Consider the following 71,026-nt stretch of genomic DNA (forward strand, 5'->3'; position numbering starts at 1 on the left):
TGCCATCACTAGTTAAAAGATTAAATAAAAATGCCATAAATCGTTCCCCTAGTTTGTAGATGCGATAACTTTTGTGCAAACCAATCAATATACACCTACTGGGATTTTTTTATTTACCAAAAATATGTAGCAGAATACAAATTGGCCTAAAATGATGAAAATATTTGATTTTTATTTATTTTTTTATTGGGAATGTTATATAGCAGAATGTAAAAAATATTGTTTGATTTTTTTTCAGAATTGTCGCTCTTTTTTTGTTTATAGCCCAAAAAATTAAAATCGCGCAGGTGATCAAATACCACCAAAAGAAAGCTCTGTTTGTGGGAAACATTTTATTAAGGTACAGCAACGCACGACCGCGCAATTGCCAGTTAAAGTAACGCAGTTGCGTATGGCAAAATATGGCCTGTTCATTAAGAGGGTAAATCCATCTGGTCCAGAAGTAAAAGGTAAAGTTGCCCTTTGACCACCGCTGCATTGGACGTTTTGTTCATGGGAACTGAAAGTGTTGCTGTATGCTATGGTGCTTTGCCTCCCTCTGCTGGTGTCCACTGGTACTGACACTAATTTAACTGCTGAACAAAATTTTAGAGGAAGTAAACCCTCCTCTGACACTTTTACCTATAGGCAGAGATGTACAGTAACTAAGTAGAACTACTTCACTACTGTACTTAAGTACCGAAAGGCGGTATCTGTACTTTCCTAGATTAGAATTTTTTTCTCCTACTTCCACTTTTACTTCACTACATTTTTTCAATGATATCAATACTTCTACTCCGATATTTTTTTTTTGTGCTGCATAGTTACTCGTTACCATTATAAAAATTACCACTGCCAGAACAGTAGATGGCAGGTTTCATGAAGCTCAAAACATGTGTATTATCAGCGCATATGAAAATAAATGCAACTGTATGTATAAATAAAAGCTGCATTTGAAATAATAAAAAACAATATGATGTTCAAACTTTTGACTTCTTTCTTTAATAACTACATAACACAGTACTTGTACTTTTACTTTCAGTACTTGAGTAGCAATTTTTTTTTCAAAACTACTGGTACTTTTACTTTCAGTACTTGAGTAGCAACATTTTAAAAAAAAACTACTTGCAATACTTAAGTACAAAAAATGTTGAATACTTTAATACTTCTACTCAAGTCGCTTTTTGATCGAGCACTTGTACTTTTACTCAAGTATGGGTTTCAAGTACTTTAAACAACTCAGCCTATAGGTAAGCCTATGATAAGGCTTACCTATAGGTACTGTAAATATCTCCTAAACATGTAACGTTTAGGAGATATTTACCTTACATGCAGCCAGTGACGTCACTGGTGCATTCGCTCTGAAGGAACGGCCGCTGGTGCCGTTTCTTCAGAGCCCGTGCGCGAGAGTGACGTCACCGCGGCTCCGGCCAATCAGATGGCCGGATGCCGCGATCCCGGAAGACGGGCGACTGGACATGTCGCCCGTCATACAGGTAAGCGGGTGGCACGGCGGGGGCTTGTTCTAAGGTAGTTATTTCATAATGAGCTAGTATGCGATGCATACTAGCTCATTATGTGTTTCTCTTACAGGTTGAAAAAAAAAAAAAAGTTGTATGGGTTTACAACCTCTTTAAAAAAAGTATTATATTGCAGGTTACCAGTCCTTAGATGAAAGGCTGTGTTCATTCCTTTTTTTTTTTTTTTTACAAGCTAAGTACATTTTTTTGAAGGTACAGAAAAATCCCTGGTAATGTGGTAATGCTCCATCCCAAATGAATATGAGAGGGTGGTATATGTATGTACATCAGGAGAGAAACCTAGGCTGACAGCGCAGCTCTTCCATAGATACAGTAAATGAGTGAGTGACTGGGCGAGCATTGTCCCCCTAGGATAGGGAATGTATTAATTGCAGAATCACCAGGTAACAATTTAGGGAAGAATTATGAAAAGAAAAAAATGCAGCCACCACATCCAACGACTGTCAAACTGCAATATACAGTATTACATTTTTTGTTCTTGGGTTTAGAGACTCTTTGAAATCAATGTAATTTTGATAGGAATGGATGGAAGAATGACACAGTATGCATAAATACTGTTTGGGTATCACACAAAAAGGTTGCCGTGTAATTTTGGCCCTTACCCCTATTGGATGCCAGAAAAAATTAAATAGAGAAAGATGGGGCTTTACGGGCCAGTGGGAGTAGAGGGATCAGACACAAAACCAAGTTATAAAACCATATAACATTTTATTAGTTTAGAGGATAAAAAAGCATGGACTACCATGCACATATTGCAAGGACAGACTAACATAAGACAAATTGTTAAAATCAATCAAGGTGAGTCATTGACAATATAGAAATACATCCCGTGAGGGAAACAAAACCAAAAGCCTGTGTAGGATGGAAGGTAGGTCTCAGGGTGGAATGCGGTCAATGTAGACTCTTTGAAATCAATGTGATTTTGATAGGAATGGATGGAAGAATGACACAGTATGCATAAATACTGTTTGGGTATGCGCTACCAGATAGCAGTTTACTGAGCGCAAACAATAATAAAGTGCCACATCCTAAATAATTGAGAATAGTGTTGTTGGAAAAAGCATGGACTATAACGGCACTAGGTAAGTAAAATATAACAATTTTATTGATTTACAATTAAAAAGACATAACAAAATAGATACTTTGCCTCAACAAAGGCGTTAGTGCATTAAACCACCATCAAGAGGTATTGGTATATGGATATATAAAGTAATCAATGCAATAATGTAAGCATACGTCACATCACACAGATCTTACAGACCATGATAGAGATGTGTATAGTCGCCCATAAGGTCAATTGATGTGATGTCAGATGTGCAGGTATCTCATAAAGCAAGAATGCTCTACATGTTTCGCTTGAAACAGCTTCCTCTGGAGCTACTGGTTCACTTGCTCTGAGTATATCCAAATTATATCAGCACGGTAAAGGGCAAAGCCATAATATGATAATGGGGAAGGTGGAGTCTGCAGCAAGAAGCGCCATAAAAATAGCAGTAGTTGTTAGAGAACGTAGTTCATATTAGTACACAATGGCCATCAGACCATATATGTATTAAGTATGAGAATATAAGAGTAAATCAGCCCAGCAGAGGAGGAAGATCAGTGATATATATACTTAAAATTGCTGCCGATAAGGCGTCTGGTCATTGTATCTCCACCTTCCCCGGATGGGGAAACGCCACCATGATGGAAGCTGTTTCAAGCACTGGTGTCAATGGACACAATAATAACTCCCAACACTGGTGTCAATGGACACAATAATAACTCCCAACACTGGTGTTAATGGACACAATAATAACTCCCAACACTGGTGTCAGTAGACATAATAATAACCCCAGAATTGGCACCAGTGAGTGCAATAATAACCCCAGCACTAATGTCAATGGACACAAATATAACCACAACACTGAAGTCAGTGGACACAATAATAACCCCAGCACTGGTGTCAATGAACACAATAATAACCCCAGAATTGACACCAATGAGTACAAAAAAAACCCCCAAAATTGGTGTCAGTGGCTGCAAAAAAACTCCAATTAATTGTAAACTCCAACTAACAATAATAACAATATTGATACAATCAGCGCAAACAGATTCCTAACATACAAATGCCAGCTGAATACTAAGGCTCGGTTTCCACTAGTGCGACTTGCGGTGCGACTTGACACATGTCAAGTCGCACAGCAAGTCAAAACCCATTGTTTTCAATGGGGCACGTTTCCACTGCCGCGGCTTCAGTTACCGCGACCTCAAAAGTAAATCGTGTACTACTTTTGAGCGCGACTTCCCTCTTTATATGAGGGACAAGTCTAACTGAAGCCGCAGTTTACTTTTGCTACGAAGTCGTGCTAGAAGTAGCATGACTTCGTAGCCACACTAGTGGAAACCGAGGCTTAAAGGTAAATCACTTATACCTCAAACATAAAAACAATATAAAACAGTGCAGTGTAATAAAATTTCTAAAAATATTTCTAAAAATAAGTTGGTAAAGAAAAGTCCAATCCAATTCAGTGTGAAAAAGGAGGAAGTTGAGTGTTCCAGGTGACAGACCCTTCACCAGTGAAAACACACCATTCTAACCTGAGATTTATGATCTCTGTGTTACCAGCAGGTCAAACAAACTTTCCCATAAAGGGTAAATCCAGAGGTAACGGACTCCAATTTCATCCAAATAATCAGGCTAAAATAGGGATTTTTCTCCTCCTGGGATAACTTGAATCAGGTTTCCAAAGTTGACAGGTCCTGCAATGTAGTAGCAGAATCCCTTGGCCAAGCAGTTCTAACCAGCAATGATGTCAGTGGATGCAATATTAACCCCAGTATTGGTGTCAGTGGATGCAATTATAACTCCCAACACCAGCGTCAATAGACATAATAATAACCCCAGAATTGGCAGCAGTGAGTGCAATAAAAAAAACAAAATTGGTGTCAGCGGATGTAGCAATGGTGTCTTTGGATGCAATAATAACCCCCAGTATTCGTGTCAGTGGATGCACTAATAACCCCCAACATTGGTGTCAATGGACACAATAATAACCATAGCACTGTGGTAATTTGACGCCATAATAACCCCAGAATTGGCACCAGTGAGTGCAAAAATGAACATCAACATTGATGTCATTGGATGCAATAAAACTCCAGCACTGATGTCAGTGGATGAAATAATAACCCCCTGCATTGATGTCAGTGGATTCAATAATAACCCCCTGCACTGTCAGTGGATGCAATAATAACCCCCTGCACTGTCAGTGGATGCAATAATAACCCCTTGCATTGATGTCAGTAGATGAAATAATAACCCCCTGCATTGATGTCAGTGGATTCAATAATAACCCCCTGCATTGATGTCAGTGGATTCACAAATAACCCCCTGCATTGATGCCAGTAGATGCAATAATAACCCCCTGCATTGATGCCAGTAGATGCAATAATAACCCCCTGCATTGATGCCAGTAGATGCAATAATAACCCCCATTACTGATGTCAGTGGACGCAATAATAACTATAGCGCTGGGGTAGATGGAAGTCACAATAACCCCAGAATTGGCACCGGTGAGTGCAATAATAACCACCAACATTGGTGTCAGTGGATGCAACAAAACCCCAGCATTGGTGTCATTTGATGCAAATGTAGCACTGCCCCCTTGAGGACTGCTGGATATTACACTTTCGGGTCCCCCTGGGTTACCGTTAGCAATATTGGCATTCACAATTTAACACTTTCCTTCTTGGCTCTGTCAATGATCAGTCCAGGGGTATGTAGTTGTTTTTGGTGTTTTATTTTAAATAGGGATGGGGAAGGGAATAGTGGGGTACTCCAAATTACCTAATAACAAAATGGAGGACTTCTAATTCTCGATACAGCCAGGCTGTATCGAGAATTAGAAGTCCTCTGCTTGCCACTGCCGCCTGACAGGCGGTCCGTTCTCATCCGATTCCCCCGTAGGGGACAGCAGGGATCTGACAGTGTGTGGGAGTGTGTGCGGAGATGGAGCTGTCATCTGCCTGCTCACCGGGGATCGGCGGATCGATCTCCCGCTGAGCAGCACGGCTCTGCCGATGGAACGGAGCCGTGTGAAAGGGGCCTTAGTTAGTCAGAGCTGCACAGTTAGTTTTTATGTTTAGATCTCCATTATCTGAATTGGCAGTTTTTTGGTAAAGGTGAACTAACCCTTTAAAATGTTCATTTTACTTTATTTTTCGCCTTTATAAATGGTAACAATGAAACTGATGTGGGGCCATTTTTGGGCAGAGGTACAAAAGATACCCCTTAGGAGCCATTCCAGCCCAGTGCACCACCAATGTGCCACATTATATCTTTAGATTTACAAGGAAGTTTGTGGAAAATAAAAACTCTAAAATCCACTCATTCCTACTAAAGTCATGGACAAGAACTGGAGACACCAGGCCCAGTGTAGGGCAGAGGAGTACGGCCAGGGGGTGTCCACAACAACCAGGCACAAAACGGTTCGGCCTGTGTGTGTCCCCAGCAACCACGGCCAGTTGTCACTCCTTCATTGGCTGTGCCTGTGGTAGGAGGCGGGGGCGCGCCCGTCACTGGCGACAGCTCAGAGGGGCGAGGAAGCGCCGCGCGCTCCACGCCTAGCTCTCCGCGCATGCGCTTCGGCGTGAGGTGACTGGCTGGCTGGCGGAGGTGACGTGCGCGCCCCCGTGTCTGGGAGCCGGAAGTCGGGACGTGGCCGGGGCAGGATGGCGGTGGTGAGCGGTGTAGAGAGGCTGGAGGTCTCCATAGACGGGCTAACATTGAGCCCCGACCAGGAGGAAGAGCCGCCACAGGGGGCGGAGGGAGGAGGAGAGGCGGCGGAGGAGGATGAGGAGGCCGGACAGCTCAGCATGGAGCAGCGCTGGGGGTTCAGCCTGGAGGAACTCTACTCCCTGGCACTGAAATTCTTCAAAGGTGAGAGGCACCTGAGGAGGGGAGGGGCCCCTGAGGGCCAACTACTGCTGTGTGTGAGCGGGGCCCCTCTATTACCAAAAGGCCCCCCATCTAATTATACAAATAATTGGACATGCCTATGGGGGCCCCATATCATGTGACTGCTATAGGGCCCCCATGTCACCTGGGTGTGTTATTGGACCCCTGTACTATTTTGCACTATGGGTGTCCCCTGTACTACTTTGCATGATGGGTCCCCATATTATCTGACTGTACTGTGGGACCCCATATATATTTCTGTATGTAGATGGGACCCCTGTACTACTACACATGATGGGTTCACATTTCATGTGACTGTGGGGCCCCTGTACCACTATGGGTCCCTATATACCATTGCACTATGGGGCCCCATATCATCTGAATGTATTGTGGGTCCCCTGTACTACTACCCATGGTGGGTCCCCATATTATCTGACTACTGTGGGGCACCCTGTATTGCTTTACAGTGTGGGTCCCCTTATTATGTGACTGGGGGTCCCTGCACCACTATGCACTATGGGTCAGGATCTATCATTGCAGTATGGGTCACCGTATCATTTGAATGCATTGTGGGGCCCTTGTACTATTCCTGGGCCATTGTGTAGCATTGCAGTATGGGTTCCCATATCATCTCAATGTACTGTGGGGCCCCTGTATTGCTTAGCACTGTGGGACCCCGTATCATCTGAATGTTCTGTGGGGCCCCTGTACTACTTTGCGTGATTGGTCCCCATGTCATGTCACTATGGGTCCCTATAGCATCTGACTTTTCTGTGGGGTCCTGTATTGCTTAGCAATGCATTGTGAGTCCCCTATATATCATTGCACTGGGAGTCCACATATCATCTGACTGTACTGTGGGGCCCCTGTTTTTTTTTTTTTTTTTTTTTTTTTTTTTTGCACTTTGGGCCCTCATATCATCTGAATGTACTGTGGGGCCCCTGTATGGCTTAGCACCTTGGGTCGCCATATCATGTGACTGTGGGGTCCCTGTACTACTTTGCATGATCTCTGCTATAAGAGAACAGAGAGATGCTGTGTAATGCTGCTGTATTTGTCTGACTTGATAGCATACCATGTATGTCCATTTCTAAAAAGTGTAATTAAAGCTGAAGTCTAATCTGCTTATCCCTCACCTTCCCTGGTTCCTCCCTCTCCCGTCATTAACATGCTAATGATATTTTTAGGTACATTTTTATTTCATTGCATAACTTTTTTTTTACACCCAGTGACATCATTACTGGGTGTTTGTGCTTCTCTATGCAGTGCATGCAAATCATGGCAGATGGGAGGGACCAGCAGGGTGCTCTACATAACTTCCTAAAAATATCCCAGTGCCCTGCCTCAGTACTCTTATAAAGAGCCCACGGTCCCTGATACACGCAGTAGTCTGTCTCTTCTGGGGCGAAGTTATACAAATAAAATGCCTGAGGAGTGGGTGGTGTTAGGTGAACTGCATGCAGACCTCCCTAGGTAAAACCCCCCATGTGATTCTGAGCCTCTATGATTCAATGAAATAACTGAAATCTGATGAATGAAAGGGGCAGGCCAGGGATAGTAAGGCTGGAGAGGAAAGAAATAGATGATGCTGGACATCTTCCAGCCAGGAAATGAGGTAAGATCAGACTTGCTGCAAATTTTAATGCACACAGTGAGAAGCTCACAGCCTGCAATGAAATTAGAGTAAGCAGCTTAGGACACGAGCCTGTACAACTCTGCAAAACTGACAGGCTGGGGTTCAATGTTATTGAAGCCACGCAGAAATCAGCAGCAGAGCTATACCTATTACTGCCACTGTACAGTGTCTTCCTAATAATAGCTGTGTATGTGTGTATATATATTCTCACAAAAGTGAGTACACCCCTCCACATTTTTGTAAATATTTTATTATATATTTTCTTGTGACAATACTGAAGAATTTAAACTTTGCTACAATGTAAAGTAGTGAGTGTACAGCTTGTATAACAGTGTAAATTTACTGTCCCCTCAAAATAACTCAACATTATTGTCTAAACCGCTGCTTCTGTTTGAGGATGCCCCAAAGATGCTCAATAAGGTTTAGGTCTGGAGATATGCTTGGCCAATCCATCGCCTTTACCCTCAGCTTCTTTAGTAAGGCAGTGGTCGTCTTGGATGTGTGTTTGGGGTCGTTATCATGTTGGAATACTGCCCTGCGACCCAGTTCCTGAAGGGAGGGGATCATGCCCTGCTTCAGTATGTCACAGTACATGTTGGCATTTATGGTTCCCTCAATGAACTGTAGCTCCCCAGTGCTGGCAGCATTCATGCAGCCCCAGACCATGACACTTCCACCACCATGCTTGACTGTAGGCAAGACACACTTGTCTTTGTACTCCTCACCTGGTTGCAGCCACACACGCTTGACACCATCTGAACCAAATAAGTTTCTCTTGGTCTCATCAGACCATGTCCTTAGACTGCTTGTCTTCAGCAAACTTGTTTGCAAGCTTTCTTGTGCATCATCTTTAGAAGCGAAAATATTTACAAAAATGTGAGGGGTGTACTCACTTTTGTGAGATATATATATATATATATATATATATATATATATATATATATATATATATATATATACACATACATACATATCTGTACAGCGTGGTGATGTCACACTTATACATTGGACTTCCTTCCTCATTCCAGCACACCTTGTCCAGCTCATCGGTGACATTTTCAATGATACTTAGTGTCATTACTATTACAATGTATGTAGCTTTTATATTCTATACACACAGTATCTCACAAAAGTGAGTACACCCCCTGACATTTTTGTAAATATTTTATTATATCTTTTCATGTGACAACACTGAAGAAATTACCCTTTGCTACAATGTAAAGTAATGAGTGTACAGTGTAAATGTGCTGTCCCCTCAAAAGAACTCACCACACAGCCATTCATGTCTAAATTACTGTCAACAAAAGTAAGTACACCCCTAAGTCAAAATGTCCAATTTGGGCCCAAAGTGTCAATATTTTGTGTGGCAGCCATTATTTTCCAGCACTGCCTTAACCCTCCTTGGTTGCCACTGTAGTCCTCTTCCACGACAACATCATGGAGCTGGTGGATGTTGGAGACCTTGTGCTCCTCCACCTTCCATTTGAGGATGCCCCACAGATGCTCAATAAGGTTTAGGTCTGGAGACATGCTTGGCCAGTCCATCACCTTTACCCTCAGCTTCTTTAGCAAGGCAGTGTGCATCTTGGAGTTATGTTTGGGGTTGTTACCATGTTGGAACACTGCCCTGGGGCCCAGTCTCCAAATGGAGGGGATCATGCTCTGCTTCAGTATGTCACAGTACATGTTTTCATTCATGGTTCACTTAATGAACTGTGGCTCTCCAGTGCCAGCAGCACTCATGCAGCCCCAGACCATGACACTTCCATCACCATGCTTGATGTAAGCAAGACACACTTGTCTTTGTACTCCTCACCTGGTTGCTGCCACACACGCTTGACACCATCTAAACCAAATAAGTTCATCGTGGTCTCACCAGACCACAGGACAATTTCCTTAGTCTCCTTGTCTTCAGAAAACTGTTTGTGGGCTTTCTTGTGCATCGTCTTTATAAGAGGCCTCCTTCTGGGACGACAGCCATGAAGACCAATTTGATACAGTGTATGGTCTGAGCTCTGACAGGCTGACCCCCCCCCCCCCCTCGCACAACCTCTGCAGTACGTCTATTTCCCAAAGACAACCTCTGGATATGACGCTGAGCACTCATACGTCTATTTCCCAAAGACAACCTCTGGATATGACGCTGAGCACGTGCACTCAACTTCTTTGGTTGACCATGGCGAAGCCTGTTCTGAGTGGAACCTCTCCTGTTAAACCGCTGTATGGTCTTGGTCACTGTGCTGCAGCTCAGTTTCAGGGTCTTGGCAATCGTCTTATAGCCTAGGCCATGTTTATGTAGAGGAACAATGTTTTTTTTTTTCTGATTCTCAGTTCTTTGCCATGAGGTGCCATGTTGACGTTTCAGTGGCCAATATGAGAGAGTGAGAGCGATAACACCAAAATTTCCCCTGTCTGTCCCATTGGTTGGGAAACTCAACTTTCACGTCCTGTCCTATAGGCATAACAGATTGTCAGAAGTGAGGGGAGTCCCTTCTTGTCAACTGCCTCTGTTCAAAGATTTCCCCACTTCTTCCTGTTCCGATGAAAAGCTAAGGTTGCACCAAGTAAATGGATACCCAACATGTCAAACCCTAATTTTTTGTGCACCCGTGAAATGGTAACAAATTTCAGTACCCTATATTTTCCATAGGCAACGCTTTAACAGCCCCCTAATTATTGCTCTCATTTCGGCAAGTGCAGTGATTTGTAACATGTATCTCAATCAACGTTTTTCAGGTGTAGGCGTCCCGACCAACACATTTATGTTTATGCGTGTGTATATCCAGAGGTGGGGCGGCCCCCATATTTGTTTTGGGGGGGGGGGGTGGATTTCATGTGCTTGGGTGTAACTTAAATTTTTTACAACTAAAAAAAATCTTTTTTTTACTTGGCTTTTTTTTTTTCATCACATAGGGGACAACAAGTCCCCACAATCTATTTGCCTTCAGTAAATGGACCCCTAGGTCTCCATAAAGAAAGGTGAATACTATTATTTGAAAGGTTTACGTGACTTCAGCAACCCACAGGGATCAGCTCTGCTTTCAGGCAGGAGAGATGACCGCCTCTATGTGGTCTTACATCCACCAACTGATCCAACACCAAACTCCTCAGAGAAGGCAAGAATACAACTTAAAATGTTACTAAACCCACAACAGTAAAATCAGCCTGTAGTTGCAGTAAATCCTGCTTGTTATAGTTGCTGTGGAAGGGCTTAATCCTCTGCATTGTGTGAAAAGGCTGCTTGATCTTTTATGCACAGATCCTCTTCTTCCACTGACTCCAGTACAGGTCCGGATAAGACAGAGTTACTGGAGTCAGGCTGCACATGCTCAGTATGGTGTGTATTGCTAGAGAGGTTTTTTTTCTTGCAAGAATGCATGTAATCAGAACAGGGCCAATCAGCGCTGTTCAGACAGAGGGTCAGGGGTCCTGGTTCCTGATAGGACGGCTCAGAGCAGTAGGAAAACTCCTCCTACAAGCTTTAACCAGGAAGTGATAGAAGTCACAAGACTGCTATTAACAGCTGATGAGAAAAGGTATTTAGCAGTTTATATTTACTAAAATTCCATGTTCTGTGTAATGTGGGTCACCAGATATAGTGAATGCAGGGTAATGGGTTTAGTAACACCTTAAAGCGGAGTTCCACCCTATTTTTTCACTTTGCACCTTCCATTAGATTAAACGATCCTGAAAAGGAATTGGATAGTTATAATTTGTTTTTTTTTTTTTGTTTTTTTTTCACTTCCCTGATTTTTTCCTGAAAATGAACTTACCTTCCTTCCACTTCCTCCCTCTGCGGCCGCGGCCCCCAGCGTCACTTCTCCCTTTGCATTGACTCCTGGGAGATGAGCGTCATCAATCCCAGGAGTCAATGCGCCTGCACTGGTGTCCCTCGTCACTTCCGGTGCAGGCGCATCATTCTCTGCTGATGGATTAGAACAGCTTCTGGGCATGCGCAGAACCCGCTGCGGGATGATGTGCCTGCCCTGGAAGTGACGAGCAGGGCATTCTGGAACACAGAGATCACGGAAGAGGACACTAAGAGGGACGCTCCGGCTTCAGCTGCCCACACCTGAGATGGCAGCGCTGGAGAAGACATTTTCAAAGTAAGTATTTCTTCTTACAGGTAAGTTAAACGGGACAGTTCAGAGGCTATCGTTGCTTAAATGTACTAGCCCTATATATCTAAATGCTCCCTCCATTATAGATGGTTTATTATGTTTCTATTTTTTCTTTATGCCTCGCTGTATTCCTATGGCGATTTTCCGAAGTGCACTTGTATTCTTTGTAACTGAGTTTTTTGTTTCAATAAAGACCTTGTTTAATTAAAAAAAATGTACTAGCCCTGATTTGTCCTAGGGGTATTTTGATCTAAAAAACATTTTTTGCCCGGAACTCCGCTTTAAGGTCAGGTTCACACTGGTGTAAATGCAGTTTTTCTGCAGTGTGGGTGTATTTGCGGTTTTCATACCTTTTTTTTTATCTACGTTTTTGCAGCAGTACCCTAGACTTCTATTAGGTTGTGTGTTTTGCTGCTTTTTCTGAAAGTGCACCAAAAAATAAATCATGCAGGACTTATGATACGCTTTCAGAAAACACAGCAAAAACACACAACCCAATACAAGTCTGTGGGCCTGTGGGTAAAACTCATGAAAACTGTGAATATACCCGTGCTGCTCCCAAACCACAGCACACAAGTGTCAATCCAGCCTAATAGCAGGACACTTGGCTTTACTTGAAAGGTAAGACTGCAATGTTATGACAGTTTTTAAAAGAGGAGATTAAGATGATTGGCTCTGTGATATTCAGCACCCATTGGACATTAGTTATGTCATTGATTATACCTGCTGTGTTTTGTGATACTGTTACGTAGGTCCAATTTGCTTCCATCTGTATTCTTGCTCTATTTGTATTCGGCCTCATGCATACGGGACGCTTGCTCAACCCTCCCGCACTCCTTTCCTGCTGGCAGCAGAAAAAACACTTGTAAGCTTGTATGTCGCGTTTAGGCACGTGAAGCGCCGCGTGGGCATTAATTTCCTTGGCCAGGGAAATGTATTCTGCCCATTGAAATGAATTACCTTTCAAACGATAAACCTGCCTAGCACTTACACGCATTTAGGTGCATGAAGTGTTTTTTTTCTGCCAAATCTCTGCTGCTCCAGGACGCAGTGGCTGTGGAGGATTTTCCTGCCTCTAAACTCCTCTAAATGACTGTGTGCATGGACACAGGTTATCATGCAGGGAATAAAAACAGCACCAAATTCCCCAAAATAACATCCAGTGTGTCTGAGGCCTTAAATTTAACCTATCTGCTGTGAGTTATCAGTAGTTAGTGACAGTTGAATTTATCTCCCATGTTGTCAGTACATGCCCTTGTGATAGTGTCCACAGTTATCACATGACCCATTTATATTTATAGGATATCACTTGTGACCTTTCACTGTCTTTTGTGTCTTTTTTTTTTTTTTTTTTTTTTTTTTAAATACCTAGATCATGAAATTGGCTCAGAGGATCCAAAACTAGCAATCCAGTCAGCTCATTTAAACTTTAAAGTGGTAGTAATCTTATAATGAAACTAAACTGTAGGTAAAATGAATATCTCCTAAATGTGAACCGTTCTAACGAGCAGAAGGCGGTGACGTCACCGGCCATGCGCTCTGAAGGAATGGCATACCGTTTAGGTATGAAATAACTAATCGATTAATCGACAACTAATCGGTTATAAAAATAGTTGTCAACTTTAATGCATTACAATTACATTTAAAGTAAGCTTTTACCAGAATGATGCATTACATTTAAAATGATCATATCCATGAAAACGTCTCCGCTTTTAGTACTACTTTTAATAAAAAACATTTAGATCTTAATTCCACCCTTCATATAGCTTCATGTCTGACTCCTAGTTAAAATGCCCATATATCCTTCTTCTGGGCGTATTTATTATTTATTTATATATATATATATATATATATATATATATATATATATATATATATATATATATATATATATATATTATAAGTAATGTATATTATTACTTTCACTGTTTCACAGTATAAATGAACCCCTGAGCGATTATCTGCTCTTTTTGCACTATAAATGAGCTAATTTTATTTTAATTTTTTTTTAACCCCATTATTACAGGTGATACAAAAAAAAGCATGCTGCTGCTGCTAAACGTCTTAGGCCTGCTTCACCCCTTTGCCATTTTTGGTGCTTTTTGCAGAAAAGCACTACAGTTCATTTAACATGGTTTCCTATGGGACACATCTATGCTTTTTTTTAAGCCGCTGCGTATTTGGAAATGGCTAAGGACTTTTTAGAGCACAAAGCTGTGTTTTTTTTGCTTTTTCGGTTTAATAAGATTTCAATGAAGAAGCTGCAGAAAAACACGGTGTGTTTTTGCAACGATTTGCGTTTTTTTTTAATCTGCCCAACAACAAATCCGCTTAAAAGAATGCAAAACGCAAATCCCAGCAAAATTGCGTGTGCAAAAACCCAAAACTCACAGCAAAAGACACTGCAGAAACAGATCAAAAGAAAACTGCATAGGTGTGAACCGAGCCTTAGGCTCCATTCACACTACCGCGACTTGTCAGCCTGAAAAGTCGCGGTCCATGCAGTGCTACAGGACCCGTTCTAATAGGAGCGACACAAGTCGCTCCGACTTAGAAAAAGGGTCCTGTACTACTTCGGGGCGACCTCGGAGCGACTTGCATAGACATTAATTATATGAAGTCCGTGCAAGTCGCGCCGAGGTCGCGTTGCACAAGACTTTTACAGGTCGCCCCCGAAGTCGTGCCGCGTTGGTGTGAACCGGCACTTATGCTGGCCATACATGTATCGATTTTCAGATGAGAATATGCATGCAAAAAATCTTTGTACATTCACTGAATGAAAGAATGTGGTTTGAAAATTTCACTTGCTTTTAACATTCGTTTTTAAAATGAATGTAATTTCTGAATGAAATCCACATACACGTTCTGAAAATTCCTTTGACCAAGAAGTTTTCTATTCTGCTACTTCAAATTTTCCCATCACTGTGGTTGAAAACAAACGTCGATTTGACCCCACTAACAATTCTTACAATTAAAATTTTTTTGAAGACATTGTTTTTGTATGGCCAGCAGGCGCAGGGAGCTTTTATCAAGCCACCTGCCTATGAGCAGGGAGTCTGTGATACATAATATGATACATAATATATTACACTTCTGTCTGAAAATCGGCAAAAAAGTCTTAGGGCTCTTTCACACGGGCGTTCCGATCAGATCTGCCTGTCAGTTTTTTAGGCGGATCTGATCGGATGCCCCATTCAGCCCTATGGAGCAGCGGATGTCAGTGGTGACATGTCCGCTGACACCCGCTGCCATCCGCATCCGATCCTGTCCGTGAAATCCAGACGGATGGAAACCCTATTTTCCATCCGTCCTGGGGATCGGATGAGAGCAGACAGGCGGTCCGCTCTCATCCAATTCCCCATAGAGAGCAGCGGGGGCTGTGACACTTTCCTCTCCGCACTGCAAGCAGAGACGGAGCTGTCATCCGCCGGCTCAGCGGGGATCGTGGATCGATCTTCGCTGAGCAGCACGGATCCGCCTACGGAGGCGGACCATGTGAAAGAGCCCTAAATTATTATTTTTTTAAATAAAAAAATGTGATCTCTGAGTCTGATATTTACCAGATTCAACTTCTAATAGTATATACAGAATATCTCTTCTGTCCATTAATCTCAGAGTGGATTAGAGATTTTGCTCCCTAACCATATAGTGGGTTATTTATATTTACCACTGTATATAGATATTGAAGAATAAATTGCCTTTTTTTTTTAAACTTACAAATTAACTAAATTATACACCACACTTTTTTTTAAGGTTATTATTCCATTATTGAAACAATAATCGGCCACCTAATTATGAAAATAATCGTTAGTTGCAGTCCTATAACCGTTCCTTCAGAGCGGTTTGCGGCGACTGTGACTCCGGCACGCATGTGCGGGAGTGACATAGTCGCAGCTCCGCCAATCAGAAGGCCGAAGTCCCCAAACCCGGAAGGTAGAACGCATGAAGATGGAAGCCTCTCCAGCTGTGACCGCGTGCTGCTGGAGGGCTTCGTTTTAAGGCAGGTCTTTCAAAATGTGCTCATATGTGGGGCATTCTAGTACATTATGATATTGTCTTGCAGGTGGAAACTTTTTTTTGTCTCCCTGAAGACTGTACTACTGCTTAAGATTTCTTTATGTTAAAGCAGATATAGACTAATCGATTTACCTGTTTTTGAAACTATTATATTCAAGGCATGCCAAGAATGATCACTGCCAGTTGCTTGGGATTTCAAACTGTCAAGCCATCAAATGGCGGGTGTCATCCGGTCACTTGTTCAGCACCATAACAACTGCAAATTAAACAGAGGCCAAGATGGCCGCTTCTGTACTGCAGACACTATCGCTTTAAATTCTATGTATGGCTTCACACGGGTCTGTTGCGCTTATGTTGTGGTGTTGAAAATCCTGCTTGCTGCATTTTTGATCAATTAATATAAATGCGCCAAAAACGCACCTACCTGTTGAAATGCATTGAAAATGCAGCAAGAACGCATCCAAACACCTCCCCCTCCCCTTTTTTAAGTTTTTGATGCGATTTTGGAGTCCCATAACACAATTAAAAACGCACAATAAGCACAGGAAAATCGCAAAAAAATCGTGTGCGTTTTCGTGTAATTATGGGCACAATGATGATCACACCATTTTTAGCCAATATGTTTCGGCCGCTGAAATTTCGGTGCATCTCTAGGTTAGAGTACACAAGTGTAAGCTGAGGAGCTTTGTGTATTGTTGGGGAGTAAAAAAAATCAAAATCATTTCATATCTAAATTTCTGTTTGCAGTTCCACTTTAAAGGGAGCAAGTAGTGAAGGCAAATATGTAGGCACCCTCTCTAGACTCCTAAAATGCTAGTTGCCTGGCAGTCTCTGAAATCAGTAGTTTGCCTTTTGAGTTTTCTGACATGACCTTCAGGCAAACAGTTTTATCCAGGAGATGTTTTTCTCTAAGGTCTGGATGTATTTTTAATTTTATGTGGATGATAATTATAACCATTTTCCAATTTATAGTGGAAGAGTCGTGTGTTTTTCTGGGTCTTTCAATAGTCTTCTATGTGTCCACCCTGAAGCAGCCTGCATGATAAATGGGCAGGCCTTAGCTCTTTCTGTATCGGCGCTTAGCGCACATCTTATTAACCTAGATGTGCTACAGCCAAGGCCAGCGTGTGTAAATGGAGTCTGATTTTAAAAGGGTGACGGCTACTGGCTGCCTGCCCTGCTTCACTATCCTGAGGGAATTCATCTTGAAGATTCTGCTTTTGTCAGTTACAACCCCAAGACACCTTCTGGCAAAATGGAAGTTTTTTTTTTTTTAATCCTTTGCCAGTTTTGTCGGCATAATTTATATTTAGAGCGATGGAATGCTTAGGGGTTTTGGCCTCCTTTACCCCTTTTTGTAAGAAATACTGCAGACCTCTTTAGCTATTCATTGAACTAAATGAATCAGTCCAGGTTCACACACACAAGGCACCATTGCATCTTAGTGGAGAAGCTGCACAATCCAGTTTTTAACACTGCAGACATAATTAATAGAGAATCTTTCACTTTGTCCATTCAAGGCTCTCGGATTAGGGCACCTCTTCACCCACTGGAGCATTGTTTTTCTGCCGGAGCCCTGAGTCTAATTCCTATATAAGCCCCATGCCAGTGTGTCATAGCTTACACAGGGTTAATGAGCGTCGCTGCTCCCTTATGTGTCAGCGTTTGAGCCTGGGGATTGGAGGGCTGGAACATTGCATCCTGGGAGGAAGAGAAGGTCACATGCTCCTTAACATACAGGGAAGTACTAATTATTTCCAAGGACTCAAACAGACAAAAAGGAGTAGAACTGCAAGGCAAAGAAGGTGATCACTGATGATCAAAGTGGAAGTCCTTCCTGAACTGATTTTGATGGAAAAGTAATAGTCCATCTGGAACTGATTTGGATGGATTCTGGAGAATTAAAACATTTTCTTATATTTCTCAGGGACTTTTGACAATGATTTTGGTTGCACACAAACTGGATACAGAGAATCATCCGCTTGTATGCAGATATTCCACAGATGCATTTAAATGGTGTAGCGCAGCCACCTATTTTGAATAAGCAATATCTTTTCTCACTGTCTCATATTTTGGAAAGGTTTAGTAATACTTCTGCTTGTAAAAGTAACTTGGTGACTTTTTTGGAGCATAACATTTACATGAAGGGGAGCCTGTTTAGTTTATAATACTCCTGGTCCAGAAGACGGCTGTCTGCTTTGGGTGTTTTGTACACATTGTGCTGTCTCTAGCACTCCTGTAATCTGTGGTATGTTACAGGGGCATACTTATCCCTGAGCCTTTCCTCCAGTCCAGGCCGCCTGTAAGTGTTTACATTGCCTTTGCTATGCCAAGGTTCTCTGCTTCTGCACTGTGTAGAAACATCACAACATCACAAAGCATGCCTGGCACCAGGGGTTTACCCTAGTTGACTTTATTGACATTTTTCTTTCTACCTTTCAGCCACCTGTTCTTACATAGAAGTTGTCATTTTTTGTGTGCCACAAAATCCTGCTGGAGGGAGTTGTCTGATTATTATGACATGTCATCCTTGGCTCGCACTGACAACTGCGCATGTGCAATGCAGTGTATAACCTTAGCATCCATGATAGAAACTCCAGACTTAGAGGAAGACTGGAAACGATAAATAAACACAAGGGCGCACCGGCCTACTAGTGCATTATCCTTTTAAGCAGGTTTATTAAAAGTAATGGAATAAAAATACTCACAAACGAGTTCTTGATAAAATCACATCAAACAAAGTTTAAAATCCTCAGCATTGAGAGGCTCTGAAGAAGAGACGCTGCCTCGAAACACGTAAGCCTATACAGCTTCGGGGGACGATCCAATCCCGATCTCGATGCTGAGGATTTTAAACTTCGTTTGATGTGCTTTTATCAAGAACTTGTTTGTGAGTATTTTTATTCCATTACTTTTAATAAACCTGCCTATTTAAACTATGCATACTCCTGATGAATTGAATCCTCACGAAACGCGTTAAGTCAAACATAGGCAAATCCATTAATTACAAGTTTTTATTATGTACCTTTGTTTCATGACCCCATTATATGTTTACTATGTATCAGAATGCGCCAGGTTTACACTGCACTCTTTTGTATTATTGTCTTGGACCATTTACATCCACATGTATCATTTATGTTTACCCAATTACCATGGGTCTTCATATTTCTTGTGAACACTTTGGTTCTACTGTTAATTGGTCTATAGACTTTTAATAAACAGATGTATTATTACCCCTCTGGTCGTTCTTATGACATTATTATAATTTAATCTGTAGCTGGTCACACCTCATATAAAGTCTCATTTTTTGTTTTTGCTTCTATGCATCAGGGATGGAGGCTCAGTTGGTCTCATATAAAGTCCCAAAATTTCTCCCCCTTTTCCTACTTAGATTTAGGGATGGAGGTGTGATATACCAGCAATATTCCAATTACTTCAATATTTTTTTATTCAGTATCTTTCTTCTTTGTTGTTTGTTGCCTCCGCTGCTACATATATATATTCCTTTAATATCACGGTTTTGGTATATCCTTGCTGGTCACATTCACAGCATGTGTCTCCACTATGTTTTTGCATTGCTTTGCAGTGCTGGGGTCGCTTTCTTCTCCGTGGTTTTGTTCATCTCTGGGCACTGCGAGTCATCCCGTCCTATGCCTCTCCCTCCCCCTCTTCCCTGACCCTTTTGGGAGGGGTTGAGGTTGTGTTAAAAGTTAAAATCAGTTTTTTTTTGCTTGAAAAGTACTTGGAACCCCTAAACATTTTATATATTTTTTTTTAGCAGAGACCCTACAGAATAAAATGGCGATTGTTGTAATATTTTATGTCACACTGTATTTGCGCAGCAGTCTTTCAAACGCAATTAATAGACTTTAATGAATAAAAAAAAAAAACGTAACAGTAAAGTTATCCCAATTTTTTTTTTTTGTTACACAGAGAATCGTGATCTTTATTCCAAGCTAAAAAATCGTGATTCTCATTTTGGCCAGAATCGTGCAGCTCTAATACACACATGTTATTCTTATAGATTTATATTTGTATGGTCAGTGGAGACTTTTTGAGATCCTCTTATGGGGAGATCCTTACCATATCCTCCATTTCGTATACCTTGCCTGCCGCATGTAGGCCTCGCTCCCTCAGTGCCTGTAATGGACTTACCCCCGGACGATACATGACCCCTGATACAGCTGATACCTAATTGTAAGCTACACCTATGTTAGGTTTTTGAGGTATATCTATTTATTGGATATACTGTTATTTATGGATATATATTTTTCCTAGATATTTGAACTATGCATACTCCTGATGAAGTGAATCCTCACGAAACACGTTAAGTCAAACATAGGCAAATCCATTCATTACAAGTTTTTATTATGTACCTTTGTTTCATGACCCCATTATATGTTTACTATGTATCAGAATGTACCAGGTTTACACTGCACTCTTTTGTATTATTGTCTTGGACCATTTACAGCCACATGTGTATCCTTTATTTTTACCCAATTACCATGGGTCTACATATTTCTTGTGAACACTTTGGTTCTACTGTTAATTGGTCTATAGACTTTTAATAAACAGATATATTATTACCCCTTTGGTCGTTCTTATGACATTATTATAATTTAATCTGTAGCTGGTCACACCTCATATAAAGTCCCATTTTTTGTTTTTGATTCTATGCATCAGGGATGGAGGCTCAGTTGTTCATGAGTCTCATATAAAGTCCCCAAACTTCTCCTCCTTTTCCTACTTGCATAGAAGTTGTCATTTTTTGTGTGCCACAAAATCCTGCTGGAGGGAGTTGTCTGATAATTATGACATGTCATCCTTGGCTCACACCATGAGGTGACATAAGCAACTGTCATTCTGGCTGTGAATGTGGATCGCTGTAACTCCAGGAGTTTAAAGATCATTGGTAAACGCATTCCGAGAAGGACTACTTGAAGCTTCATCCACTTGCAACTCTAGAAGCTGCAGTATAGTATTTTAAAACAAAACTAAATTTGAAAAATGAATGGTAGGTAGAGACTCTGCACATTAAACCTTGTGCCCTTGCTTTTTTTTCTTCCTTTTTTTTTATTATGCACGGACAACTGCGCATGTGCAGTGCAGTGTATAACCTTAGCATCTATGATAAAAACTCCAGATGTAGAGGAAGACTGGAAACGATAAACACAAGGGCGCACCGGCCTAGTGCATTATCCTTTAAGTAGGTTTATTAAAAGTAATGGAATAAAAATACTCACAAACAAGTTCTTGATAAAAGCTCATCAAACAAAGTTTAAAAACCTCAGCATCGAGAGGCTCTGAAGAAGAGACGCTGCCTCGAAACACGTAAGCCTATACAGCTTCGGGGGACGATCCAATCCCGATCTCAATGCTGAGGATTTTAAACTTTGTTTGATGTGCTTTTATCAAGAACTCGTTTGTGAGTATTTTTATTCCATTACTTTTAATAAACCTACTTAAAGGATAATGCTCTAGGCCGGTGCGCCCTTGTGTGTATCGTTTTCAGTGTTCCCAGACCACCCTGGTCTTGTGAGGGGCTGCAAGGCTGAAGCATTCCATGGTTGCCGTGTCAATAGTTCCCAACATCTGCAAGTCTGTAGCCGAGCTGGATAGAGGATTGCACCACTCAGAGCGCAGGGGGACAGGTGCATTGCACCAACGGTTTATCTGTTTGCTTTTGGGTAAAAGTTATGCCTCGTACACACGCACCGATTGTCGGCCGAACGATCGGCCGTCTTTTGTCCAGTGTTGTTGTGTTGGTTGAAATGTGCTCTAGACTGCACACGAATTTTGTCGGCCAACAACAACCAACTGCAGAAGTGATGTCATGTTCTGGTTTACTTTTCCGTGTGTTTTTTCTTCTCTGAGCATGCCCAGTCTTGCTCATCTGACTTTTGTCGGCCGAAATCTGTACTGACTGACGAACAATCGGCCGTTCTGGTGACGGCCATCAAAAATTTTATAGTCTGCACACCAGATTTTTTTCGGCCAAAAAGTCGCAGTCGGTTGTCGGAAGCATCATACTAACAAGCCAAAAATCGGCCAATCGGAGGTTGGCCGAAAATTTACGGCCAACAAAATCGGTGCGTGTGTACGGGGCTTAAGTTTTGCGATAAAGTGCCATAAGTTGCAAGTTTTACTATCATGTTAAGTACTTAGTGTTTTAATATTTTTTTTCCTGTGTAAAGTGCTATAGACCTAATAAAGATAATTTACTGAAAGTGTTAGGGCTCTTAAAAACTTGTATTCAATTTTAAAGCAGCCTAAAAGCACATTATTGCACCTATAGTATATATACTTTAGTTGCAAGGCTAAAATGGGAAATTATCACTTTTGACGCTTTGCAACTGCACTGTAAACGCCATAGGCGCATTTACAGTGAGTTTAAGGTGCAGTTGTGGTGCAATAATAAATAGAAGTGAATGGAGGCAGATATAAATCAACACCTGCCAAACTCGGCAAGCAGCAATATTTTTGGCTCCTAGCAGCTCTATAGCTGCAGTGTGGACACCTCAATCCTCTCCCTATCTTAACCATTCTGTGGGGCAATGAAAGGCATCCAGGAAGCACTAAAAATGCCACCCAACTACCTATTTTCAATCCACGTGTGAAAGAGCCCTTAAGAATCTTCTTTTTAATTGTGAAAAAGCTATTTCTGTTTATTTCAAGTGCAGATTTGATAATTGCCGTCGATCTTCCCTTAGTTTTAGTGAATATTCTCAAATCCTTTAGTAAATGGGCCTCAATTTAAACACCGTTCAACAGCTCACTGTTTCCGTTTGAGTTTGACATGCCTGCTTTATACGCTATAGTTTCCCTTTTATGCACATTCTTCTTCTCATATTCTTAAATTGGTTTGTGATAGTCTGACCAGTAACTGTTGAATGTCTGCAGTGCAGTCAGCACATTGTGTACATTCGGTGTCCCCCAACCACGACTCCTGCAGCAGTGGGGTTTCCTCTTTTATAGATCTTTATACTTTTCAGTAGCTCATGGCTTGAACTGCAGAAATGATAAAATGACAAGGGGATCTCACTAATTTCTACAGCCAAAGAAGTCATTTTATTGCTGGCTGCATTAATTAAATTCATAGGAAAGGCAATGCTACTCAATGTCCCCAGCGGAAGGGCGAAGGTCATTCTAAAGATAGGAATTGTTGCCTTGATTCTGCCTTCCGTCCTGCTATGAAAGTTCAATACCAGGCAAAAAGTGAATAAAGGAAATCTAAATACAGTAGCAAGAAAAAGTATGTCACCCCCCATGGAATTTGTTTTCTGCAGTAATTTGCCATAAAAAGTGATCTGATCCTCATCTAAGTCACAATAATAGACAAACCCAATGTGCTTAAGTTGATAACACACACACACACACAATTCTAATTTCTTATGTCTTTATTGAACACTCCCATTAAACATTTACAGTGCTGGAGTGAACCTTCAGAGTTAATAGCTGATCAAACCTCCTTAGGCAGCAATAACTTTAAGCAAGTGCTTTCCGTAGCTCTGGATCAGACCTGCACAATGTTCAGGTGGAATTTTTGACCATTCTCCTTTACATAACTGCTTCATCAGAGGTCATTCAACAGCATCTCCATGGGGTTAAGGTCTGTGTTCTGGTTGGGCCACTCCAAAAGGTGCATTTTATTTTTATGAAGCCAGTCTGTGATGGATTTACTTCGATACTTAGGGCCGTTATCCTGCTGCGTCATCAAACTTCTACTATGCTTCAACTGGTGGACAGCCATCCTGCCACCCCGTAGCATATTTTTTTAGAATTGGGAACGAATTTTCCCCTTGATTGCAAGCAGTCCGGGCCCCCGAGACAACAAAGCATTCCCAAAGTGTGACGTTCTCTCCACCATACTTCCCTGTTGGGATGGTGTTTTGATGTTGGTAAGCTGTGCTACACATAGTTTGAACAATTACATTTTTGTTTCATTGGTCCACTTCCTTTTAGCAAACGTCAGGCACACAGCAATGTTTTTTTATTTTTAGTTATTTTTGAGAGACGCGGCTTTCTCTGTGGTGTTCTGCCATGGACAACCCTGCCTGTTCAAAGACCTATTTATGGTAGACTCATGAACAGGGATATTTGCTAGTTCCAGTGATGTAAGCCTTTAGCTGTTACTCGTGGGTTCTGCTTTACCTCATTGAGGATTCTGTGTTGTGCCTTGGGAGTCATCTTGGCTGGGTGTCAACTTCTAGGAAGAGTATCCAAAATATTAAACTCTCTCCATTTGAGATTGGTTTGTATTCCTTTCCAGCCTTATGCAGATCAACTACTCGTGATCATATGTCTTCAGAGAGCTTCTTTTTGCAAGGCATGGTTCACATCTGCTGATGCTTATAAACAGCAATCTTAAAATGTTTGAGTGTCTTATCAGTCAAAGTCGCTCTAAACCGCACCTCCAAACTAATTTCAATAAAGCAGTATTAAACCCACAACGAAAAATGTAATCTATTGCAACTTACCATTCATTAAATTTGGTGACTGCATTAGTCTTTTTTTAGGCTTTGCCCTCAGTTTTCACCTGTTGATCTAGCCGTAACCCACCTCCTGTATTAGAGCACCCTCACTCTGGATGAAGGAGCATTGTCAGTCTGGAGGGGGGAAGGGAGTGTTAAATGTAGAAGCATATTGAAATACATTAACAAATTGAAGCCAAACTGCAGCTCACAGTTTATAATCAGTTACAGCAAATGTGTTCTTTTTTTTTTTTTTACTTTTGGGATAAAGGTTTTACATGAATTAAGGAAGCTTGATCATTGTAACCACTCCTGCCAGTGTTGAATAGTTTGTCTTATCTATGTAAACTTATACATCTGGAAGAGAGCCTGTTCTTTTGAAAAACTGACTTGTTGGCTGGATCACCAGTTGAAAATGAAGAAAGCTTAAAAAAAAAAACAAAAAAAACAAATGCGGCCATCATATCTAAGAATTAGCTGCAATACAGTATAATACATGTTTTGGTTTAATACTGCTTTAATTGGACTCCCTGTGTGCAAACTACTGACTCTAATTAGCTTTCATTTAAGTAATTAGACTATGGGTTCACTTATTTTTTCCATCTGCCCTGAATGTTTAATGGGTGTAATTAATAAAAATACAAGAAATTTAGAATTATTTGTATGCTATCCGCTTAACCACTTAAGCCCCGGAGGATTTTCCTGCTAAACGACCAGGGGGTATTTTGCGATTCGGCACTGGGTAACTTTAACGGACAATTGCGCGGTCGTGCGACGCTGTACCTAAACGAATTTCTTTACAAAAAGTGCAGCGCTAAAGTAATTTGAATAATAATGTGGCAAGTGGAGAACCACAAAAAAAATATACAATATAAGCAAAATAGTGTCCAAAATACTGAATAAAGTCCCAAAACAGAAATGCAAATGAAAATGAATCCGCATGCAAGGTGTTGAGGAGAACAATCCTTTTCAGTGACACCCAGGGAAAAGTGAAGGATGGGGACACCTCTGTGCACAAGTATCACAAGCAGCTTACCAGAACTCCTTGGCTACTCAATTTAATGAGACAGCCTCTCCCAGCAAGATGTTATACCAATGTCACCAGCGGTTGTCAAGCTCCAATGCTTCATAATCACTCCATCATATAAGCATGAGTATATAAAAAGAATAAAAGCCCATAGCGTAATTCCGTAACATATAAAATCCAATTTATTAAAAGAATACTACTCACAGTGAGAAGGTAAAAAACAGGTACATAGAACAGTGCGGCGTCCCGCAATTGTCCAAAACAGCATCAAGCAATGTAAAGCAGCCGGCTCCGTAAGGGGGCGTGTGGACTTTGCATCTGGAGTCGCCAACGTTTCGTCATCAAAAGACTTCGTCTGGGCGTCCCAGACGAAGTCTTTTGATGACGAAACGTTGGCGACTCCAGATGCAAAGTCCACACGCCCCCTTACGGAGCCGGCTGCTTTACATTGCTTGATGCTGTTTTGGACAATTGCGGGACGCCGCACTGTTCTATGTACCTGTTTTTTACCTTCTCACTGTGAGTAGTATTCTTTTAATAAATTGGATTTTATATGTTACGGAATTACGCTATGGGCTTTTATTCTTTTTATATACTCATGCTTATATGATGGAGTGATTATGAAGCATTGGAGCTTGACAACCGCTGGTGACATTGGTATAACATCTTGCTGGGAGAGGCTGTCTCATTAAATTGAGTAGCCAAGGAGTTCTGGTAAGCTGCTTGTGATACTTGTGCACAGAGGTGTCCCCATCCTTCACTTTTCCCTGGGTGTCACTGAAAAGGATTGTTCTCCTCAACACCTTGCATGCGGATTCATTTTCATTTGCATTTCTGTTTTGGGACTTTATTCAGTATTTTGGACACTATTTTGCTTATATTGTATATTTTTTTTTGTGGTTCTCCACTTGCCACATTATTATTCAAATTACTTTAGCGCTGCACTTTTTGTAAAGATTTTGGTTATTGATCACTGTTAGTTGATTTTGGTGCTAGCTGCTCACATAATTCATATCGAATACACTGTAATTTATTTAACTTAGCGCAGGAATTTATTTCTCTACCTAAACGAATTTGACGTCCTTTTTTTTTCCCCACAAACAGAGCTTTCTTTTGGTGGTATTTGATCACCTGTGCGATTTTTACTTTTTGCGCTATAAACAAAAAAAGAGCGTACATTTTGCAAAAATAACAATATTTTTCACATTTTTTTATATGAAATTCCCCAAAAAAAAAAAAATGTAAAAATCAAAATTTTTTACATTTTCGGCCAATTTGTTTTATGCTACATATGTTTGGTAAAAAAAATCGCAAAAAGCGTATTTTGATTGGTTTGCGCAAAAGTTATCGCGTTTACTAACAAAGGGAAAGATTATTGTCATTTTTGTTGTTTTTTTTTTTTTTAACGTGTAATGGCGGCGATCTGCGTTTTTTTTTTTTTTTTTTTTGCGGTACTGCGACATTGGGGCGGACAGATCGGACCCTTGACTGACATTTTTGACACTTGGGGTTACCAGTGACATTTCTACAGTAATCAGTGCTATACATATGCACTTACTGTAAAAATACACTGGTAGTGAAGGGGTTAACTTTATTTGGGAGGGAGGGGCTGTGTGTGTCCCTAGGGGCGTGCTTTCTACTGTGATTGGCTGTGGCTTGAGCTGTAAGGACACTGATCAACGGATCTACATAGTAGATCCGTGTGATCAGTGTCTTTACACCGAGAAGAATGACAGGTGGCTTGTTTACACAAGCTGCCTGACATTCTCCCTCTCCCCCGCCGATCGCCGAGTGACCGGCGGACATCGAGTCCGCTGGTCACACGCGCGGGGGGGGGGGTCCGTGACCGCGCGGGCGCGCGCTCGCTCCCCAGAGCCTTACAGGCGAGCGACGTAGACCTACGTCACTCTGCCTGTGAGGGGCTGACTGCCGCAGTAAATATACTGTGAGCAGTCGGCAAGCGGTTAAAGTGTTTGGAAAATTTGGAAGGTTTTTTTTTTTTAATCCTAATGCATTCTATGCATTAAGAAAAGAGCCTTCTGTGTGCAGCAGCCCCTCTCATACTTACCTGAGCCCATCTCCATCCAGCGATGTTGCAGGAGTGTCTCCACTGCCCAGGAATCTCCCTCCTCATTGGCTGAGACGGCAGCACGGTGCCATAGGCTCCCGCTGCTGTCAAAATCAGTAAGCCAATGAGAGAGAGGGCAGGGCCACGGCTCCATATCTGAATGGACACGGAGCTGCGGCTCGGCTTGGGTGCCCCCATAGCAAGCTGCTTGCAGTGGGGTAACTCAACAGGAGGGAGGAGCCAGGAGAGCCAAAGAGGGACCGAGAAGAGGAGAATCTGGGCTGTTCTGTGCAAAACCAACTGCACAGAGGAGGTTAGTATGACATGTTTGTTATTTTTAACAATAAAAAAAAAAAAAAACACGACTTTAATATCACTTTAGGCACATTGTGTTATTCTATTGTTGTGACTAAAAGGAGTATCAGATCACATTTTATAGCAAATTACTGCATAAAACTCAGGCAATTCCAAGGGATTCCCATACGTTTTCTAGCCACTGTATGGCAATTATCCATCACTGATCCTTGAACATCTTCGCATGTTATGTGTTTGGTTCACAGCCTCTTGTGCAAAGTGTTTGCCAAATTTGTAATTTCTCTTGAGTATTTTTTTTTAATATGTCCCATAGGGCAATAGGGTGTTTACACCCTATATACTGCTGCCTAGATGTGGCGATGGGACCTGTGCTAGTTTTCCTATTGCTGTGTGACAGATCTGTCCACTGACTATTTTATTCATCTTTTGTTACTGTGTTCTGATGTATTGCATGAAAATAGTTTTCCATTTGGTTTGCAGGGATTTTTCCCGTGGATGCTTTTTTTAGTGTTTCCTTGCCTCTAATTTGAGCTTGAAAACCTGTTTCAGTTGTCTAGTACTTGCTTTTGCCATGAAACAATTATTGGTCTGCATTTAAAGGATAAGTTTACCTTTTTGTAACATGTTGCTTTCCCCTACCCCCCAATCCCCCATTTGACAGCAACTGAGGGATCTTCTCCCCCCGACCCCCGCCCCCGCCCCCTCCCCCGCTCGCTGTCACAATGTAAAAAAAAAACTGCTTTTCGGTGCTTTGCCACCCCGGCTGCATCATCCATTCACAGAGTTGTGTGGATGTCAGAAGTACAAACACCCACAGCCTTTACGGCTGTCGGCTTGTAGCTCTCAATGAACCACCATGCTTCCTATCAGTGTACAACTGCCGGCCAAACATGAGGTACGAGCAGGCAGCTTACACTGACAGTCTTCAAGACAAGAGCCCTGCATTTCAACCGAGATCTGCTGATTGCGGGTGCGATGTTTTGCATGGATGCAAAATCCTTTTAAATGGATGCATCTAATATTTCACTCACTCCCCCCCAGTTGGTATTACAGCTACTTTGTTATTGCGGGCGGACAGCATCTCTATTCAAGCAGCATCTGTGTGCTGCTCAAAGACCTGTGCAATTGGTGCAGTTGACATGCATACTGCCATTGGTGATGCCTACCAGCTGACCAGGAGTTGAATCTTGTTTGATGCCGAATGCCACTGAACCTGGGCATACACCGTTGGGTATGGTTTTCATAGGACTTTAGAGAGACAGTGTGGAACAATATCAGAATAAATACTGCTGCATTGATGGAGCTAGAAGACAAAGGCTGCAGTTCAGCTTTAAAGTGTTATTAAAGTCCTGTTTTTGTTTAAAAATAACAAGCATGTTATACTTGACTGCTCTGTGCAGCGGTTTTATATAGATTAGCCCTGATCCTGATCCCATACTTTTTTCATCCCTCGGGGTCCTCTGACAAGGGTTCAAAACCTTTCTCAAGTCCTCAGGAGGTTCCAAGCGGCCCTGGTCTGGCAAGCCGAGAGCGGGATTTTCTACTCCCTCAGACAAGGCTCCTTCAGCATGAAGGTGTATCCCCACCTGTGCCTGGGGTGGAGGGACATCTTCATTCCTTACATCTCTGGGCCCATGGACCTCCTTGGTACAAGACAAATGGGTCTTCGAGTTGATACAGTCTGGCTAAAAGATTGAGTTTCGTTCTTACCCTTTGGAAAGGTTCTGTCCTTCCAATGTGCACCTGTCCTCGGACTGATTGTAAGCTCTCTTGTTGGCCCTGGTTCTGGCCTTGCCACATCAGCGGGGGGATTGCAGTACTGGGCTACCTGGACATCCTCCTTTTGCCAGCGGAGTCCTCAGCTGCTCCGTTGAACGATATGGAGATCACTATACAGACCCTGAGTGAGTTTGGTTGGCTTCTGAATTATCAGAAGTCTGCTCTGATTCCATCCAGAAAATTGGATTATCTGGGTCTAACTCTAGACTTTAGCCAGAGTGCTCCTTCCTCTGGACAAACTCCAGAAATTGCATGTTGCGATTCATCTCCTGCTGTCCAGCAGATGCTCATCCCTCCGGACTTGCATGAGGTGCGGGGCCTGATGGTATCTACCTTTTTTAGATGCGGTTCCATTTTTCACAGTTCCATAGGAGGTCCCTGCAAAGGAAGATCTTGGTCAAATGGGACAACTGTCCAAAGTCTCTGGACAATCGGATCCAGCTGAGCTGGCAAACCAAAGGGTTCTTCCGTCATTTTTTTGCTGTCCCATCCCTCATGTTTGGCACTGCTTTGCGACGTCCAAATGGTTCAAGAATCCTGAAGAGCTGTGTCCGTCAATGAACGAAACAGAAAATGGGATTTTTGACTTACTGTAAAACCCATTTCTCTGCGTTCATTGACGGATACAGCATCCACCTCTCTATGGAGTTGTAATATTTCTGACACTGATTGTAACAAAAATGAGGACCTATAGCAAAAAGGGGGAGAATACCACCTGGGACTGCCCATAGGCGTATTCTTTTTCCCCCTCCTAGTGTCCTACTCCTATAGGGGGCAGTATAACCCAATGCTTCAAGAATCCTGAAGAGCTGTGTCCGGTAATGAATGCAGAGAAATGTATTTTAATTTAAGTAAAAAATCCCATTGTTTCTGCAACAGAGGTACATTAATGGTATTGAAAGGAAATTTTTACATCCTGTATGTTGTATTTTATTTTGTATGTTTTGCGCAGACGACATTAATGTTTTCATCACATGTTTGCATTCTTTCGAGTCCTGATAAGAATTAGCCTGCCTATGTTACGCCCCTTGTTACTATAAAAGTACAATTGTAATATTAATGTGATACCTTTTTTAATCATATATAAAAGCCTTCAACTGCGTCAAATAAAAACAAACAGTTATTTTGGAAAGATGCGGAGTGTTTCGTTTTGTGTCTGCTCCCTACTGCAGTAGTTAATAATTTGGAACCACTAATCAATATGAGGATAGGAGTTTCCTATTATAAGATGCCCAGAACAGTATATTGGTACATAAGGGAGCTGGATTTTAGGAAAAAAGAAAAAGGTGAACTTAGCCTTTAATTCAGTATGCAATACTTATCGCTTCTGTATGTTTATTGTGTGTATTCATCCTTGCATGAATAAATTACTGTGTCCACACCAGCAAACTTTATTTGTAAATTGGAAGGCTGTGTATACTTCCTGTATATTTGTATTACATTAACCCCTCTTTTTTTTTTTTAACAGAAAAGGATGGCAAGGCTTTCCACCCAACCTATGAAGAGAAGCTGAAGCTGGTGGCTCTTCACAAACAGGTTCTCCTGGGGCCTTACAACCCGGACACCTGCCCTGAAGTTGGCTTCTTCGATGTCCTCGGCAATGACAGAAGGCAAGTCTGATGCATTTTATGTCTGGTTTTCTGGTTACTTCCATATACTGCCTACTCTGTATTTATTATCTGCCCTTATTCCGTGCAAAATACTATATTTTATAGTACTGCAAGAAAAGATTGAGCAAACATCGCTCACATATCACTATACATCATATGTATAATGTCCATACTCTATACGTGGATCATAAAATCAAGAACCAAACATATCACTTAAAATCTCCTACAAGCGTGTCATGAATATCAACAGCAAAACCTTGTATACAAGTAAAACGTCCAATAAAAATAAAGAATACTAGATTCAGCAAGGAATTGACCTTTCTAGGCATTATTTTAAGTACTAGGTGGTATAGTGAGGTCAGAATTGACCCACAGGTCCCATATCATGTGTGTGTGTGTATATATATATATATATATATATATATATATATATATATATATTTTGTGTGTGTGTGTGTGTGTGTATATATATATATATATATATATATATATATTAATGTGTGTATATATTTGTGTGTGTGTGTGTGTGGATATACCAACTGCCAATGCACTAAAAATCTTCCTGTGTATGCTATCAGGGCAAAGGCCTCTGCGGACCAATCGGTTTCCCATGAGGGGTGCTAACGGTGCATGGGGGGGACTTAAAGGTATGGCTTCTCGACAACCTATCCCATATTCCCAAGGAAAGGGACAGGGTAGGGCAAAGTACTCCCGGCCTGTCTCTGGCCCGTAACCACATCATATGGTGGATTGGGATTATATTATTTCATTATGTGGCAGTTTTACTTTTGATAATAAAATATAAATTAGGAGATATCCATTACCATTTGCCATCAAATGAAAGCCCCATTTGTCCTGAAAAAAAACAAGGTTTAATTTACCTGGGAACACAAAGTAGTTGTGACTATATGTACAGTTTTACTTAGACATGTTAAAGTTGCAAAACTGTTTTTAGGCGTTAGGATTTTTATTACCCTCCATTGTGTTTTGATGGCATTGTTTTTGATTGGCCATGCATGGTTTTGACTTTAATTTAGTTGTATTTCCAATAATGTAATCTTTTAGATCTAGGTTAATGTGGAAGTTGAGGAATCATTCTTTTTACTAAATGGAATAAAATAAGGCTGGCCATATATGGTTCGAGTCTTGGCCGGTTCAGGAGGAACTGGCCAAGATTCAAACCATTAATGGGCAGGCTGAATGTACCAAGTTGGTCGATCAACTTGGGTACAACCAGCATGCCGGATTTGCTTGCGATTATCGCAAGGGACGGCTTCCCCCGCTGGGAGAAGACAATGGCCTGGCAGGAGGGGTTCCTGCATTAACATGGTCTATGATTGCAGGAAAGAAATTTGCTCCGTGTATGGCTGGCCTTAATTGTACCAAATACAACAAAATTGTCTTTTAATTTGGGACATGTAATTCCCCTGGTATGTTTCCTATTTCCAAAGATGTAGCTTACGAGGAGAGATAGCCTCAGAGGTTTTACTTGGAATAACATAAAATGTATTCCGATACCCAAAAGCGTTGCGATTTTGCTACAATTGCAGTGTGATTTATTGCGGCAAAATCACATCGCTATTGGAGTGCCATTAAGAAGTAATGGTATCGCAAACACCTTCCCTGTTTTGGCTGTGATTTGGAATCGCATGCAGAATCATGTTGATTCAAATCGCCTAGGTGTGAATAGAGCCTAAAAGGATGATCTAGTTCCAGAGGAAGCTTTGTATTGGTTGATAGAATACAAATCTTTCTATAAATGGATGAGCACCACTCAGACCGATGCTATATTGTTCTGGGTGTGGGACAGAAGGGTCTCAGCTCGCACCCAGAACGCAGTGCTGATGTAGCCTCGGCTACATACAAATTATACAAGACACTTAGTGGTTGCACATGTTAGTGAGGGAAATGGTTTGTTTGGGCCAGCTTGGCCTGAGCAATCTATTTAAACTAAAGCTAGAGATCAACTTTACCACTAACGGGGGTGCTTACAATGATCAGCTTTTTTTATTTATGTAAAACTTTTATCCCAAAAAAAAGGATCTTTCTCGCGCCTTTCATTTTATAGATTAAACCAAAAGGTAGGCGCAGTGTGGAGTAATTAAAGCATTGTCCTGTAGTGTACAGGAAGATATCACTCTCTGATTTAAGTAGGCCCCTTGGAGAAGATTTTCCATGTAAATCACGGTAATGTAGTATTCTTTCAGTTTTTATGGACAGGTGAAGAGGCAACAATGTCAATTTTTCATACTTCAACTGGTGAAACTACTGATCATGGCAGAATCGCCACCATTTTATTGTGGTGCCATTGATGTACCTGTAGTAACTATTACCACAAGTGGGGCTACAATTTACTGCCTGCATACTGGCTCATTAATACTGATTCCAGAATGGCAGCTATATATCAAAAATGTAAGAGTTAAGGTACATTGATTTTTTTTTTTAAATGGAAAAAATAGACTACAACGGGAATGAGCCGGTAAGAAAAGCCGTATAGGGTCATTAGAATGGAAGTTGTCAGGGATTAAGGATTTCAAATTGTCTAAGAAAAGACCGTTTTCTGTATAATAAAGGTACTAGTGAGAAACCTGAGAGATTTGCTCCTAGGCAGGAATTGTAAACTCTTGTAGCAGTGGTGGTCAGCATCTTGATGCAGGGGGCCTCAGATGCTGCTCCTGACATTACCAATACACTGCACATAATATGCAATGAATGTAATGCTACAGAAAGCTTGCTGACATTGAAGATTTTCAACAGGAGATGGTGAAAGAGTGGGTTTGCTACAAGTGATGGTCAATGACTGTACACATGCTATAGGAGTTTTCGGAGACTGAGAAGTCATGCTGTTTTTTGTGGGCAATTTGTTGGGGCAATGGCTGGTGTTAGCACTTCAATCATCACAGCACAATGGTTGATCTTGTGTCAAGATTGAAGTGCATTATTTCTATTCTAACATTCTAATATGAAATGAAATCGTTCAAATCACTATAATGCATAATCAGTGGGAGCCCTGAGCATGTCACTTGACACTGTCTGCCACCAGATGCAGCTTGTCACTTGCCATGTCACTTGTCGCATCGCCTGCCACCAGATGCAGCTTGTCACTTGCTACGTTGCCTGCCACTAGATGCAGCTTGTCACATCACCTGCTTTTCGCTGCAGCTTGTCACTTACCACGTCGCCTGCCACCAGATGGGGATTGTCACTATCCTGCTGCCAGGGGCCGCTTGTCACTGTTGCGGCCTGCCGCCAGGGGCCGCTTGTCACTGTTGCGGCCTGCCGCCAGGGGCCGCTTGTCACTGTTGCGGCCTGCCGCCAGGGGCCGCTTGTCACTGTTGCGGCCTGCCGCCAGGGGCCGCTTGTCACTGTTGCGGCCTGCCGCCAGGGGCCGCTTGTCACTGTTGCGGCCTGCCGCCAGGGGCCGCTTGTCACTGTTGTCGCAGCTTGTCACTGTTGCGGCCTCTCCCCAGCGCTACAGCATTCGAGCCGGTTAACTTGTGCATGCTCCTTTAATGGGTCTGTCCCAGAGTGAGGGCGGGCGGTGAGAGATAATGTAGTTATCTCTCTGCTCGCCCACGGCTGCACCTCTGGCAAGAGCAGTTTTCGTGGCCCTGCTGTAAAGGTGGAACAGCGGTAATGCGGGGAAGGCATTGAGAGATGGTTTTCTCTCTGCTCCACTGCACTTTGCGGCCCGGCTGCAAATCGCACCGTGATTGGGGTTTGGGGGTGCAGGACACAGGCCCTCCCCCTCTGTCTTAATCCCAGCTTTTTTGCTGCTGAAATAAACCTGTAGTGGGTGTGGTTAGGAGTGTGCACTAGGGGCCGTCCTAGCAAGTTTTTTTGCCAGTGTAGAGGTTATCTGCATATAGTCCACAGTTTATAAATGCATATCCGGTGTCCTGTACTGTACTCCAAAATAAAGAATCCGCAGTCAAAAATGAAAACATTTTTTGTTGTCTGAGTGCCCACTAAGTATATTCATCCTGGCGACCATTTTCTCCAGTATAGAAAGTAATGGAAAAACCAACATTTTTAGAGCTTTTGCCAAAACAAGAGGGTAAATCTTCCAGCGGGTACACCTGTTTTCAGTTGACAACTAAGAAAATTTCAATTCTTTGTAGAGATTTCCTCCAACTTGCTGTTGCATTTTTAGGACAGCAATAAATTCCCCCAAAGACAGACAACAGAAAATAAACTGACAAGGGGTTTTTTTTTTTTTTTTAGCATTTCATACTGTTAGTGTCTACATTGTCACAGGTTAATCTTTACCTGCCAGAAAGTTAAGTGCTAAACCCCAAATACACCTGGCAATTCCTACCTGTTACATACTGTCCTAGATTATCCCTGTGTCATTTATAGGTGTTATAAATGTCTGACAAATATTTTTTTTTTTTTTGTTTTTCTGTAGGAAAGAGTGGGCTGCCCTTGGCAATATGAGCAGACAGGAAGCCATGACTGAGTTTGTGGGGCTGCTGAACCGATGTTGCCACCTGTTCTCCACATACGTTACATCACATAAAATAGAGAAAGAGGAGCAGGAGAGAAAGAGGTAACCCTCCCGCCAAAATGGCAACCAACTTCGCTGCAAATACTCTCGTCACCCTACCCTTATTTTTGCCCCCCAGAAAAACTGACTAAACTAAAGCATCTCTTTCCTTGTAGGAGAGAAGAGGAGGAGCGCAGGAGAAGGGAAGAAGAGGAACGTATACGCCTGCTTAGAGAAGAGGAAAAGCGGAGAAGGGAGGAAGAGGAGAGACTCCGGAGAGAGGAGGAGGAGAGGATGCGGGCTGAGGATGAGCGATTTCGCATGGAGCAGCAGAAGTAAGAGACTAGAGTTAATCCTGCCTGACAGCTCTTCATAGAGTGTGTGTAAAGTTAATTGGCGACTCCTTGTAAGTTACTACGTACGTGTTAAGAATATATATAAATAATATTGTAGGTAAATGTATATACCCTATATTGGTAATATAAACTGCAACTTTTAGAGCTATGTCACAGGGGGAAATCCGTTGCTGGCTTCCATTATCCTCATGGAACTGGGCTCTTGCTGACTTAGTACACTGCTCAATCTCACTAGCAAGGAAGCAAAATCACCCCAGCTTAGTGAGGGAGTGACACTATAGCAAAAGGCAAGTGGATTGTTGGGTATCAGGGTCACTTGTGTGACATTGGCATTACTGTAAAAAGAGTTAAATGGTCAGTCCACCCAAATCTCAAATTTCAATTTTGGTGTATGCTGAAGCATTAAACCACCTTGCAGTCCTATTTTTTGGAGACTCTGCTGGTGAGATCCTTGCTCTAGGTTCCTGGGTCAGCACACCTGCTGCGCCAAAAAGGAGGGGTTCTCATAATTTCTGTTGTATTTTTGATGAATAAAACAAATCAAGTGTAGCGCAATCCAAAAAAATTCCACCGCCATGCAATATTGTGTAAGGTTCAAAGAAATCTACAATCCAATGACTTCAATGACCACCATCTCTGTCTGGAATAGCTGCTCACCTCCAAGCAATGACCTCACTACAGTGTCCCAATCGCCTGTATACATATCTCTCTGGATCCCACTGGGATATTCTTTCTCAAAATGTTCCTGGACCAGACTGGACTCTTCCAGGTATATGAACCATTCAGGACATTTTTCTTGTATTAGTATCAGCTGGGTGAGCTGATGATATGCTCATGTACCACATTTCTATGTGAGTATTTTTTATTCGTGTGTTTAGTTTTAATAAATCGTTTAAAGCAGAGAGCACTATGGTTTCTCTTTATCTTTTGGCTATATATGAATGATTCATATACCTAGAGGAGTCCAGTCTGGTCCAGGAACATCTTGAGGAAGAATATCCCAGTGGGATCCAGCGAGACATATATACAGGCGATTGGGACTCTGTAATGGGGTCATTGCTTGGAGGTGAGCAGCTATTCCAGCCAGAGATGGTGGTCACTGAAGTCACTGCATTGTAGGATTTCTTTGAACCTTATTGCAATTTTTTTGGATTGATTTGTTATAATGTTGATTTAAGTCACAGGTGGACACACTTTGGTAAGTGTTGGCAGCAATCACTAACACACACATTTTTTGGGACGAATGAGTTGTTTTAGGTTTGTATATAAGTATTTATTGTGTTTATCACATACTCGCTTGTTAGTAATTCGTATCAGTTTGTACATAGATTTTTCACTTAGTGTTATTTATATTGCGCTGATTATATAGTGGGCATATTTAGTATTTTTAATTAAGTTTATAATAAAGAGAACACACAATGGCGTTGGAACACACAACGGCGGAAGGAGACAGTCAAAACTCCCAAGGTGAATTGGAATAGACAGGAATGTTGTCGGGGTGATCTAGCTCTAGAGCTCTTTGAATGCAAGAAACCAGGCCATGATTTACCCTTTAAAACTGTACCTGTAACTGAAATATCACTTAGTGAATTGATCCTTCATTTTTATGGTTTTCTCACACCCAGATTTCCACACATGGGGAGGTTTCCTGACAGCTCATTTTCCTGATCAATGCTTCATAGTTGGGCAAGCCTTATTTTGGAAATGGAAAAGCCAGTTATTACGACCCTAGTTCCAAAAAAGTAGGGGATGCTGTAAAAAATCTTCATAAAAACAGAATGCAATAATTTGCAAATCTCATAAACCCATGTTGTAAACACTATAGAAATATATCAAATGTTTTAAGCGTACTCCTTTGTACCTACAGGTAAGCTTATAATAAATTACAAAGAAAATATCTCCTAAAAGCAAAACACACAGGCTGAATATCAAAGAAAAAAACGCCCAACATTCAGCCCGTGTGTACAGCAAGCCAGTCTGACAGAAGCCAGCCGACGTCCAGCATGACCGCAAATGGTCTGCCGATCAGCATCCAATCAGCGCTCTCAATGGATGTGAGTGCTTGACCAGTGTGTTCTGGTGGGGGGGAGGGGGCATCGTCCTGTCAGAATACAATAGCTCAGTGGGGGGGGGGGGATCACTGTACTAACATCGGATTGTTAGTACATGATCTCCTGCCAAACTCTCCAGGTTTTTTTTCGTTTAGCCCCCTGGGTTGGAAAAAAAATAGTGGGTACTAGGCTTTAATGTGCACCATTCATGAGATATTCACTACTTCTGCAGCCGGTGATGGCTTTCCATCCCTTCAAAGCGCTGTGCCGTGATTGTGGAATGCGCTGTTAGTGACATCATCGCTGCTTTGCAATTCAAACAACCAAAGCCCACAAACCCAGATGGAAGACAGGTTGCAGATGGAAGCTCTGTCAGTGGTGACAGCACGCTGCTGAAGGGTTTTGTTTTAAGGTAAGCCTAATGTGCTATGCTCTTTAAAAAAAAAAACTTCCCCTTTAACCACTTTACCACCGGAGGATTTTGCTCTCTTAGTCCAGGCCACTTTTTGAGATTCGGCACTGTCCGACTTTAACTGACAATTGGCGCGGTCATGCAACGCCATACCCAAACTAAATTTACGTCCTTTTTTTCCCCACAAATAGAGCTTTCTTTTGGTGGTATTTGATCACCTGTGCGATTTTTACTTTTTGCGCTATAAACAAAAAAAGAGAAATTTTGAAAAAATAACTATTTTTCACATTTTTTTTATATGAAATTCCCCCCCAAAAAAATGTAAAAATCTAATTTTTTTTTATCATTTTAGGCCAATTTGTTTTCTGCTACATATTTTTGGTATAAAAAAAATCGCAATAAGCGTATTTTGATTGGTTTGCGCAAAAGTTATTGCGTTTACTACCTAAGGGAAAGATTTCTGTATTTTTTTTTTTTTTTTTTAACGAGTAATGGCGGCGATCTGCGTGTTTTTTTTTTGTTTTTTTGTTTTTTGCGGGACTGCGACATTGCGGCAGACAGATCAGACCCTTGACTGACATTTTTGACACTTGGGGGGTACCAGTGACTACAGTAATCAGTGCTATACATATGCACTGTTACTGTAAAAATGACACTGGCAGGGAAGGGGCTAATTTTTATTGGTGATCAAGGGGTTAATGTATGCCTGGTGCTTACTAACGTGTGTGGGGGGAGGTGACTGATTGACACAAGGACAGATCGCATGTTCAGCTATGCTGAACCCTGCAATCTGACCCTGTCTGTCACTTAGGAGATCCGCCCGCTTTGCTTACACAAGCGGGCGGATCTCCACACTCGATTCCCCGACGATTGGGGAAGAGCGGCGGTGATCACTGAATACAGCGGGAGCGAGCCTCTGGCGGCGCCCACAAGGGGAGGAGTCTAGCGACGTAGGTCTACGTCACTGGACGGTAACTAACCACTTTGCCGCAGTACAGTCAACGCGACTGGTCGGCAAGTGGGTAAGTTAATGGCCTTTACTAGCACTTTAAGAAAAAAAAGGCAATTTTGAAATTGATTGCAGCAACATGTCTCAAAAAAAGACAAGGCCATGATTACCAGCATGTAGCATCCCCTCTTGTTTGCTGGAGTTTTTAAAGGGATATTTTCTCAATTTTGCCTGATATAGTATTCTAACTGCTCAACAGTTCTGGATTTTTTGTCGTCATATTTTTCCATTTCAAGATGCACCAAATATTTTAGTGAAAGGTGTGGACTGCAGGCAGTCCAGTTAAGCAGGCGAATTCTTCTTCTACAAAGCCATGCTGTTGTCACAGATGCAGTATGCTGGTTAGCATTGTCCTGATGAAATATGCAACTCCTTCCTTGAAGTCTTTGTCTGCATGAGATCAAATGCTACTCTTAAACCTGGGTATCTTGCATTATTGATGGTGCTACCTGATCCGTACACACTAATGCACCCCCATACCATCAGAGATGCAGGAACTGAGTGCAGCTAACAAGCCAGAGGTTCCCTCTTCCCTTTAGTCTGGAGAATGTGGCACCCATGGTTGCCAAAAAGAATGCCTTTTAGATCAGTCTGTCCACTGAACAGTTTTCCACTTTACAACAGACCACTTTAAATGAGCCCAGAGAAGACAGCGGCGATTCTGGATCATTATTAGATATGGCTTTTTCTTTGCATGATAGAACTTTACATTGCATTTTTGGATAGCACAACAAACTATCTTCACACAGTGATTTTTGGAAGTATTCCGGAGCCCATGTAGGGATGTCCATCACAGAATTATGCCTTTTTTTCATCGCAGTGCAGCTTGAGGACCCGAAGATCTCGGGCATCCAATATTGCATTTTGGACTTGTCTCTTGCGCACAGAAAATTCCTCCAGATTCTTGGAAACTCATATAATGTACTATAGATGATGATACATTTAGTCTTTGCAATTTTACATTGAGGAACATTATACTGAAATTGTTCGTCAATTTTTAAATGCAGCCTTTCACAGATTGGTGAAACTGTGCCAATTTTTACTTCTGAAACACTCTGACTCTCTAAGATGCTCTTTTTATACCCAATCATGTTTTCTGACCTGTCGCCAATTATCTTAATTAGTTGCAAAATGTTCTTCCAGGTCCTCCTTGTTAGAATACCTTACTTTGTCAGATTTTATTTGCCCTGTACCAACCTTTTTGATGTATTGCTGCCATAAGTTTCAAAATTACATTATTTTCTTACAGTGGTACATTTTCTCAGTTTCTAGTGTGAATAAAATATGGATTTGTGCATTCTGTTTTATGTAGATTTTACACCGCGTCCCAATATTTATGGAATTAAGGTTGTAATAAAAAGAACTCTTAGTCAGTTTTAAGAAGCCAGGAAATCTAATGCAGCCATTGAAAGGAATTGGGGAATGCTATAAACAGCATCTGTTATTTCGAACGACTATTGAATTTTGTCTGTTTTGGCATTTTTCCATGGGTCCTGTTTGCTGCTGGAACAGTTCATATTCTGGTGTTCTGATTTTGTTTTGGGTACAAGTGAAATGCAGCTGCTTGTATATGTGGAGGTAATATGGAAGCCTGAGTCCCTTTTGTCACTTTAATCCAAAATACAGTCAAATTTGCATCTTTTTAAATAGTGTGGAAAGGTGAACGGTTCTGCCAGGATTGTATTGTCTATGTCCCCGCTGGAAGGATTTTCCCTCACTTCCTGTTCTTGTGACACCTGTGAAAGAAAAAGAGGAATTAGTTGCCAAGGTGACCGGAAAGACCCTTCCTCACTCTAATAAATGTATCATTATTTCTGCCCCTATGGAAAAGATTTCCCATTTTTTCCTGTCTGGACTAAAAGCATGGGATTCTAATGGCAAAAAAACACATTTTCCACTCTATTCAAAAACATTTGTTTTACCGGAACTTGGCCTTTAAGGATTATGTTCTATATTCTAAATCAATTGGCTATATAGTGTAGCCCATTCTGGGAAAGAATTGGCTGTAGCCTTCTGATGGTGCCTTTGTGTGAGGCGCATTTTACCAAGTGCTTGGGAGCAGTAAGGGTAACTTTGTTTTTTTTTTTGTTTTTTTGTCCTCACAGGCAGCAAATCATGGCAGCTCTGAACTCGCAGACAGCTGTTCAGTTTCAGCAGTATGCAGCACAGCAGTACCCGGGAAACTTCGAGCAGCAACAGATCCTTATCCGACAGCTGCAAGAACAGCACTACCAGCAGTACATGCAACAACTCTACCAAGTTCAGCTGGCACAGCAACAGGTGTGTCACCAGGTCCCATCTTTCACAAACACAAACAGCAAGTACATCTCTAAAGTGGACTAATTGAGAATGGGCATTGGTAATCTACAGTCTTCTGATTTATGATAATAGTGAAGCTCTACCTGTTAGGACTGATGTGTTTGCTGTTATTTCATTGCTTTCTATTACTGTCAGGTTGCCCAGGCAGCACCTTTTTTGTGTCTCTTTTCTATGTTGAGCTCAGGAAGGAAATAGGAAGGCCCACCAGCCCAACATTACTGTTCTAGTAAAGAGGGAATACTGGTGAATAATCAAGAATAAAGTAATCCCTGAGCATTTAGGCCTGCGCTATTGTGACAATTCAACAGTGGAGATACAGAGATACTGCTAATGGCCATCTGGTATCTGTTCTTTTATTCAGGTCACAACTGTCAGTAACGCAGTACCAAGGGTATCCCTAATGTCTGCCTGCAAAGCAGCCTTTATCTTTTAAAGTCAATCTGCCCTATCCTTGTTAGTAGTACCAGTTGGCGGGAGATGCAAAATATAAATTTGGGCCTCATCTATGCAAAATTGATAATCTAGCAGCGATATTTGTGTGGGCCTGTTGCATTTAGTTTTCATTTTGGTCATCTAATCCTGTCCTGCAGGCTGCACTACAGAAACAACAGGAGGCGGCTGGGAGTGGTTCCCCAGTGAACTCTCCCACTAAGGCAAGCTCAGGAAGTGCAATGACAACTGGAGAATCTCCCTCTGTGAATGGTCAGAGTCACCCCCACATAGATGGCACTGAGACAGAAATGGAACCTGATCCCCTGGAAGATATCCTTGAGAATGGGCCAAAAGGTGAGAGATGAGATTTCATTTTTTGACCGTTTTTTACTGCCTGGTGATGGGTATTATAGTGACAGGAAATGCGAGACGTCTTCCCAAAAAAAAGTGAAAACATTAAATCTTTTTAGACCCCTTTTACACTTGTGCGACCTAAAATTTGCGCAATTTTGCTGCGATTTTTGCCATGATTTTGATGAGATTTTTACTGGACTTGAAGTAATGCCTGTGTAATCTTGATGTCAATGGACCTCAAAATGCATCAAAGTAGTGCAGGAACTACTTTGAAGTTGCTGCGACTTAGTCGATCTGATATAAACGGTACTCATTAGAAATCATGGAGTATTACTTGTCATGTGACTTTGCAGTCCCAAGTCGCAGGACAAGTCACACAAGTGTGAAAGAGACCTAAAATAAAAACTCCAAGAATTCAGTCACTTTTTAAAATGTGCTATCTTATAAATGATTAATTGCAACAAGTTTCGCTCCAGACGCAAGCAGCTGCTCTGCCTGCCCCTCTTTTCTATTGCCCAATCACAGATTGCTATGTATTATGTGAACCATTTTACAAAAAACAAAGCCTTCCGTAAATGGACAGCGGAGGGGTGGGGCGGGTTACGTGGCTACTGTGTAACAAAGATGCATCACTGCTGTAAGAGCACCGAAAGTATAGCAATAACTGTACTCTCGAAGCTAAAAAAAACTGTAATTGGGAAGTCCACAAGGTGGCATACACCTTGTTGCACCTAACCTATTATGAGCCGGTACATTTTAACTACTTAGACATGTATGTTTCAAGTGGTATACGGGGATGGTGCATGCAGCTATAGGCATCCATTCCTAGTAGCTAATTAGCCACTGGATTGCTGCCTGGCAGTGCTTCTCTGGGCTCTATCATCCCACAGGTGAGCCCAGAATGAAACCTGAAATTCCACCGGCTTGCCATAGAGCTGATCAGGGACTGTAAGGTCCCCGATCAGCTCTATGGTAAAGGGATATGGAAGTGACTAGTATTTTGTCACTTCTGGTTTCCCCAGATGGTGAACAGCGCCATTTTTAAATTGTGAAAGAATTTTATCACATCGATCTTGGTGTGATCAGATGCTGTTAAGGGCAGGGGAGACATCTGGGGTCTAATAGACCAGTGATCTCTCCATAAAGAGTACTTGTCATTGCCTATGGATGTTTACATTCCTTGTGACAGCAATAAAAGTGATAAAAAGTAAATTTTATATATATGCAAGAAAAAGTATGTGAACCCTTTGGAATGATATGGATTTCTGCACAAATTGGTCATAAAATGTGATCGGATCATCATCTAAGTCACAACAATAGACAATCACATATTGTAAAAAAGGTGTCTGATGTTAAAATTACGTCAACCACCCGCCCGGCGCTAAAATATATATAAAACAGTGAAGGTATAAAAGAATAAAATATGTCTACTAAAACCAAAAATGTATAGTAGATAAAATCATGTAAACCATGTCACTCTGTGCATCCTTTAAATGCACTAGCTGCCACTGTAAACATAAAGCTTGCAAGATTAAATGTATAATAGTAGCCCAGTCTGTGTGTCTCAGTTCGATATATCATACATTCAGCGGCGCTTGTGCACACATATTGTGTGTGTGCAAGTATATTAACCAGTTCCTGAAGTGCCTCAGAGACTGTAAATGTAAGATAGTCCCAACTTCACAAGATGAATAATCACAGCCAGCAAAGATTTCTCTTCTGATGTTCAGCACCAGTGATTGTACACACAATATCACTACGCCTTCACCACACCGACTGTGCTCCCCTATGAAGTGGCAACTCACCAAATTGCCCTTGAAATATCGCCTTTATGTATAAGCTGCATGAGCCCTTGCTTCTGGTCGGTCTGTCGTCTTAAGAGCACGTCCAGATCCTATCCGTCCACCAGGTGTCACTATCAGGCTGCGTATCTCCTCAGTGCAATTTGTTTGGCGGCATATATAAAGAGGAGATCAGTAAGGATTACGGAGAGTCTCTGGAACAGGATGGTTTCCTGGCTGGCATAGTTGAGGTTTTCAACTTTCAGCATTTCTAGATCAAAAAGCCGTGCGACATGTGACAGGGCGTACTCAAACCAGCCGAAAAACGGAGGGTAGTCCAACGTCCATTCAGAGGTTGCCTCATAGTACCAGCGGGAGACGGGCAGACTGTGAGTAATGGCCAACCAGTTCCGATGAACCTCAAAGTCTGGTTTGAGGCTGGTTTGTCACCCTGGCTGTAGGGGTGTCACTGATGAAATGTCTGCTCATACCCACATATCATTCCACAGACTTTGAGGTTCATCGGAACTGGTTGGCCATTACTCACAGTCTGCCCGTCTCCCGCTGGTACTATGAGGCAACCTCTGAATGGACGTTGGACTACCCTCCGTTTTTCGGCTGGTTTGAGTACGCCCTGTCACATGTCGCACGGCTTTTTGATCCAGAAATGCTGAAAGTTGAAAACCTCAACTATGCCAGCCAGGAAACCATCCTGTTCCAGAGACTCTCCGTAATCCTTACTGATCTCCTCTTTATATATGCCGCCAAACAAATTGCACTGAGGAGATACGCAGCCTGATAGTGACACCTGGTGGACGGATAGGATCTGGACGTGCTCTTAAGACGACAGACCGACCAAAAGCAAGGGCTCATGCAGCTTATGCATAAAGGCGATATTTCAAGGGCAATTTGGTGAGTTGCCACTTCATAGGGGAGCACAGTCGGTGTGGTGAAGGCGTAGTGATATTGTGTGTACAATCACTGGTGCTGAACATCAGAAGAGAAATCTTTGCTAGCTGTGATTATTCATCTTGTGAAGTTGGGACTATCTTACATTTACAGTCTCTGAGGCACTTAAGGAACTGGTTAATATACTTGCACACACACAATATGTGTGCACAAGCGCCGCTGAATGTATGATATATCGAACTGAGACACACAGACTGGGCTACTATTATACATTTAATCTTGCAATAGACAATCACAGTCTGCTTAAACTAATTACACACAAAGAATGAAATGTTGCCATGTTTTTATTGAACACGCCATGTAAACATTCACAGTGCAGGTGGAAAACGTATGTGAACCCCTAGACTAATGACATCTCCAAGAGCTAATTGGAGTGAGATGTCAGCCAACTGGAGTCCAATCAATGACATGAGATTGGAGGTGTTGGTTACAGCTGCCCTGCCCTATAAAAAAACACACACCAGTTCTGGGTTTACTTTTCACAAGAATCATTGCCTGATCTGAATGATGCCTCACACAAAAGAGCTCTCAGAAGACCTACAATTAAGAATTGTTGATGTGCATAAAGCTGGAAAGGGTTATAAAAGTATCTCCAAAAGCCTTGCTGTTCATCAGTCCACAGTAAGACAAATTGTCTATAAATGGAGAAAGTTCAGCACTGCTGCTACTCTCCCTAGGAGTGGCTGTCCTGTAAAGATGACTGCAAGAGCACAGCGCAGATCGCTCAATGAGGTGAAGAAGAATCCTAGAATGTCAGCTAAAGACTTACAAAAGTCACTGGCAAATGCTAACATCCCTGTTAGCGAATCTACAATACGTAAAACACTAAACAAGAGGAAGCCACTGCTGTCCAAACAAAACATTTCTGCACGTTTACAGTTTGCACAAGAGCACCTGGATGTTCCACAGCAGTACTGGCAAAATATTCTGTGGACAGATGAAACCAAAGTTGAGTTGTTTGGAAGAAAAACACTACACTGTGTGGCGAAAAAGAGGCACAGCACACCAACATCAAAACCTCATCCCAACTGTGAAGTATGGTGGTGGGGCATCATGGTTTGGGGCTGCTTTGCTGCGTTAGGGCCTGGACGGATTGCTATCATCAAAGGAAAAATGAATTCCCAAGTTTATCAAGACATTTTGCAGGAGAACTTAAGGCCATCTGTGTACCAGCTGAAGCTCAACAGAAGATGGGTGTTGTAACAGGACAATGACCCACAGCATAGAAGTAAATCAACAGAATGGCTTAAACAGAAGAAAATATGCATTCTGAAGTGGCCCAGTCACTGACCTCAACCCGATTGAGATGCTGTAGCATGACCTCAAGAAAGCGATTCACACCAGACATCCCAAGAATATTGCTGAACTGAAACAGCTCTGTAAAGAGGAATGGTCAAGAATTACTCCTGACCGTTGTGCACGTCTGATCTGCAACTACAGGAAAGGTTTGGTTGAAGTTATTGCTGCCAAAAGGAGGTTCAACCAGTTATTAAATCCAAGGGTTCACATTCTTTTTCCACCTGCACTGTAAATGTTTACATGGTGTGTTCAATAAAAACATGGCAACATTTCATTCAGATCAGATCACGTTTTATGACCAATTTGTGCAGAAATCCATATCATTCCAAAGGGTTCACATACTTTTTTTTTTTTGCAGCTGTATACTTCGAACCCCCAAACATTATATATATTTATTTATATATATAATATAAAATGTATGTGTAGATATATATATATATATCTATCTCTATATGTGTATAATTTTTTTTAATAAGAGGCCCTAGAGAATAAAATGGTGGGTGTTGCATATTTTTATGTCACACAGTATTTGCGCAGCCGTTTTTCAAATGCAGATTTATTGTAAAAAATACACTTTAATCAATTTTAATGAACAAAAACACAATATAATACCCAATTTTTTGTTGTAACATAAACGTTAGGCTTAGTAAATGGATACCAAACATGTCACGTTTTAAATTTACCTCTCTGTAGAACGGCGCCAAACTACAGGACCAAAAAATCCCCATAGGCAACATTTTAATAGCCTTTACAGGTTACTAATTTAAGGTTACACAGGAGGTCTGGAGCTAGAATTATTGCGCTCACACTTTTTCTTTTATTTGCACTTTTTTTTTTTTCGCTGTTTAATTGATTTTTCATGATCATTTTATCGCCATCACTAGAGATGTAAGCATCTCTTGTGATAAGCAATGACGGGTCCTTCTTACTGAGACATCTGGGGTCTAACAGTCTCCTCTGCCCTTGAACGCTTGGATCAAACGCAAATTGGTTTGATCCAAAGCTTTCCTAAGCTTACAATGGCAGTTAACAGACAGAAAGCAAAAGTGACAAAATCCTCCTCGCTTCCGGTTTCTGATGTCACACAGTGGGAGGAACGACATTTCTTCATTACACTGTGTCTCAGGAACAGGATGCTTCCGATGCATCCTTACTATTCTTCCCAAATTCATGATCAGATTACTTTTGACAGCTTTGGAATCGCAGGCTGGGAAACACTGATACCTTTGTCATCACTGCAGTGATGACCGAGATATCACCCTTCCTATACAACAATGTACCGTTATGTCGCTGGGCGGGAAGCATTTAAAGCTCATGCGCAAAGGCGAACACACGCGTTGGTCTCGCGCGCATACATAAACTGTGATCACACTACATGTAAGGTATCGCTGCAAACATCAGAGGGAGAGCAATTATTTTAGCACCAGGCCTCCTCTGTCACTCTAAACTGGTAACCTGTAAAGGCTTTTAAAGCTTCACCTATGGAGATTTTTAGATACTGTAGTTTGGCATCATTTAGCGTGCACAATTTTAAAGCATGACCTGTTAGGTATTTATTTACTCTGTGTAACACCATCTTTTAAATTTTACCAAAAAATTGGATATTCTATTGTGTTTGCGGGCATTAAATTCATTGAAGTGTATTTTTTTTCCAACAAATTTGTGTTCTATAAACCGCTGCGCAAAAACCGTGTGACATAAAAAATTGCAAAACCCACACATTTTCTTCTCTAGGGCCTCTGATAAAAATATGTTTGGTTCTAAGTGGTTTTCTAGCAAAAAATACTGATCTTTACAAGTTAACTAAAAGTGTCAGAAAAGGCCAAAAGGCCTGGTCTTAACCACTTAAGCCTGGGAAGATTTTACCCCCTTCCTGACCAGGGCCTATTTTGCGATTCGGCACTGCGTGACTTTAACGGACAATTCCGCGGCCGTGCAACGCTGTACCTAAACGAATTTGGCGTCCTTTTTTTCCCACAAACAGAGTTTTCTTTTGGTGGTATTTGATCACCTGTGCGATTTTTTTTTTGATCATGCGCTATAAACAAAAAAAAAAGCGTCAATTTTGCAAAAATAACAATATATTTCGCATTTTTTTTATATGAAATTCCCCAAAAAAAAAGTAAAAATCTAATTTTTTTTTACATTTTAGGCCAATTTTTTTTTTACTGTATGTTTGGTAAAAAAAAATCGCAAAAAGCGTATTTTGATTGGTTTGCGCAAAAGTTATTGCGTTTACTAACAAAAGGAAAGATTTTTGTCATTTTTGTTGTAATGGCGGCGATCTGCGATTTTTTTTTTTTTTTTTTTTTTTTTTTTTTTTTTTTTTTTTTTTTTTTTTTTGCGGTACTGCGACATTGGGGCGGACAGATCGGACCCTTGACTGACATTTTTGACACTTTTGGGGGGGACCAGTGACATTACTACAGTAATCAGTGCTATACATATGCACTGTTACTGTAAAAATGACACTGGCAGTGAAGGAGTTAACTGTATTGGAGAGGGAGGGGTTAAGTGTGTCCTAGGGGCGTTTTTCTAACTGTGATTGGCTGTGGCTTGATGTGTAAGAACAGTGATCAACGGTCCTACATAGTAGAACCGTTTGATTACCATTCTTACACAGGGGAGACTGACAGGCGGCTTTGTTTACACTAGCCGCCTGCCTTTCTCCCACTGTCACGGACAATCAAGAGTGCCCGGCGGACATGGGGTCCACCGGGCACACGCGCGGGGTGGTCTGACCTAGCGGGAGCTCGCATCTGGCGGCGCGCGCTCGCTCCCAAAACCCTTACAGGCTAGCCTACGTCGCTTTGCCTGTGAGGGGCTGACTGCCGACGTAAATAGTCATGCGGCAGTCAGCAAGTGGTTAAAATGGTTGTAAACCCTCACACATGCCCAGTAAAGTAAATAGCCTCGGATTAAACAAAGAGATTAAACAAATCCCCCTACATAAGTTTTACTTGCGTATCTGTTGTCTTCCCCTATCTACACCCTTTGAAAAGTGCAGATCATGTTAAAAATCTTTCTTCATCTTTCAGCGGTATATAGGGATGGGTGGGGAGACTGGACTTGCACTGTGTGAGAGCTGATTGGAGGAAAGGGAAACCCCCCCCCCCCTCCACATAGGCAGAGGAACGAAGGAATATGTTCCTTGCTTATTTCTCTCTAAGCTCCCTCCTCCACACAAATTGAGCTCACGTTATCTCATGCGTTGGAGAACTTGTCAGAAGTGACTCATGCTGATAACAGAGGAGTGAAGCACGAGAGAGAAACAACACTTAGAGCTTTGAAGAGAGATAAGTAAACACTACAGATATGTGCTTAGCTCAAATTTTATGAATGGGGTTTACAATCCGTTAAGTGACTGAATTCCTGGAGCTCTGGTTTAAAATGTAAACATTTACATATATTTCTCAATATTTAATGCTTGGTTCACATATATGTGAATTGGATCAGTTTTGAATCGCATCGGATTCATTTGACATGTGAACCAAACCTGGCTTTCTATGGAACCGGTTCACACATCTGTGGGCTGGCCGCAGTACGTTTTTTTTAAAAGAGTCCTGTACTACTTTAGGTCTGGTTCAGGTGAGATACACCTAACCAATTCGCACCTGAATCGGTGAACAAAGCCGCACCGGACTCCTTGAAAAACCGCAATCAAACTGTCCCTAGCATATGTGAACCAAGCCTAATAGCTAAGCTACACAGGTGTTTTTGATTGTTCGATGTGCTTCTAATAGCCTTCTAAATACCTGTGATTTATTGCTAGTGCTAGCCATGGCCTGCTTTCCAGAGGAACCAATGCCACCCCATGGTGAAAGCCACCCATGTGGCACCTACTAGCCATTATTTGCACATAATTACAGCATTATGCAATCCTACTTGATTTAATCAGTGGTACTCTATGAAACTTGTGTAGATTAAAGCATAGGGTGTTATTTTTTTTCCCCACCCTAAATGAGTTACTATAAATCCCCTAAACATTTCAGGCCTTAATTCCAGTAAATTTAAGATCTGCAGCTAAATTATATGGAATTTTCTTCTGCAGAGACCACGCCCGTGATAGCGGCTCCCTCCATGTGGACCCGACCACAGATTAAAGATTTCAAGGAGAAGATCCGTCAAGACGCAGATTCAGTGATCACTGTTGGACGAGGGGAGGTGGTGACAGTCAGAGTCCCCACACATGAAGAGGGATCCTACCTCTTCTGGGAGTTTGCCACAGATCATTTTGACATTGGTTTTGGGGTTTACTTTGAATGGACAGACTCTCCGAACACAGTGGTCAGCGTTCACGTCAGCGAATCCAGCGAGGATGAGGAGGAGGATGAAGGTTGGTTAGGGGGTCAATCTTATCTGTTAATATTTTCTCCTAATATCACTTGACTCTTACAAAGAGCCTGCAGAGCTTTTTGATTGTGTCTGTCAGCTGATAGTGGAACATTGTATTTAATCTTACTACAGTGTTGCATTTAAAGCTCATCACACAAGTTACAAGCTGATAGTGATTTTTTATTCAGAGATAAACTCCTGGCAGATATAAGGAAAGCATGTGCAGTGTACATCCAGGTTTACTCTTGGCATGCTAAGAATAGAACTAGTTTCTGGGGGTAGAAGTAACTACTACTTTTATATACCAGAGTTAAATTGATCAGTGGCTGGAATGGAGCTGATAACTGAAGGCTGGACCTGTCACTGCTGGAATAGGGCACACAGGTAAGCGTGCCATAATGTGTAAATATGCTGTACACATTTAGGCATGTACTTTGGCAAAAGGTTGACCACATACAGCACAATTTAATTAGATCAGGGGTCTCCAAACTTTCTAAAAAAAAAAAGGACCAGTTTACTGTCCTTCATACATCAGAGGGGCCAGACTGCGGCCAATGGAAGTAGAAAATGTCCTGGAGTAAACAATGCCCCATCATTGGTATCAGTGGGAGGAATAGTGCCCCATCATTGGTATCAGTGGGAGGAATAGTGCCCCATCATTGGTATCAAAGGGAGGAGTAGTGCCCCATCATTGGTATCAGTGGGAGGAATAGTGCCCCATCATTGGTATCAGTGGGAGGAATAGTGCCCCATCATTGGTATCAAAGGGAGGAATAGTGCCCCATCATTGGTATCAATGGCAGGAATAGTGCCCCATCATTGGTATCAATGGGTGGAATAGTGCCACATCATTGGTATCAGTGGGAGGAATAGTGCCCCATCATTGATATCAATGGGAGGAATAGTGCCCCATCATTGGTATCAATGGGAGGAATAGTGCCCCATCAATTGGTATCAGTGGGAGGAATAGTGCCCCATCATTGGTATCAGTGGGAGGAATAGTGCCCCATCATTGATATCAATGAGAGAAATAGTGCCCCATCATTGGTATCAATAGGAGGAATAGTGCCCCATCATTGGTATCAGTGGGAGGAATAGTGGCCCTTCATTGGTATCAGTGGGAGCAATAGTGGCCCATCATTGGTATCAGTGGGAGCATTTGTGGCCCATCATTGGTATCAGTGGGAGGAATAGTGGCCCATCATTGGTATCAGTGGGAGGAATAGTGGCCCATCATTGGTATCAGTGGGAGGAATAGTGGCCCATCATTGGTATCAGTGGGAGCAATAGTGGCCCATCAATGGGAGCAATAGTGGCCCATCATTGGTATCAATGGGAGCAATAGTGGCCCATCATTGGTATCAGTGGGAGCAATAGTGGCCCATCATTGGTATCAGTGGGAGGAATAGTGGCCCATCATTGGTATCAGTGGGAGGAAAAGTGGCCCATCATTGGTATCAGTGGGAGCAATAGTGGCCCATCAATGGGAGCAATAGTGGCCATCATTGGTATCAATGGGAGCAATAGTGGCCCATCATTGGTATCAATGGGAGCAATAGTGGCCCATCATTGGTATCAATGGGAGCAATAGTGGCCCATCATTGGTATCAATAGGAGCAATAGTGGCCCATCATTGGTATCAATGGGAGCAATAGTGGCCCATCATTGGTATCAGTGGGAGCAATAGTACCCCATCATTGGTATTAGTGGACTATCTGATTTGGTTATTCCTACAAGCTAGAAAATTTACTTCTCGCAAGGTTGTTATTGCACTAGGAAAGTGTACTTTCTACAGTGTGAGACATGGAAATTCCATCCCAGGAATTACTCCAGGGAACGCATTTTGACCTTTCTCCAATGCAGTGTGGATCAACTTTTGGCCTTGTGTTCAGTCTTAATTGAAGATTGCTTGCATCGCATTTCTTGGTGTTCACCTTTGTGTAGGGTGCTGGTCACCTGGTTCTTTCAGCTCCTCAATGACCACAGTTTGGACCTATCGAGGATATTTCACTGTCAATACTGTTCCACAAGGTTGTTTTTCCTTGTTGCCTTCACCCCTGTGAGGGGAGTTCCTGAGTTAGTGGCTTGCTACTGTAGAGAACCCTTTCTTGTCCTTCACAAGGACAAAGTTGCCTTGAAGCCTGGGGCCTTCTCTTTTCCTAAGGCTGCCCATATATTCATCTTCTTTTTTTTTTTTTTTTGATTAGCCAGCGAGCTGATGGAGAAAAAAAAACAAATGGATTCCCACATAATCCACACAATCAAGGTGGATGGAAGAGTTCACTTTACTGTGCTATTGCATTCTGACAGAAGGGACTCCTCCGCTATTCAGAATACACTTTTTAGCACTGCATCCGCTGATCTAATGAAATTTTCCAACCTTTCCTGTTCAACAGAAGTCGGTCCCTGCTGAACTGGCTGAATTTTGATTTATTGAATCACCCCCAGGACATTGTTCTACAATCTCTCTCTCCTACACCTCAAGAAAAATTTGCTCCATTAATGGATGTGGTGAGAGCTGTTAGAATTTACCTTTTCAGATGTCTTTTTTTCAGGCTCATTGACTCTTTTGCGTAACCATAAAATCCTTTTCTTGGATGCTGTTTCATGATCCTTTCTACTACTGATGTTGCACAATACTGGAGCATGCTGGGAGTGGGAAGAGTAGGTCCTCTTGCACATGAGGCATCTAGCCCCTGTGCACCCACTCCTGGTGTTTTAGTGCACCCTGAAGCCACAGGCCCCAGTGCCTGAAACCTGTTAATGTCTGGCAGTTTGAAATATGCTGTGGCTGGGCAAGGCTGCTGTATTGAGCGGTGTTAAGGGTTTAGGGTCCTATGTGTTTAAGGATGTATGCGCAGAATGCAAGTATTCTACATTCCCAGCATATATCCCCAAAAACATAGACTCTTAAATGCCATTACCACTCGGTACAGCGTTCAGCCCTGCCTAGCCACAGCATATATCAGTCTTTCAAAGAATTTGACAGGTCTCAGGCAGTGGCGCTGTACCATGTCCCTGTGCCTCCTGGGCACACTAAAATGCCCAGCCCAGGGCTCCAGTGAGTGCTGCAGGGGCAGAGTAGAGAGCCAGAGACTGACATTGGCTCTCTGCAGGCTGGAGACTGAGAGTTGAGCGATCAGTGGTGTTTATTCACTTAGTTCTCAGTCTTAGAGGTGGTTGGGGACAGCTGCTATACTTTTCATTTAATGAATTTCAAGAAAAAGATTATATGGTAAGTCAAAAATCCAGTTATTTTGAGCAGTCGCAACCAATGAAAGCTGAAAATAATCATTTTTGGCAAATGTTATAACTTGCTGAACTGAAAGGCCCAAACAAAACCCCCTTGACTGCTGCCAATCTTTGCTACGTGGAGGAGTGGGTAGGTATTAAAAATCCTTCCCAACCTTTAAAGGGCTATCCAGTCAGTTAAACGCATACTATTCTGTTGTATTTAAACTGTAGACATCACTAAGGAAATCTGTCTTTTTTTTTTTTTTTTTTTTGGTCATCCATATTTATTTGCCTTTATGATGTGGATTTAGTAAAATATTCACCATCAATGGATCTGGTTAATCCTCTTCTCTTCACACAGAGAACCCGAACAGTGAAGAGAAAACCAAGAAGAATTCCAATAAGCCTCAGGTGGATGAAATAGTGCCGGTATACAGGCGGGATTGTCATGAAGAAGTTTATGCCGGAAGTCACCAGTACCCTGGCAGGGGGGTCTACCTGCTGAAATTTGACAACTCTTACTCCTTGTGGAGGTCAAAGTCTGTCTACTACAGAGTGTACTACACAAGATAAAAGGGGGAGGGCCAAGGCCAACAGCAGGGCTAAGGCATCGAGTGGATCACTTTTTGCTGGATCCCATCAAGTCAGTGTTGTCCCTCCATCTCTCCTCATCTTGTGATATTTGAGGGCTGAACCTGCTTAGTGCAACACTAACTCAGCCCAGCGCAGTATGTTCCTTTCTTTGCCATCAAGCCTCTGACAGTGAAAGGGTCGAAGCGTTGGAATTCCGCTACGCTGACAACTTGTTATCCTCCTGTACCAAGTTTTTATTTTTTATTTTTTGTTTTTTGTTTTAAATTAAGCCCTTTTATGGAGTTTTCTGATCTGCAGGGGAGAAACAGGAAGTTGTGCGTGGGAGTGGCATGGTATCCGTGGAAAAGTTCTTGACTCATGAATTCCTGTCCTTCTGGTGTTGGTGTGTTTAACATCTCTTATGTGAAGACACAAATGACAAGCAAAGCTTCCCTAATAATTATCCTGAATATTCTGTACTGAACGGGGATGTTTCTGGACGATGGGACAAAATGTGGCTGCCCTTCTGATTTCACGGTGGACCTGGGCTTGAAGACTTGTGTGAAACATGGCGGAATGAAGTGGTTCTCTCTGTATGAATGAGTGTGATCCTTAATAATTTAATATTGGAGTTATAAAAATGGGCGGGTATTAAAATAGTCAGACTGTCTGCTGCATGATTGATTGTGACCTTCCTTCTCTTCTCTGTTATTATTCTTAGTCATGTATAATAATGTGCAGCCTGTCTGCAAAATTCCCCGCCATATCGATCTTGTTGGTTTGTCAGAAGAGTTTTATAATCTGACGCTCCTAAATTTTTTCTGGTATGCAAATGAAATGATCTCCTGTACCTTGTGAATCTAATATTAATCCTATGAATTATGGTTTGTAATAATAATTATTCTCTAATATTTTTCACGAGTCATTTTTTTCCAGACCTACCTGTTTTGACCTAAAGAGGAACTCCCATCTTTCATAGTTTTGGGTTTGACCAAAGAACTGTTGAAGTAGGGGCTAAACCCAAGAACAAAATTTGATAAATTACAGCTTAGCAGTACTTAGCTGAGGTGGCTGTTTTTGTTTTCCTTTTCAGGATAAGTAGATTTTGTGTAAGTATAGAAAAATACTTGGTAATCCTGCCAGGGATCCTATCTTCTTATAACTTCCTATGAGCTAAACTGAAATATCAAACAATCTTATCAGACTTTTCTAGCTATCTGTGTGAACTACAGGATGCCTCCTTCCTATGTAATGGAAGGTGAGAAGAGTGGGAGGCGTTTGTAATCCAATTCCATAAGAGCTGCCTATGGAGATCATGCTGCTTTTCCACAGATAAAGTGCACTGAGTGATCCGAGGAGCAAATGTGTTACCGGCAGGCTCACCTGTTATAAAATTAGAGAAGAAAGCCTAAAGAAAACTACAAACCTATAAGAAATGATATGCTGCAATATAATAAACTTTTTGTTTTTGGGTTTAGATCTGCTTTATTATCTGGAGGGATTATCATAGTCAAGGATTTAGAGGTCAAATATTTCAGTGTATGTCTGAGCAAAAAAACCTGTGTGAATCTGTCTCTGTTAGTTGCCCAGGAATCCTGATGCAAGGGGTGGCAAATGCACTGAAATACAGACTTAATGAGGCAGCCTGATTTGTGCCTGAATGTGTTGTTAACTTGCTTGATATCCCATATTATGTTTTCTCTTACAAATCTCCAAAAAAAAGTGTTCCTTAACTGCAGCGGAAATATCTCTGAGTTTTGAAACACGGGCCAAACATCAGCCAGGAGCAGGTCATTCACATATTGTCTGCTTAAAGTTGGACTGTGTGTAAGTTGCACCAGAAAATATCTGCTTAGATAACAATGCCAATATACTTGGGATCAATTTTGCCCATTCTAGCTTGTTAGTAGTATGCAGCCTTTAGCTTTGTCGAGCATCCCCTGACCAACCCTTCTTAGAAGACTATTGGTGTTGGCTGAGTGATTCCTTACCCAACATGCATAAACATGCACATTTAGCTTTGAATGTGCAGGTTTGCAAAATTATCTTTTGACAGTCAGATTGTATCTACCATCTCCTGTCCGTTAGTAGCTCATAAAGAAACTGCTCAGCTAAAAGCTATGATTGTACATTGGAATAAGTGTGTGATTTTTCCTATGTTTTACTGTAAATCCTTGCTTTCTGTGGATGGTTGGAACCTGCGCTAAATGACTGTCAGATTGTTTTCTACAGATTTGGTACCCTGAGGTGGTTTAAAAACATTTACTTAACTGTACAGTACAGAACACAGGCTCTTTAGTCATCAAGATTGGGTGATATGCAACTACCTTCAGGTAATTGGACACTGGCAAAAAAAAAAGCTGCTAGGACAATCCCTGTATAACCCCTTCCACTGCCAGCTTACCCCACTTTTTTTGCTAGTGTCCTAAGGTGCTGGGCCTAATTCCTCTGAAAGCTTACCTTCTTGTATGGAGGTTTTTAGCTTTCTCTGGATGACACTATTTCAAGTTGATTCTACTGTCAATTGGCTGCACCATAACCGTTGCAACTTTGCACGCAGCTTTCGGAACAGTAGACTCCTTAACAGCCTTGGAAACTACAGGGACCCCACCTAGTGGAAGAGGCAGGGAGGGCCTGTATTGTTGCTTCTGCACTGGATCCTGCCATAGGCGCTGCCCTTGGCACATGTAAAGGGTTCTTTACAGGTCCAGGTCTGTGATTTGCTTGTTGTAGAGCCCATTTTCTAAGCTCCCTGGTGAACCCATTGTGGAGAGAGAGGTTAGGATGGGATTAACCTCCTGTTTTATCCTGTCTAGTGAAGTGTGCTGACTACAGGGCAGAAGCCCTTTAAACTTTCAGCTCAGGGTGCCCTTAGACCCAATTACTTCCCAATTTCTGGTGGTGCTGGAGTGACTGGGACTGCCGGGGTTCAATTTAAAATTGGCTCCATTTTTGGTCACTGAGCTTATGACGCTATTGCACTAACATGCATCCCGCCAAAGGTACATAGTGCAGAGGAATCCATCACTGGACCCATTTCACAGATTGGAGTATCTGGGCCTGCCATTAGGCACAACCCTGTCCAGGTTCTTCCTGCCTCAGGACAAACTTACTTTACCTTAATTTTCATGCTTGTGCCCAGTTTCACTGCAGACCATTGCAACTCTGCATCCTGGCAGGTTGGGGCATACAGACTTTGTTTTGGACGGTCCCAAGCGTCTTAACACCTAGTGCCAGACTCTCCCTAGTGTGGTCAGTTTCCAACCCAGCACTGGCGCTATAAAATTCCTTTCCTTCATTGTTATGGAATGTTCGCACAATAAATGCCAGCTTGTCTGGCTGAGGAGCAATAGAGAACACCCTCTCGGTGCAGGAACAGTCATCAGAGGAAACTCAACTTCACAGTAACATTCTGTAACTCATAGGGCATTCCATTGTCCCTTCAATGCAGGGCCCCTCTATTGCAAGGACATCTGATGAGCATCAAGTTGGACAATGCCATTGCCGTAGCCTATATCAATCATCAAGTAGGCACCAGAAGTTACACCATTTTAAGGAAAGTGGACTTCATCCTCTTTTGACAAGAAGTTCTAGCCCTGTCCGTCACTCAAATCCCACACTCCCATGCATGGAAAATTGGTAGGCAGTTTTTCTTCCTAGTGTATGGTTCCAGGAGAATAGGCTCTCCCACCTTAGGTTTTTCAAGCCCTTTGCCACAAATAAGAGATGCCAGATGTGGATCCTGCTGGTATCAAGTTTTAACCTAAAACTGGACAGGTTTGTTTTTTTTGCCATGTCCAGGGACTATTAGACCTCCACAGTGGATGCTCTGGTGACACCGTAGGATCAGTTCAGCTTGATCTACAACTTTCCACCCCTCCAGATTCCCCTCAGCCTACTTTACAGCATCAAGAAGATGATCATTGCACTCATTCTCATCCCCTTGAATCGGTCCATGAAGACATGGATTCCTGGTAGATTTTCTGTTAGACCTTGTATACCATCCAGACCTCCTGTCCCAAGAGGCAGTGTTCCAATCTCCTTCAGTTGCTGGCTTTAACGGCATGGTAAAAGCCAGGAACTGTAGTTAGGATAGGGTTCCTCTCTTCCCTGTTAAGACACACTGTACTAGGTCGTGCTTCATTGGCTTTTCAGTACTCGGTTTTACCAGGTGGATGTTCAGGTTTCTTCTGATACCAATTTCAGGTGTAAGGTGCTATTGGCTGCTCTGAGTCTGTCAAATGCTTCTTGATCCTTTGTTATGTTGGCCTTGTTTGCCATGTTGCACAGCCCTCAGCTGGACTGCTTTTGGACATTTCAGTTGTATTTATTAAAGTTCTGTGTCCTGTACTGTACGATAGGAAAAATAGAATTTTTGAGATACCAATAAAATACATTTTCTGAAGTAGAGTACAGGACACACGTCCCTTCCCACTGTTCTTGTGATCTCTCTATTGCTTGATACAAAACTGAGGCTAGCTGGCAATGGGAGCAGAGGGAGCCTGTGTTCAGTACTGTACTTCAGGAAACAGATTGTACTGGGAAGTCAAAAATCCAATTTTTGTTTCCCCAGTCTACCTGTTTATGGGGCAGCTGTAAAAGAATTTAGATAGGATTGAAGAATTCTGCTGTAGATATCTCAGATTGCTCTCTGCACAATATACAGATTTCATATTGCACTAATCTCTTGTTTATTTAATAGAAATGTGCAATCCTAGAAGCTGTTATACCATGTACTTCCAACAACGGTTTTATTTTTCAGTGTCTGATAGAATGAGTTTGACAGATCTGTTCATGTACTTTTTGCTTTGTTTTTGCCACACAATCTTGCATTTACCGAATATAGATATATATATATATATATATATATATATATATAATTGTTTTTCTATTTCCTGTAATGATCCCCTGGAGGAGATTGCAGAGTGTCCTGCACTCAGTTTATGGGGTGATCTTGAAATAGAATTTTGTGTTTGCTTTTTTGTGCGCTTTTTCTGTTTTGGTCAAAACACATGCATGTTGTCTGGCTCTGCCTCCCTTTCTGAATCCTGATGTATATAATAGGGCCTGGAAAGGTTACATGCATTCGGTATTGGATGGTTAAACAATCCTTTGTCTTAGATATTGGAACTTGACTTCTATATTCAGATTTATTTCTCGTGTATGCTGGCAGTAGGGCAGCCTTTTTCCTTTTGTGCGACACTTTAGATAGATTGGGTTTGTGGCTCTTCAGCCCAGGGGGTTGTACCACAACGATCACAGTAGAGTTCTCTCTACATATTACAATCTGACTGAACAATCTCCTTTTGATCCACCTAGAAGTATGTAATGCAAGCTCCTACCTTACAGGATGCAAAGTGATTGGATAGTTTAGGTAGGTTTTTGTATTATAGTTTTGGTAAATCTAAAGGAGATTGTACAGTCAGACTGTAATGTGTATGATGATCTCAGTGCTCCTCACAGATGGGCAGATATTTCCAAAAGAATGATGGGTAGCACCTACCGCAATCCTTGCCTGGCACTGATGGCACAACCACAGTAATACTGCACCTTTTCTTTTAAAGTATCTGGCTCTGCTCACACAGAGAAAATCAGTGATACAGGAGGTTGGTGTGCTCGTTGATAGCACATCAGGAATGGCTGATAATAGACAATGCTGCTGAATTCAAGCAAAATTTGCAGTTTATTTTTTAGTAAAAAAGCAAAATCTGGTAGCCTAGCTGATAGTCAGTGGCAGCTACCTTGTCCTTCATGTGTCATTTGATACAGTATTCAATGCAGTTATGCCATGCAGATTGGTTAGCAAGAACACCTTTAACTTGCAACTGCATATCTTTAAAACTATATTAAACCCAAAATGTAATATCTTGCAGCTTACCGGTTATTAGAATGTGGTGGCTGCAGTAGTTTTTTCTAGTCTCTACATACCTGGTTATCTGACCAGTAATACACCTCCTGTATTGGTGCCTCCACTGTGGATGAATGCAAACAGGGGACACTTCTGCACAGTAGTATTGTTAGTCTGGGGGGGGCGGGGAGTGTTAGTGTATCTAAATCTGCTAGTGCATCTAAGGAATTGAAGGCAGACTTCAGCTAATACTTAATAAGTAGTTGCAGCAAACCATTTTATTTTTCTTTTGGGATAAAGACTTTTACATAAATAACTGATTGTAAGCACCTTTGATAGTAGTAAATGGTTTGTCTCATCTCTTCAACTGATACATTCTGCTGGGGAGCTTATTCTTTTGAAAAACAACAGACTTATGGTCTGGATCACCAGATGAAAAATAGAAGAAAGTGCCTGAAAATGAATGCAGCTATCGCATCTAGGATGGTAAGCTGCAATATAATAAAGGTTTTCTTTTGGATTTAATACAACTTTAAAGCTCCTTAAGTCTTCCATTCCTCGCTCTTGCATTGGCCTTGAAAAAATTGGAAGGATACATTCATTATTTCCAAATGTCTTCCACGCAGTCACATGGCCAGCACAGTCCCTTTCTTCATCTCTAGCTTTTTTTTTTTTCTCCAGCCTACAGTACCTGGTCTTCCCAGGAGGTCTCCCACCCAAGTATTAACCATCATCTCTAGCTTTTAAGCAGTACATTTTAAGATGTGTTCACACTATAGACTGTGACCTGTGTTTTTCTACACAAGAAAAACACATATCACTGCTAGGGCACATGGAAAACAATGGTTTTCTATGTTCTCCATTCACACGAGAACGCTGGTTTGATGTATGATACAATGCGGGAAGATGGAGTCTATTTTGCATCGCACTGCCCCCTGCCGAACCTCGACCTATAACTCTGTTTTACTGTGTGGGTTAGTGTGAACAAGCCCTAGTGCAGCTTAGGCTGTGTATAATGATATTAGCCTACGTGTGTCCATGATAGCCTGGGCCCAAAGGAGAGGATTGAATGACACTGTTCTGGATTACCACTTGGACAAGCACTCTCCAGTTTTAGAAAATCAACCCCTTTGTCTCCTCAGTGCCAGGGTGCAGGATACTGCAAATAAGATCCACAAATAGGCAAAGTTTGTATAACTGATTGGCAGTACTGATGTTCACTGCTTAATGTCCCTTATTCTTCATCTTTCTTTCTTCTTGAGGTCAATCTTTTCCACCTTGGTGTGACTTTCCTGTCCGGCTGCCTTCAAGCTGTTCCATAATACAGTACAAGTGCAATTTAAAGAATTAAATTTCTTGAGATAAATATATTTAACCATATAATTGAAGTTACAGTTCTCTGTATCTTTACTATTCTTTTGTGTGTTTTGAGATCTCATCTGTTGTCTGACCAGAAAGATTAACATACACTGTAAATTTAGTTCTTATGAAACAAAATGTTTATCTGCATTAAAAATCAATTTTCTTCTTTTTGATTTGATTTGGAAGTTGTACAGATTTTATTGTGTTCTGAACTGCAGATGGTGTAAATGGAGTCTCTATACAGTAATTATGTACACTAGGCAATTTTACTGGCCTGGCTAACCACAAAGGTTATAAAGTCCCTATAGGGAAGGGGGAAGGATAGAAGATCTGAAGGATACTGTGCAAAATTTGAACTCACAAGTTCCAAAAAAGTAAATGTTTTACCTGGGAGAGAGAGAACAGTGACCATGTTGGAATATAGCTCCTGAGATCAAACTGGTGCAGTACCTGAGACCAGGAATGTCGCAGGGACCTTAGCCCTACCTATTAAGCCAAGGAGGACTCTGAATCTCAGGTAGGCTCTATAATCATAGGGTAATAGGATTCCAGTACCCTAAGAAGGCATGGAGCACACATCCCCAGAGCTGTTGCAGCAAAACTGCCCCCATTCTGTCTAGAAACAGACCTGGTATCACAACTCTGGCAGCTGGTAGTGGTTGGGTGGCTGGCGGTGACCAAAGTCACTGTAGTTGGGGGAGCAAGTACAGTTTGACAGAGCTGAAACAGAGGCACTCTGGTGGAGGGGGTGAAGGTTAACATGGGCTGGCCTAAAGTTAATTCCTTCTGTAGATGTCACTGTAAGCTGAAGGTGAAGATTTACGGTAGGGATGCACCGAATATTCGGCGGCCGAACATTATTCGGCCGAAAATAGAAAAAATAGCATTTTCGGTGTTCGGCCGAATAAGTCAAAAGGCCGAATAATTTTGTGCCGAACAATAGGGCTGAACGATAGTCGATATGATATCGACTATCGTTCTGTGGCCGTAGGCGATATTCATATCGCCGAGGTCACGATATTTACAGGGGGAAGGGACTCGGAGGAGGACAGGAGGACTCACAGACTTCCGTGTTAGGCAGGGGAAGCCGGGACACTTCAGCGGTGAGCATACATACATTACTCACTCGTGCACTACAGCCCGCCCCACACATTCAGTGAGTCTTACTCTCCTCCCTAGTTTTTTCAATGGCACATTCAGGAAGCCAATCACGCCGTGATTAGCTGCACAGCGAACCAATCACGCGTGCCTGCACACCTGATTGGTTCCGCTGTGCCGCTACTCACGGCGTGATTGGCTTCCTGAATGTGCCATTGAAAAAACTAGGGAGGAGAGTAAGACTCACTGAATGTGTGGGGCGGGCTGCAGTGAGTAGTGTATGTATGCGGCTGTGCTCCTTTTCAGGCTCCTACTAGTCCACCTCCAGCCTCCTACTACCACCACTATGAGAGACTGTCTGTCACTGTATAATCTGATCGAGTCCACACTGACACTGACTGACTGTCACTGAGTAATTGATGTTACCACATTAACCCTGACCTGCCCAGTGCCCTGTATCTGCAATTAAAATTTACAAGGCTGCCTGCATGCTTTCTGATTTCCATTCCCAGCATCCTTCCCAATCCCTACAGTGTCACTAACATTAACCCTATGGTACAAGGCTGCAGTGTGCACTGAATCCCATTCCCTACAGTAACATTTAGGGAGAGAGACATGAGAGGACAAGAGAGAGAGAGACATGAGAGGACAAGAGAGAGGACAAAAAATTGGCAAAATAAATGGAAAAAATGCGAAACACCGCGTTCGGTATTCGGCCTTCGGCCAAACATTTCATTATTATTCGGCTTCGGCCAAGAATTTCATTTCGGTGCATCCCTAATTTACGGTGTCCCTCAATCAATGAGAATACATTTCTTGTTTTTGGGTTTAATTGTGCTTAAAAGCTGAAGTCTGAGCAGAGAGATATGATTTGCATCCAATAAAAAAAAAAGTATATATTTGTATGTATAGCTAATAAAATTACCCAAGTTTAACTTTTGTTCATATCCTGCAAAGCAGAGAATGGAAGAGACTGCCAGCTGATTGACCGCAGACAGGAACAAAGCTGACGCTATGTAAAGGGATGTCTCTTTCCTCCAACAAGCTCTCCTCACTGAGCTCTGCAGAGTGTAACTTCAACTATCCATCCCATTTATTTTTCTCTTCCGAACTCTTAGACAAGCTTTATAATTCAGCATTTTGACCGGATGTATAGAAGAAAGAAGGGCTTCAGATAAACAGATATAACTTATGTAGGAGAATTTGTTTCATCGCTGTTTCAACTGAGGCCCGTCACTTCACTAGGTTATATTTAAGGGTTTATAACCACTTTAAAGTCAGCTTTACCTGGGCTGCTTTCTATTCCTGGATAAGCTCTTAGCAGCCAACAACTACTGACAATGACCTCTGATCCATACCACCAGATATAATGCTCAGTACAGGCGGTCCCCAGGTTACGAACACAATAGGGACTGTAGTTTTGTTCTTAAGTTGAATTTGTTTGTAATTTGGCACGTGTACATTTTTAAGTGCAACTCCAGCCAAAGAAATTCATGAGGATACCAGGGCTGAGGAGTCGGAGGAAATTTTGGGTACCTGGAGTCGGAGTCGGCAAACAATTGTCCTACTCCTACTAAATTTAGATTGGAATTAAAAAAAAGCAAGTTTAAATGTCCCAATTCACAAAAAGTTATAATTAATGACTTAGTATAAGGAAACTTATAATTGAGAAGGCCAAATGTAAAAAGGAATAAAAACAAATTACACTGCGCTTGATGGATAAGATTACAAAGATAAAGTATCAGCTGCTAGTATAAAACAGTTGTAAAACCTCAACTATAAGAAAATAAAAACAAGGTATACAGCGCTTGACACAGTAATCTCAATCTCAACAAAAGCTTAAGATAAAGGTGAGTCCATACAAACTATATGTAATTCCATAAATCACTTAGTAATGAAAGTCCATATAGAAAAAAGGAGTCCAAGAGGAATTCCTGCAGACCAGGTGGTAATTATAGAGATAAAGCCTCCACCAAACACCAATAAGTGTGGCCTCTTACCAGAGTTGAATGATCCCCATTACAGGGATCTCGGCACGCCTTACAGGAAATCCTTATGACCCCCAATGGATACACAGATGAAAGGTTCTTCTCCAACAGGTTACAGCCTTAATGAGCTTAAAATGTATTTCCTCTCACAGAAAAAGGTAACAACCCGGATGTCATAGAAATGAGAAAGGAAAAAATCCTCATGATGTAATAAGTTACACTAAGAACTTTATTAGGTATAGAGCAAAAAACACACTCACATTTTGAACAGACAATTTGGGCATCAAGGATCAATCCTGTGGAGGAATCATGGATGGATTGTGTGGTAGCTGCAGCCGCTCAGCTATCTTGCTTCTAACTGGAATCAAATAAGCATTGGGGAGATGCAGACACTGTGATCGTTGCCGGTCCCCTACCGGTTTCAACAGAGATGGTCGCCCCCTGATGACGACAATCTCTGTTGAAACCGGTAGGGGACCGGCAACGATCGCAGTGTCTGCCTCTCCCCAATGCTTATTTGATTCTAGTTAGAAGCAAGATAGCTGAGCTGCTGCAGCTACCCACACAATCCATCCATGATTCCTCCACAGGATTGATCCTTGATGCCCGAATTGTCTGTTCAAAATGTGTGTGTATTTTTTGCTCTATACCTAATAAAGTTCATAGGAAAAAATCCTCATGGTGAAGTTACACTTTCTCATTTCTATGACATCCGGGCTGTTACCTTTTTCTGTGAGAGGAAATACATTTTAAGATCATTAAGGCTGTAACCTGTTGGAGAAGAACCTTTCATCTGTGTATCCATTGGGGGTCATAAGGATTTTCTGTAAGGCGTGCTAAGATCCCTGTAATGGGGATCATTCAACTCTGGTAAGAGGCCACACTTATTGGTGTTTGGTGGAGGCTTTGTCTCTATAATTACCACCTGGTCTGCGGGAATTCCTCTTGAACTCCTTTTTTCTATATGGACTTTTATTACTAAGTGATTTATGGAATTACATATAGTTTGTATGGACTCACCTTTATCTTTAGCTGAGATAGAGATTACTGTGTCAAGCGCTGTATACCTTATTTTTATTTTTTTTTAATGTAAAAAGGAAGAACTACAGAAAGTTCTGAAAGGATGTTTTGTCAATTATTTTGCTATTAATGTTAGATTTGTGGATGAAAATAACAAAACAATAACCTGGACCCTTGGATTAAAGGACACTCAGACACATCACACCAGTGATTACCTTCAGAAGTTAGTGGAGGGTGTTCTAGAAGATTTTGAAATTACAAAGGAACAGATTTTATGTGTTGTGACAGATAACGCTTCTAACATGTCGAGCACAATTGAGAAGATGAATGCAGATGAAGAAGGTAACAAACAGATATTAGAGTTAGAGGAAGTTTTTAACAACCCCCTATTTTCCACTGGACTAAATATCAAAGCCTTCCATTGGTGGCTTAACAAGGGCCTATTTCTCATTGGACACTTCTTTAACTCCATGGGGCCCCTTTCTTTCCCACACTGTGTCAATTTCCTCAAAATGCTCCTCACTGAGAGATGTCGCCACTCCCAGATATCACATTTCCTCCATTCCATATGGGACGATAAACCTGACCCTCCACAAATCACTCTTTATGAACGCTGGTGCTCGGAAGCCAGAGACCCAAGGGGAGGGATTTCCCTCATCTATTCAATACTATCAAACAGCGATGTCAAACCTGCATATGCGCTAGCCTGGGAGAGGGACCTGGACGACTGGGGTTTTCGCCTTCAACGCTCCTTTACAGGTATACTGAATGTTTCTCTCATGGAAGCTAATGTTAAATTGCTCACCAGATTGTACCTGGTCCCTAACCGCATTGTGGCCATGTTTTCAAATGCCTCTCCACAGTGCTTTAGGGGCTGCGGTTCATCTGGTGACCACTTGCACACTTGGTGGGCCTGCCCCAAGATTAGGCTATTCTGGAATAAATTATTCCAGATCATTCGTAAAGTACTTGATCACCCCATCGATCAGTCCCCACAAATTGCACTTCTCAACATCAAGGTCCCTAAACTCTCTAAACCTGCTCAGAAACTCCTCCATTTTATGCTCCTGGGAGCCAAACTCACCATAGCCAGAGCATGGAAAACACCCAGGGTGTCCATCAGGGAAACCAAACTTAAGATCTCCTGGATCATGTCACAGGAAAAAATCTCAGGTATTATCAATAATAATGTGGTTAAATTTGAGACCATCTGGGAACCCTGGGCTAAATATGTACAGGTTTCCATTTGATCTGGCCGCCAGACCCTCTTTCTTTTTCCTCTTTTCTCTCCTTATTTCAGCTAACCTCTTGAGCCTCCTATGCTCTTATCCCCTTCTACCCCCTTCCAGTCTATCCTACCTTACTCCCCCCCCCCAACACTTCTTTGCCGCCCTACCACTCTTGGGGGCTTTCTCTAGAAGGGGAATGTGCTGGACCCATATGTCTTGCCACCCATTGGGGGCATGGTGTCCCCTCATACTTCCCCTCCTGGAGATACCCTCTGCCTTACCTCGTATATTGCCTGTGGTTTATTCTTGGGCTTTGCATCCCTCTATATGGGGACTCAACCCCTCTGCATCCTGTTTCAGCTCCCATAGCGTTTTGGGGTGGATCTTTGGACTACCCTCTTTGACCTCAACACAGTCGGTTAATGGATATGCCCCCCCTCGAATGTTAGTACTTCTCACTTTTATATGTATGGTATTCAGGACCATGTCTAGCCTGATCGTTTTACCATGTTTGTTGTATTTTGTACTTGACTTTTTCTCAATAAAAATCAATGAAAGAAAAGAGTTGGAGGAAGACAGCTCTGCAAGTATTGGAGAAAGCTTAGAAACTGAAGAGAATTCTGACATTTTTTTTAGACAACTTTGTTGAAGAAGCATTGAAGCTTGCTACTATTCATCATATGCGAAGTGCTGTTCATACACTGCAACTTGCCATAAGAGATGGATTAAAAGATCGCCATGCAGCTACACTAATTGACAAATTATGGCAAGTAACTGTTGCAGCCAGGGCCCCAAAAACAGATGCAATTTTGAAAAGATGTGCAGGAAAAGGAGTCATTTTGGATCAAACAACTCGCTGGGGAAGCACTTATTTAATGGTGAAGCGTTTGCTTGAACTTAGACTTCATAGAAGAAATGGACAATGAAAATCTTGCATTAACTGAAAGCCAGTGGACACAAACAAAAGAGATGGAGAACCTTCTTTCTCACCCCAGGTTGCAATGTGATGATCTAACCCTGGGTAAATTCCTCTTGGAATGGAAGAGCCTGTTATCTGTTATATCGCCTGAACAAAAATGGAGGGTTAATAGCTGAGGGCATTGCATCTTCAATGATGAAAAGAGTCTTTTGCCGGAAAATGAAATCTTGTTAGTTGAAGAAGCCATCCTTGTTTATCCAGAGATCGTTAGTGATGTGGCCAGAATAGTTACTGCAATGCCACCCACCCAAGTCAGTGTCGAAAGATTAATACATATTAATACAGAGGAGTTGGAAGTACAAAAAACTGAGGAGTTAGAGTCGGAACATTTATCTACTGACTCCCAGCCCTGGAGGATACAGACAGCAGGACAAACCTCATACAGTACTGACCAACTTCAGTATAACAATAAAAAATGGTTTCAAAGCACACACAATTGAATGGGAGGTGTACATGAGCTCATGCTGGGTCACAGGGATAATACTGTATTGTAACACAATCCTGCTACAGTATCATAGAAGTACAAGTACAGGGCATGCTCCCAATACAGTGGTACAGGTAGTGGGCACAGAGTAGTACTGTAATCTCACCAGTTCCACAGGTTCCAGACAGTAGTGGGCTGTGAGTGAGATGCTTCTGTGCAGTCCTGTATGTGGGGCATACAGTACATGTAGTACTGCAGCGTGCGTTGTGCCTCTGGCACAGGAGCAAGAGGAAGAAGCTGGCAGTGACGCCACGCGGCCCCCATTCGTAAGTAGGAGTCGTTCGCAACTCGGATGTTCTTAGTCGGGGACTGCCTGTAATAAGGAAAATGTATACTTGGAAAAAAAAAACAGAACACTACTTTTTAATGGAGGTATTCAAATACAAAAGCAGATATTCACATTGTGGCATTAAACTGTAAAAAATGATCAGGGAAACACAGATTTTCTTGGAGGGACATAACTTTGACTTTAGAGGGCACTTGGGGATTAAATTGAAAATACTTAAAGCAATACAACATTTTAACGCTGTTTTTTTCCTGACCGTTACACAAAAATAGGGGACACACCTGTATCTTAATTTGGGGATAGTATATTAAAACATATGTTACACTGTGATTCATCTGTCTGGAAGTTGTCTGCTGGTATAGTGCCACATGCCTTGGGTGACAAAGATAAAAGCAGTAAAGCATGATAATGCAAACTTGGAAGAAAAAAACTGTAAATTTGAGCTGCAGGAAGGGTCCAGGCAGAACAGGAAGTCAAAGCTTCTAACCATCCCTAAATTTGGTGAGACTATACCTCTTTTGGACCCAATTCTCTTTATTTTTCCTCCTAATGAGATCCTTCTGTGCTGCACACAGTTTTTTTTTTAACCTTCATGCATAGAATGCACAAAGCATGATTACCCCTCACAATGGTCACATGAGCAAGAGCCTACCCTGTGGCCTCTGGATTATAACCAGAGACCGAAAGCTGTTGCATATGCAATACCTGGGGCCACAAGAGGTTAAAATGTATACAAGGCCTCAAATTCTCAGCAAGCCTCATGCCTGCCATTGAACAGTCATATGACAATGGCTCCATTGTTGGTAAACTATATGGGTAGGGGGTAATCTTAACATCTGGAAGTCCTGTGTGCTGCAAGCAGCACTTCACTAGTTTTACTTTTTACATGAATGTGACAAGTTAACTGCAAAGTTCACCTGCCATAAGAGAGACAAAGGATGCAAGTGCCAGTCTCTGAAAAGTGTGAACTTGCCTTTTTTCTGACCCTCTGGTTTCAAAGCTTTGGTGTGACGTAGACCTTGAACAAGCATACACACACAAACTAATGTGCAAAAGTTTTAGGCAGGTTTGGGGGAAAAAAATGAAGCATGCTTTCAGAAATAAAACCGCATAAATTATTCTACGTACACTTGCACATAGTTTTTGAAGGCACTCGCCAGGTAGGTTGTTCCAAACATCTTGGAGAGCTAACCACAGCTCCTCCTCCCCCCTCATCCTCCCTCCTCCTGAGACCAAAGTGTAACGCCACAAATAATGCTTCTCTCCTACTGGCAAAGCGAAGAAAACACTGGTGCCCAGTGTAAATAGGGATGTGTAGTTATGCGTCCTTGATATCAATGGAGGCCAAAAAGTCTCCTTGGTGTATGGAAGCCACTACCGTGCGAATGGACTTCATTCAAAACTTCTATACCTGCGCAAAGCGGTTCAGATCCTTGAAGTCCAGGACTGGACGCACTTTGGCCTTTTCCTGGGAACAGTTAACAGGTATAAATAGAGCCCCTGAAATTGTTTTCGAGAGGGAACCGGCACGATCACCCCTTGAAACAGCAAATCTTGCACCACCTCTCGTAGATCCCGTAACCCAGGGGTGTCCAAACTTTTTTCAAAGAGGGCCAGATTTA

At 41.9% G+C, this 71,026-nt stretch overlaps 1 protein-coding gene across 1 annotated transcript; it reads left to right on the plus strand.

Annotated features, from left to right (window-relative positions):
* Nucleotides 1-6,173: 6,173 nt before the first annotated feature.
* Nucleotides 6,174-56,021, plus strand: ACBD3 (acyl-CoA binding domain containing 3). Its single transcript, XM_082252617.1, has 8 exons — nucleotides 6,174-6,438; nucleotides 31,359-31,500; nucleotides 35,909-36,049; nucleotides 36,163-36,321; nucleotides 41,920-42,094; nucleotides 42,724-42,919; nucleotides 51,020-51,304; nucleotides 54,899-56,021. Exons 1-8 carry the CDS (start codon nucleotides 6,231-6,233, stop codon nucleotides 55,108-55,110), a joined length of 1,518 nt encoding a protein of 505 aa, XP_082108743.1. The 5' UTR covers nucleotides 6,174-6,230; the 3' UTR covers nucleotides 55,111-56,021.
* Nucleotides 56,022-71,026: the final 15,005 nt, after the last annotated feature.

The sequence above is a fragment of the Pelophylax lessonae genome (genome assembly GCF_965119305.1).
Source record: "Pelophylax lessonae genome assembly, chromosome: 3".
Lineage (NCBI taxonomy): Eukaryota > Metazoa > Chordata > Amphibia > Anura > Ranidae > Pelophylax > Pelophylax lessonae.

What these genes read in the sequence shown, in the direction of transcription:
- ACBD3 (XM_082252617.1), top strand. Translation starts at nt 6,231, where the DNA reads ATGGCGGTGGTGAGCGGTGTAGAGAGGCTGGAGGTCTCCATAGACGGG. An exon ending in TTTCGCATGGAGCAGCAGAA is followed by an intron (nt 36,322 to 41,919) that starts GTAAGAGACTAG and finishes TTGTCCTCACAG; the next exon opens with GCAGCAAATCATGGCAGCTC. An exon ending in TTCAGCTGGCACAGCAACAG is followed by an intron (nt 42,095 to 42,723) that starts GTGTGTCACCAG and finishes CCTGTCCTGCAG; the next exon opens with GCTGCACTACAGAAACAACA.